Genomic DNA, 72,089 nt, shown 5'->3' on the forward strand with positions numbered 1-72,089 from the left:
GCATTGTTAGGATTAGAAGGATGCATTAATGTGGCTGATGATATCGTGATTGTGGGATGTGGTCAGTTCAAAGAAGAAGCAGAAAAAGATCACTCTGACAAACTGAAGAGATTAAGAGAGAAACACATTAAATCAAATGAAACGAAAACAGTATAGAAACAAGACCAGATAAGTTTCATGGGACACTGCATTAGTGCACAAGGCATAAAGCCTGACACAAAGAATATCAAAGCTATTCTGGAAATGAAGAAACCAGAAAATAGCCAGGAAGCAAGAAAATTATGTGGAATGGTGCAGTATTTGTCAAAATTTTTGAACAATCTAGCCGAAGTGTCTCAACCATTAAGAGAACTAACAAAGAAAGATTGCAATTTTAGATGGACTGAAAAATGTGAAGAGGCATTCAACAAGATAAAAACAATGATTACCAATACTCCAGTTTTTTATATTCTACAACCCTGACAAGAAACTGGAAATACAAGTGGACAGTAGTCAACATGGACTTGGAGCTGTACTAATGCAAGAAGGACAACCAATAGAATTTGCCTCTAGAGCATTGACACCAACGGAAAAACGGTGGGCTCATTGAAAAAGAACTACTTGCCGTGATTTTTGGGCTAGAAAGATTTAATCAATATACATTTGGAAGACATGTCATAATAATAAATGATCATAAGCCACTTGCAAACATCTTAAGGAAACCTCTAAACCAGGCTCCAAGAAGATTACAAAACTTGATGTTAAGGAGCAATCGTTATGATTTCTCATTTCAGTGCTGACACATTATCACGACTGGGCAATCAAGAAGAGAAGCAAGATGAAGTTTTTAACATATGCCAGACACAAGTTGTGGACATACCGGATCCATTATTAGAAAGAATAAAACAAGAAACAGACTTAGATGACACATTAAATAAATTATCAAAGCTAATTATGAATGGATGGCCTCAAAGAAAACAAGATTTAGACAACATGATAAGAACATATTTTGATTTTGCTGATACTTTGGGACTTAGTAATGGAGTAATTTTGAAAGGAGAAAGAATAGTCATACCTTTCAGTATTCGTCAAGAAATGAAGAAAAACCTGCACACAGAACACATTGCATATGATGGAATGATGAGGAGGGCCCGACAGACGATATTCTGGCCAGGCATGGCTGATGAAATAAAGCAGATGGCAGAGACATGCACTGCTTGTCAAGAAAGAAAACCTATGAACCAGAGAGAAACACTTATACAACATGATGAAGGAAATGTTCCATGGGAAAAAGTTGGAGCTGACCTGATGGAAGTGGATGGAAGACAGTATCTAATTACTGTTGATTATTACTCTAATTTTATTGAGTATGATTATCTTTCAACAACAACATCACAAGATGTGATTAGAAAATGAAGCTATATGAAGCTTTAACATATGAAGCTTTACTGGAACTCAGAAATACACCTCGGCAATGTACTGGATTTAGCCCAGCTGAAATGTGCCTCAAAAGAAGTCCTCGGACATTGATTCCCAGCACGTCAAAGTGTTTAAGTGAACATGTTGTAGCTGAGAAGAAAGAGAATTACAAACGACAAGTAAAAAGACAATATGATAAGCAAGCTCGGGATTTACCAAAACTCCATCTAGGGCAAACTATTTATTACCAAAACCCAGGTCAAACTGGATGGTATCCTGGAATGATCAGGGAACATCCATCTCCAAGATCTTATAAGATCAAGGGAGATAATGGAGGACTCTACATACGCAACAGATTTCATATTAGGCCAAGTAACACTATTTTGAAAGACACTGACACTGATGTCTATGATGGGAATGTCTTGGATGATGATGATAATGAAAGGCCAGATTTCTCTGATAACTGTTCTCAACATGCATCACAGTCTGAAGTAGTTTCTCATGTACCAGACAATAATTGTGATAGAAATATGCCAACAAGAACTAGCACTCGAGAAACAAATAGACCTGTGTGGCATAGGGATTATGACATGTACTAAGAATTTTTATGACAATATTAATATGCATGTTGAAATATTTATTCTATATGTGTCACACTCTCAATTGAAATTTATTTTTTTTAGTTGTTATAATATTTATAAAATATGATGAGTTATTAATGTTTGTTATTTTAATTGCAAATATTTCTAATATGTATTTTGTTAGCTATAGAAAGGGAAGGATGTTGATGTGTGTTTTATATAGGTTGCACCAATCGGTGTTTGGGAGTAACATCCCTTGTAACTGTTGTTGTCAACCAATATGGCGTTAGATTAAACAGCTGATTTCATGTCTTATAAGTTATATCCAGAGTCTTATTATTATTCGTTCATAATAATCAACAGTTACTAGATCCTATCACAAATGTTTACCTGGTAATTTGAGTACTCTTGGGAGTTCAGAGCAGACTGTCTGGCAGTTTCTGTCTTCTTCAAAACAAAAAAAAAATATTTGAACTGTCTTATCCTCACTAAATATTTGTTTATATATTGAAAAAAAAACAACAACAACCATTTTTAGCATACATTACATGATATAGTAGAGAAGAAAGGTTTGCTGATCAATTAACTTAGGAACTTAAAATATCAAGCTTAAACTTGGTTCTGACACATAATGATACCTAGACATAGACTCCCAAATAGCTAAGACAGAATGACCAAAAGTGTCTGGCACAGAGAAGCCATCACCATACAAACTTAACTAGAGGTCAGTCTAACTGTTTTCCTCTCAACAATTCTCTATGCTTTGAATCATGGACAGTGTATAGAAGGCATGCCATGAAGCTTAGCTCAAAATGATAGAGCATATGGACACCACACTATGAGAATAGGAGCACAAACTGCAAAGGATAAAAAAAAAAACAGCCTTGAAAGAAGAAAAATAGAAATCCACACAGCCTTACATTTACCCAGTATGCAGCCAAACATTCCAAGCTCATCAGAAAGGCACAAAAAAATGGAATGTGCCACCTAGAGGACAGATGTGTCCTATGAATTATAATGAACGAACTATACATTAAATATGATGTGAGCTTTTAATAGATGTTTTATTTTAGATGATTCAGACAAGAAAGATGATGCCTATTATAAGCTATCCTGACAAGATCAATGCCTAATCTTTTGACTCAGGACTGGACACAACAGAATGAGACAACATATGTACCAGAAACTCAAAATTGGAACCAGTGAAATCTGCCCATGTGGAGTGTCACCAGAGAATGTCCTTCAAAACTTTCTTTACCATGAGGCCTGTACAAGACACTGACCCCAAAACACCCCAAAAGAAAGAAAACTATATGGAGAGATCCCTGATTAAAACCACTGCTCAGTTGATATGAAAATATTGGTTAAGTCATCTGAATGCTCCAGCATAAAAATAAGAACGAGGAAGAAGAAGATGATTCAGATGATCCTTCAAAAAAGCCAAGGAAGGTTTTGAAAGATTTTTTAGCTTTTAAAAAAAAAAACTACTGATCAAATACTTTTACATTAAGGTAGTAAAGTAAAACAAAAAAGAAAAATGAGCCTTACCTGAGCTATGTAAAATGATGCCAAAAGATCAGAAAGTCTTACTGTGCTTATAAACTGAAAATCAAACAAATATTTTAAGATAATCTTAAATGTAGCAATTGACTTGATATAAGTATGGGTTGAAGTGACACTAGAGATGTGGGACAGGTTTCATTCAGTAGGCTAGGCTCTATCATTTTCAATTATTCTAAAAATATTTTTTTTTCCTTTTTCAAAACTCATCATGAATTGGACAGGTAAACATAATGGCTCTGTTGAAGCACATTATAAAAGAAACTTATCTGAAATAGGAAGGCTTTGTGCTTAGTTGAAATGCACCTGTACCAGAACAAATAATTTTTAAAACCAATTAAAACATAAATATTTTTTTTAGTACTTTCATAAATATAATCTTTTTTTAAATTTTTAAACATAGTTGGGTTCTTTGGGTAGATTAATTCAAATTGTGGGAGATGTACTATTACTTCAGTTTCTTCTTCTTCTTCTAGCCAGCTTTATTGCTGCTGAGCTGTGAGGTCTTTTGCAGACTGTGCCAAGGAAAAAAAGTGTGCTGTTTTCTTCAGTTGTTCAGCACTGCCATAGAGGGTGTTGGTTATGTTGGGCTGTAGTGGAAGTAGGGTCTGCCTAAGGTGGATTAGGGAGGGGCATTCAAAGAGAATATGGTTTACGGTTTCAAAGGGGTGGGCGCAGTGTCTGCAAAGGGGTAGTTGTGTGGAGTTTATTTTGTTCAGGTGGTAATTTAATAGTGGTGTGTGTCCTGTTCTTAGTTGGAAGATTGTAGATTGTTCTTTGCGGGGGAGGAAGTTAATACTGTCCAGTTTGTTAGGCTTAGTCATTTCTCTGTACATGGCTCTGTCTGTGTTTCCTGATGCCCATTGGTTGAGCCACTCCTCTTTGTGATTGTTGACTAACATTGACGTTAGGGTGAGGTAGTTAACAGGTCTATCTGGTTGTTCCATAGATGAACCTGCCTTTGATAGCTTATCTGCCTTTTCATTTCCCATGATGCCAATGTGTCCAGGGATCCACTGTAGTGTGATATTGATATTTAATTTTGATATCATCTGGTGGATTATCACAATGAGTGTTGTCAACTCTCTTGGGCTGTTTGAGGTGCTGCTGTTAAGTGCTTGCAGAGTAGATTGGGAGTCTGTAAAGACAACAATATCTGATGGTGGTTGCACTCCTTCATATAATTTGTTTTCCACTGTCTGAAGTGCTATGGTAATTGTCTCAATTTCGGCTTGGAAGTTTGAGCAGTAATCGCCACAGGGTGCGCTTATCTCAAAGTGTTTATTTTTAGGGAAGACCAGGAAGGCACCAAGACCAGCATTGATGGTAGCTTTGAAAGCCGATCCGCATGTATAAATATGGATAGCTGTTTTTTTATACCTTTCGATTGTTTCAAGCGTGCCTACTTTGAGCTCCAGTGGATTTGATTCTTTTGTTAAGGTGTTATTTAGTAAATGTGTTTTGATGGTTGGTTGTTTGTAGTTTAGTCCGGGTGTAATGTTTGAAAACCTGGTAATTTTTTCTCTGTTATTGGGTAGGTGGTGTTTTAGGGCTAGTTCGTCAGTAAGTTGGATCAGAGTCCTTTGCTTTTTTTGGTTGTTTTTCCTATTTCTCTGTGTTAGTAATTTATTTGGATGATCGTCCTCCAACCTTCTGTATCTCTCAATAGCTTCTAATGCTGCTCTGTTGCGCCTTAACTTAAGAGGTTCAATATTGGAGTCTATTTCACAGGCTGCTGTGGGAGTAGTTCTCATACCTCCACTAATTAGCCGCAAGGCTTGGTTTTGGATTGTATCTAATGATGATTGATAGGTTTTGTTGGCAGCTACTTGTATGGAGAGACAGTTATCCATTACAGATCTGACATATCCAGTGTATAATTGTCTTAAGGTTTTCTTTTCAGCTCCCCAGGATGTTCCTGCTAGGTGTTTTATTATGTTTAATCTTTGTGATGCCTTTTCTTTTAAATCTGCCATAAAGTGTTTTAGAGACAGTCTTTGGTCTAGTTTTACACCAAGATATGTTGGATTGTGATAGTAAGTGTATGTGTTTTGCGTGGCTGGTAGTGCAGTGTGTGTGCCTGTGTATGAAATGACCAGTGGACCTTGAGTGTACATGCTTGAGTGAACAGCAGTGTGTCAGGGACTGTGTGTAAAAGGAAGTCAGAGTATAGAGAACAAGTGGCTGGAGTAAAGAGCATAAATAAGGGCGAATAAAATCATTGTTTATTGAAGCTCGTGTTGTTTTAGTCTATTACATGGTGTCAGATGGACCGACTCCACCCGCCACAACGGCTGGAATTAAATGGCAACGTAGCAGAAAATTGGAAAAGGTTCAAACAATCCTTTCAGATATATTCGATAGCAAGTGGACTGGATACCAAAAGCAGAGAAGTACAGTCTATGACATTACTGCATGTGATCGGCCAAGAAGCAGTGCAAGTCTATAACACTTTCCAATGGACGGACAATGAATGTAATGAATGTGAGATTAGCAAGTCCTTCCATACACTTCACTGCATTCTTAATAAGTTTGAGAAGTACTGTCTACCAAGAAAAAATGTTACCATTGAAAGACATGTTTTTTTCCAGCGTTCTCAACATGAAAGAGAGTCATTTGACAACTTTGTCACTGACATCAAACTCAAGGCAAAGACATGTGAGTTTGATTTGCTTAAAGATTCCCTAATAAAAGATAGGATAGTTGGTGGCATAAGGAATGAGAACACCCGAGCAAGACTTTTGAGAGAACCAGATCTAGACCTTAACAAGGCAGAAAATATATGTCGGGCAGCTGAGGAAACTGAATGGCAGCTTAAGCTCATGAATGAAGAAAGTGGGGTACACGTTGTGAATTCAGCTACCAATAGCTTTAAAAGAACAAAAGGAAATGTGAGTTGTAGCTATTGTGGCAAGGAACACAGACCACGTCAGTGCCCAGCTTATGGGGAAGCATGTCACAAATGTCATAAAAAAGGTCATTTTTCGTCAGTGTGCAGATCAACGCCTGTAAGTATAGTGAAGTCAGAAGGTCGAGATGACTCCATTGAGGAAACATTTTTCATCGGCAATATTGGCTCCCATAGTCTAAGCAACGAATGGAACTCACTCATTACTGTTGAAAACAAACAAGTCACATTCACGTTGGATACTGGAGCACAAGTCAATATTCTCCCATACAGAATCTTCAAGCAATTAAAAAGAAAGAAACTTCTCGAAACAACATCCAAACTTACTACTTACAGTGGAGAAAGATTGAAGGTTGTTGGCAAAGCACACATTAAATGTACTGTTAAAAGTAAGACAGCCATAATAGAATTTCAAATTGTGGAGACATATTCAAAGCCAATTATGGGTCTACCAGGCTGCCAACAAATGAATTTAATCAGAAGAGTTGACTTTATAGAGGACGATACACTCTCAGGCTACGCAGATGTATTTACTGGCTTAGGCTGCATGGAAGAGGAATATAATATACTATAAAGGTCAATTCCAACATTAAACCTGTTGTACACGCAGCAAGGAAAGTCCCAGCAGCACTACGTGAGGAATTACAAAATGAATTGAGAAGAATGGAAGATGAGGGTGTCATTGAAAAAGTAGATCATCCCACTGCATGGGTCAACTCACTTGTTATTGTTGAAAAGAAAGGAGGCGGATTAAGGATATGTCTAGACCCTAGAGACCTCAACAAAGCCATTCAAAGAGAACACTATCAATTACCTACTATAGAAGAAATAGCTAGTCGACTAAGTGGCAGTCAAGTGTTCACGGTATTAGATGCCAACTCTGCCTTTTGGCAAATTAAATTAGACAAGAGCTGTACAGATCTAACAACTTTTAACACACCTTTTGGTCGCTACAAGTTCCTTCGTCTAACATTTGGGCTAAACTCTTCTGCAGAAGTATTTGCAAAACGTTTCCACCAAGCTTTCGACGTTATACAAGGGGTTGAGACATACATGGACGAAATACTGATAGCAGGTAGAACAATAGAAGAGCATGATGATAGACTTAGGCAAGTTCTTGACATAGCAAGAAGGAAAGGAATCAAACTGAAGCCATCTAAATGTAGCCTAAGAGTATGACAAGTCAAGTTTGTAGGACATATCATTACAGATAGTGGTATAAAGCCTGATGACTCAAAGATTGAAGCAATACAATCCATGCCATACCCTACAGATCGCAAGGAACTAGAAAGATTTTTGGGTATGATTAATTATCTTGGTAAATTCTTACAGAACTTGTCAGAAATAACTGCCCCATTAAGAGAGTTACTTAAACAAGACAACGAGTGGATATGGTTGGAACAACATCAGAAGGCTGTTGATTATTTAAAGAGTTTGATCACAACCGCCCCAGTTTTAGCCTTTTATGATGTTTCACAGCCAGTCAAGTTGTCTGTGGATGCTTCACAGGAGGGACTTGGAGCAGTATTAATGCAGAATGAAAGGCCAGTGGCTTACGCCTCAAGATCTCTTACAGACTGTGAAAAACGATATGCACAAATAGAAAAAGAAATGCTTGCCATTGTCTTCAGAGTTGAACATTTCCATTTCTATGTGTATGGACGTCCAATAAAGGTTGAAACAGATCACAAACCTTTGGAAGCGATTATCAAAAAGCCTTTGGCATCTACACCACCTAGGCTTCAGCGGATGCTTCTTCGACTAATGAAATACTGCTGGAATACAAGCCAGGCAAAGAAATGTCTATTCCAGACACACTGTCAAGAGCATCGCTACCAATCAAATATCCCTCAAGTGATGACTGGCAAGTTCATCTGATCGTCAATAGTTTACCCATGTCAGATGAATATATGAACATTTTTCAGCAGGCCACTGCAGATGATGCTGTTTTAAGGCTGTTAAAGAATAATATTATGATAGGCTGGCCAAACAAGAGAGCTGAAATTCCACAAGAAATTCGAGCATATTCAGGATTTAAAGAAGAACTTAGTGAAAGCAATGGTTTACTTTTTAAAGGAGAAAGATTAATAGTACCAAAAGTATTGCAAAAAGAAATGCTTCAAAGACTGCACCAAGGTCATCTTAGGCGAGATAGATGTCTTGTTACAGCTAAGGAGGTGTTCTTCTGGCCTGGAATGTCTAAGCAGATTATAGACATGGTATCAACATGTGCAGTGTGTAACGAACACCAGAAGTCCCAGCAAAAGGAGCCATTGTTACCACATGATACTCCTGTACTTCCTTGGGAAAAAATTGGAGCTGATAATTTTGAGTATCTCGGTAAAAACTATTTGCTACTTGTAGATTACTATAGTAATTTTTTTTAGATAAATCTTATCCCAACACTAAAGGCTTCAGATGTGATCATACATATGAAATCACAATTTGCTCGACATGGTATTCTAAGGGAAGTAATTAGTGACAATGGACCCTCATTGGCTTGTCAAGAATTTCTGAAATTTTCTAAAAGCTGGGGATTTAAGCACATTACGTCTAGCCCCAGATTTCCACAATCTAATGGTATGGCAGAACGGGCCATACAAACAGTGAAACAGCTTCTAAATAAAGCTAGAACGTCTGGTCAAGACCCATACATGGCCCTCTTGCAATTTCGAAATGCTCCATGCCCTGATGGACCTTCACCTGCACGGCTGCTCATGGGCCGCCGTCTGAGGACAAATCTTCCGACAACGGAGGCCTATCTCAGACCTCAAATCCCAGACAAAAAAGAAAATGCTTGGAAAACAAGAAAAAGTAATCAAGCAAAATATTACAACAAAACAGCGAGGCGCACCGAGCGACCACACATTCAGCCTGAGAGCAAAGTGTGGATGCAAAAGAAGCCTGGTGATTTATGGGAACCAGCAGTGGTCATCTCAGAAGCGGAGACCCCGAGATCATACTGGGTAAAAACACCGAATGGGATAACTTACAGAAGAAATAGAAGGATGTTAAGAGACACATGTACAAAATCAAGGGTCATGCCTGATATTTTTTAAATGGACACCCCAGAGACAGTCATTAATGGTCAAACCACACAGCCAGAGAACATGAGCGATACAAATGTGCAACAGGAACAGACTAACACTACCAATCCGCCGCCTGTAATAACTCGATATGGTAGGCAAGTTCGGCCACCAGTACGTTACCCTGACGCAGATAATTAGATACATGTATATCTTTTTATTATTATGCAATTTGTATATAATTAATGTCTATTTGTAAACCTAGACTGTTGTTGTTTTTTTTACTACACATTTTATAATTTATATTGTTACTATTGATAATATTAACAATTGAACATTCTGTTGTGTTAAACATGTATTCAGTTTACTCATTTGTTTATAGTGAAACAGAAATCATTTGTATAGTCAATTGATATCTCAAAGCTTTTAAGGAGGGAGATGTGATAGTAAGTGTATGTGTTTTGCGTGGCTGGTAGTGCAGTGTGTGTGCCTGTGTATGAAATGACCAGTGGACCTTGAGTGTACATGCTTGAGTGAACAGCAGTGTGTCAGGGACTGTGTGTAAAAGGAAGTCAGAGTATAGAGAACAAGTGGCTGGAGTAAAGAGCATAAATAAGGACGAATAAAATCATTGTGTTTATTGAAGCTCGTGTTGTTTTAGTCTATTACAGGATTTTCTTCTTTATTTATTGGCTAAGAGTCTATTTTAGGATGTAGTTTCTTTTTGCTGTTTTGTTGCTGTGACTAAAGATTTAATAAACTGACTTTTCTTTGTTTACTTCAGTTAAAAAAACAGTACTGAGAAACTTGAAACAAAAATGTACAAACTTAAAACAGTGTGTAAATGTAAAGTAAGAACTATTTTTTTAAACTCATACCTTTATTTCAGCAGGGCGGTAATACTTTCTATTTTTGTCCTCTATAGCTGTTTTGTACCTATCTCTAGGAAAATGTTTGATACCAAAGTTGCCTTTTAACTTGCGAAGGACCTTCTCAATTGTTTTCATTCTAACATCATCTTCATTTATGGCTAATGCAGGCCAACTTACACTCAATAGAAGAGAGGCATCAGTGTTCTGCGATACAAAAAAAAAAGTCATTTCGAAAAGTTCAAGGATACAAGAGTATGCAAATATCAAGATCCAGGATTCTAGTCCATTTAAAGTTCAGAAGATTAGGTTTTGAGGAATATACATGGCAGCAGAGTAGTCAAGTGCTTGGTTTCCTGATGAAACTGACTAGATCTCACATTATGCCATAAAAGTGCTTTATTTTCAACTAGTCCTGCTACATCTGTAGATTCATTTATTTGCAATGCATATGTACTGCATATTTCTTATTTTCAAAGCAAGTAACAATTTTTTTTATGGCTCATTAAATGATATGATTTAATAATTGGTATAAGTAATTACCCCCCCACCCCCAAATAAATGAAAACAACCTAACATAAACATAAAATTGAAATACATGATGCAAAATAGAGCCATGAGATTTATAACAAACAAATATTCACATTTGAGTAACACCATTGGTAAAGTCACTAAATTTAGAAATTTCTGAACTAAAGACTAAAAAGTACAGTAATAAAACATTAAACACTGAACAATAATTTGCAAATACAAAACACACCTAATAATATACTAAGAAAGACACAAAGATAAAAGCACATTTCTTTTTCCATATGCTACGACAAGTTTGTCCAAGTATTCCTTCCCCGGTGTCATTAGAGCATTGAACAGTTTGTCTGAATTAGCGAGGTTAATCATGCAAAATGAAAACCATGTAGTGGACTGTGCAGAAACCTAATAATGGGATATTCAAAATTAATCTCAGTTCCTATTACTCAAACATGAATACAAACTGAAAATAGAAAGAGTTGCTGTGGAGGAGATGTAAGACTAATAGCAGTTGTAGACTGAGTGATCTACAAAAATGAAGTTTCTCTGCTAGGCTGCCTAGTACCTAGTACATACATTCTTTTTTCTTTGGCCTCATATTACAATGGTAAAATGGTTATAAAGAGGTGAATAAAATATGGTTAAATATAGATAAGCTCTGAAGAGGATACAAACAGATCTCTGAACTGGCCACAGCACCAGAGCCCATGTACTATGCTAATATCTTCGACCATCAAGTCCCCAAAAAGAACCTTTCAAGTTAGTTAGGTTATTAGGACTCATTGTTTTGCACTTTGCCAAGAGTCTGCCCAAATACTTTTTTTTTTACTTTTGTTATCTTTCCATGGGCATTTTTTTTACAAAGAGGCTTTGTTCTTTGCTTACCTCAGAGTTTGATTCCCATGGTCAGTTTCAAATATTGTTCTGTTCCTGTGGTGGGCATCAATATTAACAAAAATCCCAGACCAGGTGGCTCCATGCTCACCAAATAAGTTACATTCATTGACTGCCTTAATGCTGCTCTAGCAATGCCAACTGAAATGATGACAAATACAATAATATATTTCTTAAAACATCTTGCATTTCTTGCTTATAAGATAAGATAAGATTATGTGTTCTATTTCATTAAATTAGATGTCAATGAATAAAAAATAGATATCCAGTATTATATTTATTTTTTGGGGGATATCTGTTTTACCATTGTTATATCTAGTAAGCATGCATCTCTATTCTTCCATTGTTTAAGTTACCAGCATGCATCTCCATTTGTTTAATTATCAGGTTCTCTGTCCCCATTATTATATTTACCTGGCATGAATCTCTGTGCTTTTATTGTTATATTTGCCTGGCATGAATCTCTATGCTTCCATTGTTATATTTACCTGGCATGAATCTCTATGCTTCCATTGTTATATTTACCTGGCATGAATCTCTATGCTTCTAGTGTTATATTTACCTGGCATGAATCTCTATGCTTCCATTGTTATATTTCCTCTTTCCCACATCCCAGAGTCAGGTGTTCTATAAGCTCATAGTCAGGTGTTCTATAAGCTCTCTCCACATAAAAAACTAGATTCTGTATGAAGTTGACTTCATCTGTTGAATGAATCCCCTGAAATAAAAGTAGAAAGAATTCATTCATGCTTTTAAGCATCATTTCTGCAATCATCAAATACAAATTCAACTTATAAATATGATAAGAGTGGCACAACACATCTTTTTTAAATCAATGTTGCCTTTCATGATACTGTACCATTGTTAATTGGGAGAACTAAAAAAAATCCTTTTCAATAAATACCAAGAATAACAATAAAAAGAAAGATTTTGTTATTGGTTATTTAAATAACAATATGAGTACAAGCAATAAGTACAGGTAATAATGAAAGTGCCATGATGTAGGAAATACTGTGTCTGGCAGAGAAGGGGCAAAGTTGAACAACTGGCAACTAAGCCAGGTAATCTTCAGGTAGGAAAGGCTCATTAGCCTTCGCTTGCCATTCATCTAGAAGGAAAAAACAGAATCCAAACTCTGCTGCCTTGCGGCTGTGCCCAACATGGGAATAGCTTTGGTAGTCAAACCTGAGTAAAAAATCAGGAACTTGTGACCTTTGGGCAGCTTGCAGCACAAATGCTACATCCTGGCAGAACCTGTGAAGTCATTAATACCAAGCAGTATCAGCATCTGTGTTCCCTAGGGAAAAAACAACTTTTTTTGGAGCAAGGGGAACTGTTATGTGGACAACATTGTTCTGACCATAGCTAATGTCCAGGCCATCCTCTAATTTCCATGAGATGATCCATAGTTGCAGGTGACTGATAAGGTCATTGTTATTGTGGGAGAAAAAAAAGGTTATAGTTATTTTTCCCTCATTCTTAGACATATTCATAATTGTATAATTAGAAATGGAGGTGCAATGGATGAGCAGTAAGCCCTTGGCTTCTGAGCTGGGTGTCCCAAGTTCGAATCCTGGTAAAGGCTGTAATTTTTAATTTCAGCCTTTGAGTCCATGCAGCTCTAATGGGTACGTGACATTAGTTGGGAAAAGTAAAGGCGGTTGGTCATTGTGCTGGCCTCATGACACCCTTGTTAACTGTGGGCCACAGAAAAAGATTACCTTTTCATCATCTGCCCTATAGACTGTAAGGTCTGAAAGGTGAACTTTACTTTTTTTTTTTACTATAATTAGAAATGAAAATATTACTTGCTGAAACAGTATTTCTATTTACTGGTAATCCTGGAGATATAGTGCAACTCTGTAATACAATATAAATATCATTTTTTTATTCTTGTAAGACACCCAAAGGTTCAGCAAGTTCAAGTTCCTATAAAATGTTGTATATCTTGAGCTATGCTAGGTAAGTAAATTTGTTACATCTAAAGTGTGCTAAATGAAATAACATCTAAAAATATTAAGAATATTAAGAAACAGTTTCAGGTGAAATAAAATTTTCAAGCGAAATCCTTTAAAACTTTTCCCCATGTCTCTCTATGCTTTAAATAACTAATAACTTTTTCACAACTTCAAGACATTTGATGATTTGTACTGGTGACTGATATTTCATCCCTGGTCACATCATCCCCAATCAATTCATCCTTGGTCACTTTGTCCCCATTTAAATATTTTTTTCTAGTTGTGTAACTGTGCTGTTAAGGCTTCGCCTTTAAGCCCTTGTTTATCTAATATATAAATATGTTTATTTAGAACACTTTTTGATATTTTGACAGTTATTTTAGTGTTTATATTGTTCCTTCCACTCTTCATAATTTTTGAGAAGTGAAATAATATATGTAAATAAGTAGATATATTGTAATGCAGGCTTTGTATTTAGTTCTATTGTTTCTGTTTGCTATAGGGATGCCAATATTATCCTGCACATTTTGTGTTAATGTAATGAACAAATGCCAAGGTGTGGTGGAAGTAGGGGAAATCTCTTGAGAGATACAAGTACAATTAGAATAATTATGACCTTGCCACTCTAGGCTTATTACTTATCAAAAAAGGTAAATGTGATGGATATCTTTTGAGAGATGAAAATGATTAAAATACTTATGATCAAGCTGCTGATAACTTTTCTCCTGACGGCCATCTTTTTTTATTTTATCTTTAATTGTCAATCATTCTTTCTTGAATATGAGCATGCAATTTCAAACCCAGATATAACATTTTATTTTTTCTAATTTCTAATAAATGCTGACAGCAAGAAATACGTAACACTGGCTAAGAAATTAAGAATGATGTACAGCAGGGGTGGGCAAATTACGGACGGCCCGCAGGAGTGTTGTATGCGGCCCGCCGACACTTACAGAAATCAGGTGTGCCCACAGTATATACAAATAAAAATGCAAATATATTAAAAATATATCTTTATAAATTATTGAAACTGTCTCATTATAAAAAGTTTCAAGTAAACGAAGATTACCCTTATTGGCTATATATCAATACACTCAATTCAAGACACTATCTCTGATCAGTATTTATTCAATGCTATAAAGAACTGTGTTGAGTGTTGGGTAGGCTTGGAACACGATGGCAAGTGCAACAACTGATGCAGCTTGATCTTTGACTGAGATCAACTCTAAACAGGAAAGTTTGCGCAAAGCTGCATAAAATTTCATTACACGGAAGGGGTTAAACTTTCAACAGCCCAATGAATTCGCTAGCTTAGCATGGACTTAGTTACCAATATTTCTAATGAAAAGTGGAAGACAGATTTGGTGATTTTGTTATAGGTGCTATTACAATTGGTTGTTTGCATATGAAATGTTAATGCATGTTAAATCTTTTCAAACAAAGCTTTCTCATTTCTACAAACAAGAAAAAGAAAACAGGTTTTGTCATTTTCCTTTGCTGAAAGGTGGAACTATTTATAGTGAAATGATGAAAAGTACAACACTTATTTAGATTCCTTAATTGTGCAATTTATAAAAGCAAATTTTGAATGTCAAAAACCATTTTGCAATACCATCAGCTCACTAGAAACTGATTCAGCTCCAGAGGACATAACTCCAAGCAAAGAGAAGTCCCAGTTAGTACTTCCACTGGAGTCTTATGGGTGCCTGAAGCTGTATTTCCACACGTAAAAAAAAACCTTGCTGCTGTTCACACTATTTGGGTACACACACATCTGTTCCTCTTCTTTGTCGTCCTCATTTTACATGTATATTTTGAGATGACATTTCTTCAAATAGACTCTGTTATATAGGACAGTTTTGGGGTCAGAGTCTTGTTCGGGTCACTTGATTTAGTATGCACCATTGAAGGACATGGTCAGCACTCTCAGGTGATGCTCCACAAGGGCAGGTATCCCTCGTCCTGACATTTAACTTCCAGAACATATATTGTCTCTTTTTTTTGTGTGTGTGGGAACTAAACAAGTATTATCACTGGTCGATGTTGACTGACTGTAATTTGACATCAGTCACAAGGGTAACAACTAGTAAGCTAGTTCCACAGTTCCGGAACATAATGTACGAGTGTAAAAAGTAAAATACTGCACATTAAGTACAACTGTATATTTGTGGGGATAATATAATATTAAAAGACAACAGCAATGTTTTTAAAAAATTGTAAAATTGGTTTTTAAAAGTTGCTAGCTGTTGTTGTAATTCCTCAACGTGGAGTGTGAAAAAAAAAATAACGTGAATAAAATACAGTGTAAATATGAGTTAAAAGACATTCTGCACAGTTAGCTAGCGTATCTTTTCTAAGTTGTATATATATATTCCCAATTTTTTTTTAATGCGGCCCTCGATACAAAAAGGTTTCCCACCCCTGATGTACAGCAATATGAATCAATGGATTGTCTTCTGTACCAACTATCAATAGCCTATCTTATCTTTCAATTAACATGCAAAAACAATTTAGCTCTATAAACGTTAGCTCTTTATCTATAAATGATTTCAATTAACATGCAAAATAATCTTTACATTAGCTCTATATCTATAAATGTTAAATTTTTATATTTTTAATGACATTATATTCTGTTCTTAGTTAATGTGTCACACTTTTTGTCTTGTAAATGAAATAAAATGAAATACTGTTAATTTCAAACTTTTTACAATTATTATTTGGTGGATAAGAGGATGAAATGACTAGCGGATGAAATAACCAGGGGATGAAATGAACAGGAGATGAAATGACCAGGGGATGAAGTGAACAAAGATGAATTGACTGTGATGAAGTGACTGTGAATGAAATGACCGGGAACCATTTGTATCAGTCTTCTGCTGTTCTTAATGATCTTTAGTTCCTAAAGCTAATTATATTTATTTTCTAAATCTGTGTCATGCAAAGTGTATGAAATATTTAGATATGTAAACAAAAAAATATTCTTGAGACTCACATCCATATTTGTTTATCAGCTTAAAGTGTCAAGGCTCTACATTCATAAAACAATGATTTTACTAATGACTGCATAAGTATAGAGCGGGGGTTAGCATGATATTGTTATTGTTCAACCATTCCAGTAGATTCCCACCCCTTTTCAACCTGAAATAACTATGAAAAGAAGGTTTTCCATCTGTCATGATCTTTCCCAGGTGAAAAGAAAGGTCATATTGTCTCACAACAGTTTTAATGTAGTCAACTAGACTCTCTGAAGTGTCTATCAGAGTTGCACTAATATTATAGAAGAGCAATGTTAATTTCATTTCACAGTTCTTTAGTATGGGACAATCTTTCACAAATTAATCACAAGCTAAAGATTTGTTTTGTATTATTCTTACACTGTAAAACACTAAACTTATTTTTTTTTTTTGTAGATTTAAGATTTTGGTTGATAATTTTAACATTTAAAAGCTTATTTTTTTTTTTTGTAGATTTAAGATTTTGGTTGATAATTTTAACATTTAAAGCTATAAGCTTTTCTTTTTTATATCTTATCTTCTTATCTTATACTATACAGACCTTACTTCAAAAATGTTATAAATAGAGATTGTTAGAGGGAAGCACTGATCATGTTGATGACACTTAAAGTATGTAAATAATGTTTGCATCAGTCAAACACCAGCAGACTTTTTAAAAATGATATTGAATAGCTCATGTTAATTAGTCACTTAATGACTTAAGAAAATTGAAGACTATTTCCTCCCATCCCAAACCTCATGGAGGATGGGAGAGGATTGTGGCAGATTTCAAACCCAGAGCCATCAGTCCAAAAGCAGGCATACAGTTAGCATAATTGTACTATGAAATTGGCTAACTTTGGCAGACTCATTCCGTGATTGAAAAAGATTAATTGATAATTTAAAGAACTAGAAATCATTTATTGTCATTGTCTCTCGGAGCATTCTATCAAGTTTTGTTTTTTAATTGTTAATCTACTGTTTATTTATGTACTTTTGTTGCAATGCTAAATGTCTTTTGATCCTGAAGTCTCTAAACCTAGTGTTTCACTGACCTAGTTGTTTGCCTCACTGCTGTTTTTTTTAAGACTGTTCTATTATTGGTATGTTTCCTTGAGTTGAGGAATCCAAATCAAAGGTGTTCATTTATTATCTGAAATAAACGTTAAATAGCATTTCTATTTTTGTCCTTATTAAATTGGAAAAACATTGTGGTGGTGTTTTTTTTAAACTCCTGACAAATGACATACAAAAAAAAAAAACCCATCCATTTTGATCAAATAGGTCTTATGTCTGCTTGGTGGCACATGATCTATTATCTACTCAGGGATGTAAGACATCCTCCATCAGGCATTTATGCATATCTGTATATTGCTGAATTGTTCACTTGTAAGGTAATTTGTTATGTGTGCAGCATAGTGTGAATGTGGAAAGGTGCAAATTTGTGTTGAAATAGGAAGAGAAGAAACCGAAAAATGGAGTGATTTAATTGACATATTATTGTTTGTTAATCAAGATTAAGAGTCTCATCTGCTCGTAACATAACTAATTTACTGACTCATTTTAGGATTATTCATTTTTAGATTAGAATCAATGTCCAAGCACTCATGCACTACCATATAACTTATGCTTTTTACATTAGGTTACTAATAGTTTTATCTTTCTACATGGCTGTTTCTTCGGCTACAGATTCCTGATGATCAAGAAACAACTTACTTGCAAATGTTCATATTCTTTGCCTCTGTATGCTGGGTAACCAGTGACAAGATCCAATGTAGAGTGCAGGGCATATGCTGGACTTAATTGGATTTGAACTTTTCTACCTTTGAAAAAGAAGAAACAATTGAACTCAAATCTAGTTTAAAATTGATATTTACTTAACACACTAATATATTCAGACAAAAATTATTCATTCAATTTATTATCTTCATTATTGTCAAAAAGTTAAGGTTATGTTTGTATGATTTTCTATTTCATGTCAACTGGAAACATTTTAAATTTGAAGTCTACTAGAAAACATTATATGCTTTTTGTTACCATGGAGAAACTTTTTACTTGACATTTAATTGAGAACAATGATGAATGTGCTTTTTATTTAAAGACACATAAGTTAATAATGCTATTTGATTGAGAAATATCTAATGAAAGATAACTTAATAATGCAGCCAACTATTTCTTCTTCTTCTTCATCGTTCTCATTGTTATGTTGGAGTGTTCATATGACTAGACCAATACATGAGATGAACTGCGCAGTGGTTCTCTCCATATAGTTTTCTTTCTATTGGGGTGATTTGGGGCCAATGTCTTATACGGGCCTCTTGGTAAAGAGAGCAGTTTTGGAGGACGTGGTCGGCATTCTCTGGTGATACTCCACATGGGCAGATTTCACTGGTTCCAATTTTGAGCTTCTGGTGCATGTGTTGTCGCATTCTGTTGTATCCGGTCCTGAGTCGAAAGATTAGACGCTGGTCTTGTCGGGATAGCTTATAGTAAGCATCATCTTTCTTGTGATTTGGATGAGAGCTCGTCCATTTCTCATTTATTTTGTTTACAATTAATTTCTTCATTTCTTCTGGATAGAGTGCAGAGTTTATTTGAGAGTTAGTTCTCCCTCTCTTGGCGAGTGTGTCAGCCTTCTCATTTCCTTCTAGTTGTATATGGGCTGGTATCCATTGAATAACAGTTTTTTTGCTGTTGTTGTTGAGCTTTGTAAGTGCTGTTCTGAGGTTTTTAATATAAGAGGAATAAGAGGAGTTTTGCAAGCTTTGGAGGGTTGTTTTTGCATCGGTTAGCAAGACAATATGACTGTGAGGGGAACTTGGATGATTTGCTAGCATGGTAGCAGCTAGTGCTAGTGCTTCCCTTTCTGCTCTGTGACTGTCAGAGAGCTCTCCAGTTGCAATGGATTTTTCTAGTTTTCCTCCATCTGGCCATTCGATAAGTATTCCAGCTCCTCCATTTGTGGTGGCTTTATGGGATGAGCCATCCGTGTAAACTCTGATCCACTGATTGCTAGGGTAATTGGTATGTAGAAAACAGTTCACTATTTCCTTGAGCTCTGTTGGTCTGTAATCAGATTTTCTTTTTATATTTTCAATATGGTCCCTTATAGTAGGAAGAGGGCTTTCGTCCCAGGGTGGAGATTCGTTATAGTGTATCGAGGATTCCAGAGTTATTTTTTCAAGTTGGTGTTTCTTTTTTAGGTTTAGAGATTCCTGTAAGAAATTGGTCCTTTTGAGACGGTTTTTTGTGCCAGTTTTGTGGATTTTTGTTCTGAGTGGGTGCCTTTCCAAGGTTTCCAATTTAGTGAATTGGGAAAGGATTTTTATCTCTTCTTTCATCCAGAGAGATCAGGGCAGCAGTTTCCTCCATAGCTCTTATGGGTGTTGTTTTGATTGCTCCTGTCATAATCCTTAAACCAATATTTTGAATCTTGTCTATTTTTCTTAGGTTGGTTTGGGCTGCTGAGCCCCATGCTGAGGCACCATATTCTAGTACAGGTCTTACATAACTGGTATAGGTCTTTTTCAGGATGTTGTGATTAGCTCCCCAATCTGTGCCAGCTAATTTTTTCAAGAGGGATAGTCTTTGGATGCCTTTACTCTGTGTTTTATCTATTAGGTTTTTCCAGGTTAGTCTCGGGTCATAGGTGACTCCAAGATATGTAGGGCTGTCATTTTTTTCTAAAGCTTCCTTATCTAATGTTAATATTATTGTTTGTTGTTTTGTTGACAGTGAGAATATGGTATATGTTGTCTTTTTTGTGTTAATGGACATGCCCCAGTCTTTGGACCAATTATTGAGTATATCGAGAGCATCCTGTAATCGAAATTTTGATGTTCCTACATATTCTTCTGTGCTAATTAAGGCAAGGTCATCTGCATACATGCTGCTTTTAACTTTTCTTGGTAGGTTTTGATTTAGATCGTTTATGAATATTAGGAACAGTGTTGGGGATAGGACTCCTCCTTGGGGGACGCCATTTTTTATACCGACTGTGTGGCTTCTTTGTCCTTGCATGCAAACTAAGGCTTTTCTATTATTTAGATATTCCTTTATCCAGTTGTACATTCTGTGGGATATGTGATGCTGGATTAGCTTGAGCAAGAGACCTTGTTCCCAGACTTTGTCAAATGCTTTTTCTAAGTCAACCCACACAATTGTTGTTGGTTTCTTTTCTTGAAAGCCGTCTTCTATTTCTTGTGTGATGAAGGCAATTTGATCTTCTGTTGATCTGCCTTTTCTAAAGCCAGCCTGGGCTTCAGTGAGTAGGTTATTTGACTCAAGGATCCATGTTAGCCTTCTATTTATCACTCTTTCCATCAGTTTGCAAGTACAGCTTGTGAGGCTGATGGGACGGTAGCTATCCAGTTTATTTCTTGGTTTGCCGTGCTTTAGTATAGGGATCATAATGGCTTTATTCCAGATGTTTGGAATTCTGCCAGATTTCCAGCTAGCATTGAATATTTGTAGCAGTTTTCTTTTGGCTTGAGGACCCAAGTGAAGAAGCATGTCATTAGATATTTTGTCTGGGCCCGACTCTTGTTTTGGTTTGAGGACTTTTAGGGATTCATCTAGTTCCTTCATTTTAAGATTAGTGGTCATTCCCAAGGAGTAAGCTGGATTGTTTTCTTTAATTTTATCTTGTATTTCTGAGTTTACATCTTTATTTCTACTTTCATTAATTTGTATTTGTCCTACGCTTTGGAAAAACTTAATGAATTCATTTGCTGCTTCTTGGCCTTTCAGGGGTTTGTTGTCCTTTTCTATTACTATAGGAGTTGTTCTGTTTTCTTCCTGGTTGAGACATTTGGCTATACGCCAGAGTTTGTGGCCGTCTCTATCTACGTTTAGTTGTTCTGTTTTTTCATGCCAACTTTTCCTCATGGCAGAAAGGTAATTTTTCCTGAAAACTGCGTTAGCTGCTTTTAGATTTATGTTATTTTCTATACAAGGGTTATTTTCTACTGTGTTTCTGGCTTCAATAGTGGCATTGTGGAGTTGTTGAAGGTGATCAGACCAGTTGGGGATATAATCTTTTCTTGCACCTCTGGGAATTGATTCCTTAGCTGCTAGGAGGATTGCTTTGGAGAAAGCTGAGAATGACTTATTAACCTGATTTGATTTGCAGTTTATTGAAGTTGTGTATAGGTCTGTGAGCTTTGAGAATAGGTGCCAGTTGGCTTTTTTGTAGTTCCATCTGGGGATGGTGGAGTTTTCTGAAATTTTGAAGGAGGTATCGATACTGATCAATATGGGTCTGTGGTCACTGGTGGCTAGCTGGTCTGCAACTTCTCTGGTGCACTTTTTGGATAAGTTGTCAGTTGCAAAGGCTAGATCTGGAGTGGTTGATGTTAGCCAGGCTCTTGAGAAAAAGGTTGATTTATCCTCAGGTTTATTAAGCAAGATAAGTCTGTTCTCTGCTTGCCATTCTTCAATTTCTTCTCCCCTGGCATTTAGGTCTGGGTATCCCCAGCTCTGAGAGTGACTATTCATATCTCCTAAGATTAGACAGTCTTCTTGGTCAGGTATTTTTATGTGGTCAATCTCTATTTCCTTGTCTGGTGGGAAGTAGCAGTTAAATAGATTAATATTTCCATCTGGGAGAATTAGCTTAGTTCCCATTATTTCTGATTCTGAGGAGTTGGGCATAGTTATGTCTGTGGTAGGGATGTCATTTTTAATGAGGGTTAGGATTGTCCTCCTTTGGGTCTGATTTCTCTATCTTGTCTGATGCAGGTGTAGCCTCTAATGGAGAAACGAAGATTACTGTTCAAATGAGTTTCTTGGATGCAAGCTACATCAATTTCTTTCTCATGCAGAAATATTTTTAGAGCTTCTTTTTTCTTTTGGATGCCCTCTGCGTTCCATTGTAAGATTTTTAGACTTTTGGTCTTGGAGTGTTGGCCAGTAGTTTTTACTTTCTTGTCCCTGCTCCTGGCTCCACAGGCAGAGACAGAAGAACCACCAGCTCGCTTGTGTGGGCTCCTTCGAGGCGGAGAGCCGGGCCCCCTACCTGCGCGGCGGGATTCCACGGGCAGGACACCACATCTATTAGAATGGTTACTGAACTCCAACATAGATGAAGTTAGTGTCAATGTGTTATGCGCCAGGAGGCCCATTGACTCCGACTTCAGCCTGCTTTTCTTTCTGGGTGTGCTCCCATAGCCTTTGATCATCCAAGATCATCTGCAAGGCAGCAGGTGTTTATTTTCGGAGTTTTCTCTCCTAGATGAACTGCTATCCCTAGCTAACAAGTTTCATCTACCCGGGTTTAGAGTTAGAGCACCCTATACTCGCTTTTTGCAATCATTTCCCTGGATTTCTGAGATGTTTTTAGTAAATATTCTAACCACTGGAATACTTCATCTCATCCTCCATGACTGCAAACCAGTTGGTCCATGGCTGTTTATTTGCTATTCACAGCTAACCCTTATATCTAAGGGTCTTTCCCCTATCCGCAACCTGGGGATGCGCTTGGTAGAAGGTGGTAACTCCCCCAAGAGCCAACTATTGATTTGTAGAGAAATTTTATACCACCAATAAATATTTTTTTAGAGCTGCACATGTCTTGGATTTCCAAACTAAGAAAGCATATTGTTAAGTAATTTACGTGCAGACCCTGGGACCCAGGAGTAATCCAAACCTAGTTATTTTATGCACTGACCAAAACAATATGATTTTAATATTGATATGCAATGATATTCTATGCTTGGTTGTAAACAAACTACTCACTTTATCTGCCTGTCATATCCAACATTGCACATGGAAAAGTGTTTGAGATGAACCATAGTCGCTCTAAGACTGAAGGAGGCCAACTTGAATATCCAACATTGCAACATACCTATCATCAGCTTGGCCCAACTAATGATACTGCCCTGGTCATCATCAATCTTTCTGGATAGAAATAATCAAGTAATTAATTATGTGCATACAAAGATACTAATTTTCAATTAGTCATCAAAACTGTACTAATTTTCAAGTCAACATGCACCAATTAAATATTAATTATGACCAAAAAATGGACCCTAACCTTTAAAATAAATCTTTGTAACACAATCTTAAGGTTTAATTTTTTCCAAGTTATTTTGTTAGCTAAAATATTTATTATCATAAACAACTAAACACTCCTGGCATCTGACTTACAGTGAGACATTGACTAACAAAGGATTGCTATCTATTCTGATGAAAATCTGACTGAAATGAAATTATGTTTCATAGTTTAATAAAGAAACTTATTTCTGGGTAGATTTTTGTTTGGTGTTTGAGAACCAATTTATTTGTAACCATTGCAGTATCTTTACTTGGAAGACACTTTGACCAAAAGTAGATACCAGAGGATAATAATTAACTAAAACCAGTTTAGAATTAGGAATTATACACACTTCAAGTCAAAATAGAAATATACAACCCTGATATTGAAAAAAAAAAGAAACATAATTATAAACTGTTTTAACCCTATACCACATGTATCCCAAATGCTTCAATACCTATTAATTTTTTTGACACATAAATCTTTCCTTATGAAACGCTAACAAATGGAGTTAATGCCACCTGAGGTTTTCAATTTAGAAATCTCTATCCCTACTAGTGCTAGGTGAGTTTTTATTAATATAAAAGTGGCAGACTTTGAAAAAAAAAAGGCATCAGCTAAAAATACCAAACATGAAATGATAAAGCTGAAATACTTATAAACTTGAGCCAGTGACCAAACAGCAACTGCACAATAAATAGAATCCTGAACATGAGCTATTCTATTTGTATTCTTGTCAGATCCAATAGAAGGAAAAAGACCATTGATAGGACTCTGGTTTCGCAAGATTTGATGTTTTGCTGGCGATACAATAAGATTCAAATTAGGAACATTTGTAATCAATACATACATTTTTGAGATAAAATATATTAAATCATCAAATACTGAATTACAAAATAAATTAACAAAAAGAGTTAAAAAATGATGGGTGAGCTGTTACCATGATTGTCCAGAGTTTCATACCCTGCCATCCTAAAGGAGATTTGGGGTAGGATGTAATAATAATGAAGGAATGCCCAAATGTTGTTTTTTTTTAATTGAAAATCATTTTTTATTCTGCTTGAACTATAATATATCATGGGCATTTTTTAATTGTCTTGAGCTTTGCTAATACCAGCAAGTGTTCATTTTGATTTCTTTATTATAGTAGCTTTCTTGTATACACAACTTTTGATGTTTTATTAGTTTTTCCTTTCCACTTTGATGTTTGTGCTCTGGACACTTGATCTGGTTGTTGACTGAATCAATTATGTCCCAATGTAGTCCAATTAACCTAAATTGACTGTACTAGTGATATTGATAACTACTAAATTTAATATTGTCTGTGGCATTTTACGTCTCGAGAGACGATCTTTTCCCTTTGCAACTTCTTGTGTGACTAAAGAGGCCAATCCTTGATACACAGCTGCGATCGCAGGTTGGACATATATAATCACCAGGCGCCATTGCATTTTCACCCTTCTTTCTGCTTCTGTTGTGTATGACATCTGCAATCTGTGACCCTTCCTTTATGCTCTCTCTCCATGTGGATCTGTCCAGTGCCACCTCTTCCCAGTTGCCAGTGTCGATTTTGAAGAGCTTCATGTCACGTTTGCATACATCCGTATAACGTAAAAGTGGGCGACCAGCGGCTCTCCTGCCTTCTATTAGATCGCCATACAGGATGTCCTGTGGAAGTCGACCTACTGGCATTCTACGAACGTGGCCAAGCCAGCCAAGGCGTCTGCTGCTGATAACAGAGCGGATGTCCTGGCATCCTTCTCTATGTAGCACTTCCTCATTGGTTATCTTATCTTGCCACCTTATTTTAAAGATCCGCCTTAGGCATCGGAGGTGGAAGACATTCAGCTTTTTTTCCTGCCATGAGTAGGTTGACCATGTTTCACTTCCGTACAGCAAGGTGCTCAACACACAGGTCCGGTAGATTAGGGCTTTAGTACTGCTAGTCAGCAATATGTTGTCCCAGACTCTTTTCTGCAACCGTGACATGGTGGCCATTGCCTTGGCTATCCTGTTGTTTATGTCTTTATCCAGTAGAGTGTTGTTGGATATGATGGAGCCAAGGTAACAAAAGTGATCAACAATTTCTAGTGGTTGGCCATTAATGCTTACTTGAGGTGCAGTGTTTGTGTTTTGGACAAGTATCTTAGTCTTACTTTGACTGATGTTTAAGCCGAACTTCTAGCAAGCAGCAGATAGTTTGTCAACCATGGACTGTAGCTGAATATCATAATCAGCCACAATAGCTGCATCATCCTGCATCAACAGGAGTTCCCTGACAAGTAGCTTCCTAACCTTGGTTTTTGCCCGCAGCCTTGATACATTAGTTTTCCAGAGGATCTTGTATGGAGAAACACACCTTCGTTTATGTCGCTGTACGCATAATGCAGTAGACAGGAGAAGAATATGCCAAACAGAGTAGGTGCGAGCACACATCCCTGCTTGACACCACTGCAAACCTCAAAAGGTGCTGATTGGGCTCCATTGAATTTGACAGTACATTTAGTTTCCTCGTGAAAACACTCAATTAACTTCAGTAGTTTGGGAGGGCAACCTATTTTCCTCAGGAGTTTGAAAAGGCCACTTCTGCTGACCATGTCAAAAGCTTTAGTCAAATCAACAAAAACAATGTAAAGGGGTCTGTATCTCTCTCTGAATTTCTCCTGCAGTAGTCGTAGAGAAGATATCATGTCTATAGTGGATCTACCGCTCCTGAATCCATACTGAGACTCTGGGTAGACTCTAGAAGCTATCACCTGCAGCCTGGATAGTGCCACTCTAGCAAAGATTTTGCCCACTATACTGAGGAGAAAAATACCCCTATAGTTGTTGCAGTCACTCCGATCCCCTTTGTTCTTGTATATTGTGACTATAGTTGCATCACGCATGTCCTGTGGGACATGACCTGTTTCCCAATAGCGGCAGATTTAATATTAGAGGAATAGAAAAGTACCAGACATAACGTATTGGCTATGGGTTAGTAGCACTTTTTCATAGCAAAATTTTAGGGGCACAGACAGAAAGACAAGTTAAAAAGTGATTTAGCTAAGAAAAAAAAGTCAAGTTTATAACATATGTATATTTAAAAAAATGCTATTTTCTCATTGGGCTAGAGCAAACTTTTATTACTAGATTACAGTGATGTTTTGTTAGTGAGTTATGGAGATGTTTTTTTTAATGATTAACGCAACGTTATTGTATGGAGGTTTTGTAAATAAAGAACTTACAGAGCATATAAAAACCATTAAGTTTTATGTTCAGCATATGAGGTTCTTTTTCTTTTGTTACTAAATCTCCACTTCATGCATCTGGACATTGTGTCTTCATTTTGTTCCTTTGTTTTCTATAAACAACTGTCAATGAATGACTGGTTCAACAATCTGTACAAAAGAATAAGTCTAATGAAAGGAAATGGCATTTCAATATTCAAGATCATGTCTTAAAACCCTGAAATGTGACTATTAGTTAAAGTAAATACAAATGATATCCATCTTATTCATGGTTGTGTAAACAATGAAATATTAGAATATTAGAAAAAAGAGCTGCATTGATCTTTTTCTCTATTTTTTTAATGAATTTTCTAAACACATGAATGTTGGTAAGGTTCACAGTTTAATCCCCTACAGTTAAAACAAGATAATTAATTCTAAAACTTATTAAAAAACATTTTATCAAAAACAAAATTTCTAAGGAAAAAAAAGTAAATGTTTCCAAATTAAATAATTGATATCTCCATCTCAGTGGTGCTTAAAGTCACAATGTCAAATTTTTTGATGGTATACAAACATAAGAATTCAAATATTTTTACAAACTTCACATGTTGCAACTTAAACATCCAGACAACAAAAGAAAATGAAATATATGATATACGCTATCAAGTGTAATAAAGTCCACTGTTCATCTTGACCGAGTTATTTAGTGTTTTTATATAAAAGCTGAACCCAGGGACAATTAAACTTGATGAGAAACCAATGTAGTTTCTAAAGAACTAGATTGAATAGAAAGCTGTAACATATATTTGTGAGCTCATTTTTCCTAAACTAAATGTTGTGCTCAGAGGACAAAGATTTTCATCTATTAATGATGTCATCATCATGTTTGTAAATAATATTTTTTTAAACAGAAAGATGATTAATTTTACACTATTAAGTTAACAGTATTCATAAAATTGAACACAAACAAAATAATTATTAATGAATGAAAGTATTTGTTTAAATCATGTATGCTTTAACACGATTGGGACTCAATGTTGTTAATACTTGTTATATTTGAGTTACATTCCTTTGTAATTGTTAGTTATGTGTCCTTTGTTGCGAACAAGCAGTATGATGTATGAATTAAATGTCTATGTCCCCACCCTTTGTGACAACTGTCAGAACATTTAATCCAATAAGAGAACTATTTATTGAGTTGAACTATGAGAAAATGAGAATTTCAAAGTGTAAGTAATGCATAGTAAAGAGAAAGTAAAGTTCCTCTTTCAGACCATACAGTCTATAGGCATAGGGCAGATGATGTTAAGATCATCTGTTTCTTTGGCCAATGGTTAACAAGCAGGGTGTCATGTGGCCAGCACAACAACAAACCGCCTTTACTTTCCCCAACTAAAGTCAGATGCCCATTAGAGTAGGGGCACCCTAAAAATCATGAAGTTCAAAATCCCAGTTTTCACAGAGATTCAAACCCAGGACCTCAGGTTTGGAAGCCATGCGCTTAACCACTCAGCCACCCCCCCCCCCTAAGTAATGCATATTGACATGAAATAATTTAAAGTTGAACAATTATCTCAAGTGTTTGATTACAAAATTAGACAAAAATTAAAGTCTGCTTTTCAAACTAGTCAAAACAAATGCAGTCTGGTAGGTGGGGAACAGAAAGTGGTACTGGTAGCAACTTCATTTTACCACTATGACTGACTATGACTATATGTAGATCAACACACTATTTTTATAATCTATGTATCTTATCTTTTGGTAAGAATCTCAACTGCATTTTTAATTGCACATCAAAATTAATCAAATTATGTCTGTAGACATCTAGAGCATTTTTCACCACCTACCACGGTAATTTATTAGCCCCATCGCGGACCATGCAAGGGTAAATATCTACAATAAAATGTCTACATCATCATCATGGCAGCATGTGTCATGAGTCATGATGATAGATTTATGATTGTAGGTCTACTATTGTAGTACTATCAACAACATGATCTGCTATGGCTATGGGTCTAGATGATTAGATCTAGATCTATATTTAGGCTGTATTTTAGATATAGATGTATCTAGATTCTAGACATCAAGCGAGAGTTGAGATGCCAAAACATGGTAATGACCTGGTTTATTATTGATTATTGTTAATGTGTTATCTCGAACTTCGCCGTGTGCAAAAGAAACGAAGCTGCATCAGTCGAGAGAAAGAAGAAGAAAGCTACCCTAGGACAGATGTATAGATCTATACATGCACGAACTGTGTCAAACTCTGCCACTCCAGAATATAAGGCTTGATCAGTCACACCAAATTCTGCCCCATCTCAAAACGAAATCAAAGCCAGTGACTCACCTGTCTTCCCGACTCATCCATTGTCTTCCGACACATGAGGGGCCATATCTAGATCTAGAATCTAATTATAACTTAAAATGCACGTGATTTGTTGGAGACACGAGAAAAAAAGTTTGACCTAGATCTACATCTACATCTAGATCTACATCTAGATCTATGTCTAGTCTAGATCTACTTTTAGTGAAAGCAAACGTGTACCTACACTAGATCTAAATCTAGATACTTCTAGATACTTAATACAAAGCATCTCATTTTGGTGTTTCAATCAATTACTTTTGTGTGTGTAGGCCTATAAATTAGCGTGCTTCGTATTTTGGATACTTCAAAAATATTGGATTGGATTTAACACGGATTATTGGAACAGTTTGGATTATTTAATACGCAAAGGTAAGGCACTTTTTTTTAAAGAAGAAAATAGATTACCCGACAATATGATACATGATAATCTGATGATGATATGATAGTACTTTAATTTAGTAACATAATAAATGATAGATGAATAGATCTAAGAGATGTACTATTAGTATTACTAGTTATTACTAGTATTAGTTACTATTAGTAATATGAGTATGGCAGTGAATGTCAGTGTACACTGACTACGTTGATTTGTCCCCAGGCTTTATATTGTCTTATTGTTTATCATGATCAGAACACCCCTTCTTTTCTTTGTTTTTTTTTAAATTATAATAAACGTCATTTTAACGAACAATCTAACTTTTTTTTAAAGCCCGTCAGCCTCTCTTAGATTGAAAGTTCATGCCCCTCCCCCCCCCCCTCTCTCTCTCTGTTTTGCTCAATGGAACAATTTTTTTTTTACCTGCGCATTGTAATTTCTCCCACACATTAAACTTTTGACTTGATTTGGAAAGATCAGCTTCATATATAATGCGCCACCGACACAAATTCATACACGCTCTCATATTTTGGGCTCGTTAATTTTATTAGCACTTATTTAGGCCTACTTATCTGCTGCTCACCCCCACCACCAACAAAATGTTGGTCCTTCGTACACATTCCCTTTACCATTTCTTTATTTCACTTGATATTTTGTTTTGTAAATAAAAAGCAATATCAATTCGGTTTTATTCATTGTAATCGTTTATTTGACCCCATTTGAATGTAGCGAAATGACAATAGATCTAGATTATTACTCAGCACTGGCTGCCTAAACATCGTTTCCATCCTAACGCAGGATGGCTGGGAATGGAGACAGGCGGGACTTGAACCGTGACCTCCGTGCCGCTTGAACCCGGAACCAATGAAATAAAAAAAATCTATTCTTTATCCGATAACGTTTATTACTCCCAGAGTCGCCTCTTCTGTCTAAGACTCAAAGTCTGGACTAGGGTCTAGATGATCTAGTCTATTCAAGTGCTATTTGAGATGTTAACTTTAGTTAGAGTATTCGGTTAAATGTGTACATAAAAGAGCCGGGGTAGATATATAGCCCAATAGAGGAAGATCACAAAGAGGTTTAGTAGCGTAGCAGAGTAGCCTACGAGTGGGCCCAGGTATAAGAATATCTTGGTTGTCACCGCCTCCCCCAATAAGACGAATGTAGTGTGTGACAAAAAAAAAATGAATGTATTGGTGCATTTACCAAAAGACATTTTAATGCAGTAGCAGTGTAGCCCCCTTTTATAAAGATAAGATAAGATAATTTTATTGATCCAATCAAATGGAAATGTAAATGGAAATTCAGTTTGACTACAATTGACAACCTCAGCGTAACTAATTAACAAAAACAAAATGGATGAAAAATTCGAACAACATTCACACACGAAAATACATACACATTCACAACCAGCGCTTTATGAGTTTGACTTCTATGTACTTTAAAAAAAGTAGGGCTAATTATATCAATTACGTTTGTTTCAATTAGGAGTCCAGCAAGTAATAGTGTCTTTAAAGTCATGTTTGTACAATTTCTTAACAGAATTAAACGACTTAAAAATGTTTCAAATTAATAAAGAAATTTTTATGAGTTCTATTTCCCATTATAGACATTTACATTCCTAAAACACTTCTAGGTGTAAAACTATTAAACATTGCTACAAACTAGTATCTGATTCGACGTTCATTATTTTAACAGTAATTAAATCTAACATTAATCTAATAACATTTATCTGGCCTTCTTAGAAGAAATGTCAGTAACTAGTGCTTTTGTCTGTTTCTCATCAAGTGAAGCCAAACTGCTCTTTATCATAAAAATTTGTAAATAACTTTTGTTCAATCGAAATTTCAGAAATTTCAATCGAATAATCGAAAAAAGTGAGACAAAGTGAGAGATCATATGCATTCTGTAAAAATGTTTCGAAAACTAGATGGTATAATGTAGCTATCATAAAAAAAAATGAACAACCTGATCACTTATTGAACACAAAACTTGATATGTCTTTATGAAAGGCTTCTTAAATGAATTTGCATCTCTGGCAATATCATCTGGATGAGACTAGAAGCATGTTGACATCATTCAATTCTTTGCGTTTGCTATTGAAACAATGACATCAATAGTTCGTTTGGATACGTTGATGTTGAGATTCTTCTCTCGAATCTTGAATTTTTTCTTCTTGTAATTAGTGGTAGGCTCATCAAATTGTCTTTTAACCTTCTGCAATTGTGTAGAGCAAAAAAAAAAATTATTAACAGACCAGCTACTTCAGCAGCCCGTTGTTTTTTTTTTACACTCTGAAAGTCATTTTTTAATAATTTACTCCAGTCAAGAGCCTCTTGAGTTGACTATCTGATGTATGTATTTCTCGCTGCTCGCTATCCAACATTTTTGACACAACATTGATTGCTTTTACAATATTGTACTAGACAATAGGTAGAACAATATTATAGAATGTTTCTTGTTGTCCTCAAAGTGCTGCAGCTCGTTAAGTACAGTTCTTTATTTATCAAACAAAGCTGAAAGTCAGTTAAGATCTTTCAACTATTTGATGTATACGTGCTTTTTTTAAATTTTATTTTAAATACAGGAAAAAAAATTGAGCTTAAAGAAAATTGAATAATAAGCTAAGAGGGGGCGCGGTGGCTGAGTGGTTAAGCGCTTCGCTTTCTGGGGTCCTAGGTGTCACGTCACGTGTGTCCATTAACGCACGACGTGTCCAAATAATGCCAACATTGGCAAGAGTGCAATGGGTCAGAAATAAGGGGAAGTAATTATAAAGAAATTTCTTAAGGCGCCACGACAAAAGGGGTGCAGACAACTGGTTCGATGACATCGAGGTAACTCCAGCTTCCCATGGTCTCAATGTTGCATGCCGGTGAAAATGTCTGTTTTGGTAGCATTTATGCGGACAACGGGTAGTGAACATCGCCTCTCTATTGTAATAGGCCTACTTATCCATATGTGCCCCTTCTCTTCATTTGTGTGTGGGGGGGGAGGAGGAGGAGGAAGCGGGACAACAATCCAAGGTTTCTGTGATCTCCGGTGTGTATCTGAAATCTGAATCTCATGGAGCTCACGGTTAGCTAAACTTTTATTTAAAATAAACTTGGTTGGGAAGACTGCCCATTCTTTTTAAGTAAATTACCATACAAAGAGAAACTTAAGGCCTTTATTTGTTACAGTGATTGATATTAATGTATGTATAGTGAATATATTCGGATGAATTAATTAAGAGACCAACAACAGCGTTCTAAGACCAGTAGATGACATGTCTAATCACATACGAATTAACATTGGTTTGGTGGAGGTGTCGCATGATCTCGAGTTGGCCCCGCTACGAAGTCCTTCATAAATCACAGACTTTATTATCTTGAACAGTGTAGCGATGCGTTGATTGGAATCAAAATGAAAAAAGTAGCAGAAAATAAGTAAGATAAATAGCAACCATTGCTGGAGATGTGCGCAAAAAATGTAGTAAAATTATATTTTGAAATATTGCCAATAAGAATAATCTTCGTTTAATTTGAACTTTCTAGAATGACATGTAGAGACAATGTTTCATTAGCCTCTTCCTCATAATTTATAAGAATCAGAACTTTCTAAAATGCATATAGATATTTTATTTTTAAATATATTTACATTTATAGGTGGCCCACCTGATTTCTTTAGGTGTCCGCGGGCCGCTTAAAAGACTCCTCGGGCCGCTTGTGGCCCGCGGATTGTAATTTGCCCACCCCTGAGCTAGTTTAATCCGACCAGATATTTTGAATAATAATCAACTGGTCCCTCGCTACTGTTTAATATGTCTATTACGAATTATTCTATGACAATTGTTGACGCAGCGTGGCAAAACAATAATGATTAATAACAGTCCTGTGGTAGAATTATATTTTGCGCATGAGTATTAGATTATTTTACAAACGAATCAATCGTTCTATCAGCATCTCTGCTTTACATCGCCATTCAGAGAAGTAGACTCCACAACACACAGATATCAGCCTTGTTATTAATCGCTCACATTTTATGATTAATTATTACGTTTAACATTGACAGTAGTATTTCGTGTTTGTTACATTGTTTTTCGCACGCCCATCTAACCGTTAGATTATGGATACATATTTGAAGCGTAAGCTGACATTTGAAGAAGAGCAAGAGTGTAATGGAAATAGTGACAGTGAGCTGAGACACGATGACGTAAGAGAGGCCATACAGCCTAGGGCAAAATGACGTAAATATGCATCTGAATATTGGATTTCTACCGTACAAAGGCAACAGCCGCAATGTGTCATGTGTCTCGGTGCGTTATCGTACGAAAGTTTGATATATCAGCAGCTTTAGAAATATACTGTTTGGCCATTCTAAGACTAAGACTAGTATAATTAGGTTGCCTGCTGTGCAGCGCCCCGGAAGTGGTCGGGGTCTTCTAACACCGTAAGGCTTGTAAGAGTTGCAGAACTGACAAGACCACTGGCTTAGCGTGTTCAATCCATGACCTCCGTGTCGAAGGAGCCGTTCAATCCGGCTTAACCTAGATCAGTGGTTCCCAAACTTTTTTTGTCTCGTAGACCCCTTGCCATGTTTTCTGGTTTTCGGTAGACCCCCTGCTTAACTTATACTGCAATTTTGCAATTCACCAACAACATTTTTTATAAGTAATTTCTAACAGTTGTAAGTCGAAGGGTAAATACGTAATTTAACGCTAGTTAGTATATCTTTTATATTGATAAAATTCAAATTAAAATAAACCAAAATAACAATTGATATGTATTACTGGAACCACCAAGCATGTTGGAAACGTGTGTTGTTTGTCGCAGGTTCATCATCCGTTGCTACGGATATTATGTTTCATAAAGGAATTTGTTGTACTATAAAGTAGTCATTCAAACATTAAATATTAATTAATTGATTAATTAATTGGTCTTAAAGTGTCACAGTAAAAGTTTTCGTAAGAAGCAGTTTCTCGTGTATTTCATATTTCAAGCCTGGCTCAAATATTGGGTTCGCGGAACTATTTTCACAATCTGGAGTAGGGGCGAAGGTGAGAAACTGTCGTCTAAATCAGTAAGCGTTGGGCGGGAGGGTCTCATTAGTCTGGGCTTGCAACCCACCTAGCAGAAGGAAAACTGAATTCAAACTTGCCTTGCAGATATAGGCCTACCCAAACATGGGAAATGTTTCGTCAAGCCGGTGACCTTTTGGCAGTTAGCTGCACACAGCGCTACATCCTGCCAGAGCCTGCGAGGCCGCTAATCCCAAACTGTTTATCTCGTTTGCAAAGAATTACATTATAGGCTTTTAATGTTATAACTCACACCACTAATGTGCCCTTAAACTGTATTGTTGCTTAAATAAATTCATTTAATACTATCAAATTTAGGTTTGTGTTAAAACAAGTTTTTAAAACTACTTTAACAGTAGGTAAAATCAGTGTTTTATCTTTAATGTTTTCGCTATTAGGCTATAAGTAAACAAATCGTGTAAGACGCTCACAAACCATCATCTTCTCTCTCAGTCTCATGATGAAGAGAGATGTTGTGAGTCTATTTTGAACTTTTTCTTTGAGAACCTTTTTTTTTTCAAACCTTTATCTTTTTATCAGGGTGACATCATCTCAAATGATCCTCCAACGTAATTGGTTTCATATCGTCATAAGAAGCCACTTAGGCAACCTCTTGTTTGATAAAGAAGGAATGAATCCTAGTTTAAAATAGTCAACGCTGTACAATCTACATTTCTTTTTGAACATTCGGGCGTGTCAATCTTCGTGGTTTTGATTCCGTAGACTGTGGTAATTACGTTTCCAATAAGTTAAACAATCAGTTGTCAACTATTTTAAGTTTCGGAAATTTTCGCTCCAGCCTTGTGTCCTTGACATCAAATGTGACAGTTAACTTTCATCGCCTTTGTGGGCAGTCTTCTTAGCCACTCAAGTGGAACCCTGCTCTTAGCATGTGTGTGTTGACCCGACGTTTTAGATTTGCAAAGAAAGTGTGTCTCTAAGGTGCAAAACATTTAACGACAATATGAAACAAAACTTAAAAAAAAAAAGACAGGTGTCTAGGTTTTTCTTGGTTCAGGCCGCAAGGAAAAGATTTCTAGGTTCATAAATGGGAGATTTGGGGAATTTTTATAGCAACAAGAAAATACGAGCGGCGATATTATGTGCTACCGAGCAATTCACGATAAGAGCCATTTTCCGGCGAATGGGTTAAAGTGTTTGCTGGCAGTTGTGGGGAAAATGTGGCTTGAAGTAAGAATGCAGTTAAAACAATGACAAGGCGAGTTTGAAAAAAAAAAAAGGGGGGGGGGTATCGCTTTAAAATTTACGAATATAGCATAGCAACTCCGCTCTTGGTATTTGTTCGCGGTATATGTCAGGATTCCGTGTAAATATTTTGACTCACAATGACCCCCCGACCAAACTGCTTTGCTGCTAACAGCTAAACAAGAGACCTTGGAGAGGGCGTAATTTTACTGAGGCCATATGTTCCATGAGGAAGACAAAAGGATAATGTTGAATTAGTTATGAATGAATGAGGGGGCAGAAAGATTCCACTGAACATTTAATACGATGACTGTTCAAAGTGAAGAATGATCTGTAAATAATGTGACAAGAGATTGCAACACACATTCATATCATTTATAGTACAAGTGCGAGTCGTGCGTATCTCAGTAATACTATCACTTAATTAACATGGACCCGTATTACGTCGCCTGTTGGTCAAGCCTCAACATTGCTAGCTGAGCGATATTTCCACTCTGGCTCTCTGAACCAGCACCTAGCAGTTCTTGCAAACGGAATGAATTATTTACACAGCGACGAGCCGAGGCGAGCAGTTAAACAACGAAGTTCAACACCAAGCCCCAAAGACAGGAAAAAGAAGGACGTCATCAAACACACAGCAACCAAGAGGGGTCACCAAATTGCGTGCACACACACACATACACAAAATTCGTTCTCACAGAATACAGCCTATGCATCAGCGACAAAATGTAGAACTTAGCCGACATGAGGAGCCATCACTGGCGAGGACCTGCTCCAGTAAGTTCAGTCATCATAAAGATGTATATGGCTCCTAAGCTGAAAAAAGAAGATTGGCCATCAGAAATAGACCTTTTTATCTCTTGCACTTGAAATGAGATTGTAACATTTTAACTTTGAGTGTGTCCATGAAATCTGTCATTAATTAATAATTTACATGCATTTATCACATCAAATCATCATTAGATTTAATTCCATTTTAATTCTGTGTGGCTCTTACTTTAACAAGCTATGCACAAGTTATGTCGTCGTGTTGAAATTGTGTAACTGAAGGTCACTATGATCCCGCGGTGGTATGTGTTGTTCACATCTGACAAAGAGAATTGCCTACTCGATATCGGACTTTTTGTTTTCACTTGCAATAACGTTTTGGTCTTAGCTTAGGTTACTACAATCGAGTTGTTCCATTGCAAGTCAAGTCTAGGTCAGTGATCAATGCTGGGGGTGAAAATAAAAGTGGGTTCCAGAGAGAGAGAGAAGAAAGGAAAGAGAATGATAGCGATCCGTTCCGGTTCAGTGTAACACAGTGATGCCCAAAATACGGCCCGCGGGCCAGATTCGGCCCGCGACCTGGTTCCATCCGGCCCGCCGAAAAGTCGACATAAAGTGCAGAAATGTATCTTGACCTCCACTATGGCCCTCACTTTTGATCTGATTGGTTGCTATCATGTCAATTGTTCTTTTATGAAATGGGACTCTGTATGTAAAATCTACCAGAAAAGGTGAACTTCCCTTTTTTTTTTTTTTTTTCGGAACATGATAATACGCTTACATATTTGTTTTATACAAAAAGTTTAGCTATTTAAACTAACACCATAAAGTCGGCATTATGAAACAAATATTCCGGCATTCTTGTTAAAAAAAAAAGGGATAAACTTCAAATGTGCTATAGATGAATGTAAGTACTAGATACACTGGTTTCTAATCAAATAGTTTCAGGTCAATTTCATTTCTTTTTTTACTTTTTTTTTGTGGCCCGCGACGCGAGTGTCGGAAATAAAATGGCCCGCAGGTCGAATTAGGTTGGGCATCACTGGTGTAACAGATACTGGTATTGATTGCCAAAAATAGGTGGATGGTTGAAATGCGTCCAGTTTATTAGAAGTTTAAAAGGAGAGAATGTTCCGGAATAACTAGACAGTCACAGGTCGGTGTGTAATACTAGTTAAAAGATATTTACACTAATTAATTATTGCATAGGCTAACCAACTATAAGCCTGTAGAATGAACGTTTTCAATGATATGTTTTTGGAAAGTAATATTGTCTCCTAAATTACGTGGCATTGTTGTGTCCTAGTTGAGTTAGAGAGTATGTTAGCTTTGGTAGATTATATTGTGTATTGTTTTTAGCGACGGTTAAAGGAGTGACAGTGACGTAGTCAGACAGACGAATAACGCAGGAGAATAGGCGAACAAGGAAGAACGATGTGGCGATAGCTTAGAACATGGTTGATTAGAATTAGAGATATTTAAATAACGACGGATAAGTAGACAAGACAGGCATCCCAAGTGTTAATGAATGCATCATTTATAGTAGTAGAAAGTCTTGAGTACGTTCATCTTATTAATTGTAATGTTCTTTGGCTAATGTACAATAGTTGATGAAATAGTAGTGGATTTGCATAACACCCAAGATACTAGCCAGAACAGCATGTGTGGATTCGGAGGAGTCTCTATCTAAGGGGAGGAGGACCACCACTAGGGAGCAAAATATCGATATTTAAAATTAAAAAATCGAACTTTTTTTTATTTCATTATTTGAAAGTTTATCCATTTATCTACAAGTTTTGAACATTGAAATATGTAATTTTTAACTTTAAATATTGTTTTTAGTCATTTTTCTAGGGCATGTATAATGTTTATTTCATCTAATTCCGAATCTACATGTAAATAATACCCTTGGTAACGCATCGAATACTTTTGAGTAGTCATATTCGACCTAGGCATATTTGGCAATCAATGAAACCGTCGTTTCCTACACTTTCCTAAAATAACCGTATCTCCGAAATAATATAAATAGCGTTTCGGCTTTGAACGGAAACCCGTGGTCACCGAGAGTGTAAAATATATTTATTTATAGATCTTATTATTTCCGACAAAATGATTGGTCGGCATTGGGCTTCCGCCCCTATCGACATTAGTTTGAACATAAACAAAACATGGTTGTTTACGTTTCATTGATGATATAGTTTTAGATGCTCTACCTGTCGACTTATTATTCAACTTCTAAATCTAGATCTAGCATGAAAACTAAAAAGAATAGACCTTAGTCTAGATTCCTCATTCTAGATCTAGACATTATAAGACTATTAGCCGGCAGGCTAGGCTGAGATGAGGCCCTATCGAGTATCGACATCGCTATGCTATTAGTATTATTGATAATTTGATTATTCATTCATATTCCCATCAACTAGATCTAGGTCTAGATCTAAACAAAAACATCCTTACCACAAGATAACTGGTGCCTCTCAATCAAGTAGGCCTAAAGCCTATCAAAGCTTGCAATTATATAAGATAAGGACAAATACACATGTGATCTAGATCTAGCTGGATTATCAACAGTTTCACTACTACAAGATCTGATCTAGACTTAGACCTAGACTAGATAATAACTAATACTAATTTTCTTCTCTACAAGTTCTAGTCTAGTTACCACTTTGACATTCACTTTGGAAACAAGACTCAACTACCCAGGTAAAATAATTTTTATTATTGAAATAGATCTAGATCTAACTATTCTAACTTTCGATATAAATGTTATCACTATTGTAGAAAAAACAAACATCAACAATGGATCTATTTTTTTTTTACTGTACATAGGGCTGGGCTAATTCTAGACTATATTATACAATACACTACTTAAATTTCTGGATATAGATAAATAAAAAAAGAAATCACATTGTATTTCTTTGATATTATTAAAACTAACTTATATATTTTTATTTAGAAAAACTATTTAAAAAAAATAATTCAGCTGACTTTACAATCTTTTTTTTTATTTTTATTTTAAAGGTTCTTCGGCATTGATGCAATCAACTGAAATTTTATGGAAAAGATCAGGGCAGAAGTTTACACAGAGATAAACAACCTTGTCTGATGGAAACACCAGGTTGTTTTTGAGAGTTTTATTAACAGATCTGAGCCCAGGTATTGTCGTAAAACAGAACAATTCGTCGGCCTTACAGGTTTCGAACTACTTGGTTCTCTCCGCAGCCATGTTTTATTCTGAAGTAAGGATAGTTAGAATTGATTTACCTTGCGTTTAATGTTTTCAAACCCAATTCAATACTTAAATGATCCAGCGATAAACACAAAAATAAATGACTTGTTCGAATAGAATAGCGACTTACATTTAAGTATTATCCTTGAATAAATAAAACACAATGATGATAATAATCCACCATAGCTGGGCCTGTCTTAGATAAGTAGAGTCCCTAGGCGATGTGATTTGGTGGCCCCAAATAAAATAGAGGCTAGTCTCAAACTAAACTTTCCAAAGACAGAGAGATATTACTTTCTTTAGTCTAGTCTTGTAATCGTTTTCATCTCTTAAATGATTTCCACTACCGGTAGCCTACTTCCACCACACCTTGGCCTTTGATGATAAGTTATCAGCGGCATGGTCATAATTATTCTAATCGTTCTCCTCTCTCAAAAGATTTCCACTACTTCCACCACACTTTTGCCTTTGATCATTACGTCATGTATATCCCTTACAACCACAAGAAGCCCTGTAGCTAAGTACACTCCCAGCTGTACAACTCATCAAGAATGTGAAGTGGAAGAGGAAACACTATAAACACATTTATAACATGTCAAAAAAATATTTAAAAGCATTTAAAATAATCATATTTATATATTAGATGAAATGAGGGCTTAAAGCCAAAGCCTTAACTGCACAATTAAACAATGAATAACAAAAAAATATTTAATTAGGGATGAAATTATCGGTCACCATTTTTTGTACCGGTATGTTATTCATTATTTATTATTTCTTTATGTTGCAGATTCCTTAAATAAGCCAACATGTGAGATAAATGTTTGAAGCAATGAAAAGAGGGAAAGGATGGACCCCTGATGGGTATGACTTTGTGGACAGCACACATTTTATTGATGCAAACTTTGATGATATAATGAAAAATCTGAAACCCTCAGCTATTCCTACAATATTTCAGGTGATACTTAATGTAGAAAATGTTAATTTTAGACTTCTATGTGAGTTTGAATTGGTTTTACATTTAACTATTTTAAAAAAATGACTGCTCATGTATCCCAGTATAGTATTTGAAGCAAAGTAGAAATAACAGCAAGTATTTTCAGTATTGTCTAAGTAAATGTTTGACTAGTATAATGAAATAACAACTGACATGAACTGATCTAGACTGACTTTAACTTACAACTGAGTTACTTTTACCTATCCCTTAGTTTGTAAGACCGATGGGGCACCATGCAAGATTTGTCAATCATCTTTCTCCATTCCTCTCTGTCTTTTGCCTTAGTTAGAGCCTCTTTCAATGGAAGTACCGTCCATTCTTTTATGTTGTCCTCCCATCGCTTTCTCTGTCTGCCTCTTCTTCTTTTTCCTGGTACTGTTCTCTGGTCTTTGCAAACCCCTAAGAGGCATTCAATATGGTAAATCAAAATGCACTGTTAGATTTAATATATTATTGTACTTATGTATATTTTATACATTTAGTGATATTGATATTCATATCTTGGACTTTAACTAAACAACAAAATGAATTCCAATTGTATATGTGATATTTTATTTTTTGTCATATTTTCATTATTAATTAAATCACTATCTGTATTTTTTCTGTCAATGCTATAGAATTAGAGATATACTTATGGTATCTGAATGAAAGCTTGCTTATCTAATTTTAATATATACTCCAGAATTTACTGTTATGCCTGAAAGGATTTTGTATTGCTAACAATTATTATTTTTCAGTGTCATAATGATGCAGCTTCCTGGCCAGTTAAAAAGAAGGAAAAATAAAGTCTTAAGGTGAAAGAAGAAATTGTACAATTCAAAGAGACTTCTGATATATTATAAAAAGAAAGTTCAATGTTTATGAGAGGAGTTATAGAAAAGCCAACCTCACCTAAAACAGTTATGATGGTAAATGTAAAATTTACTCGATAGTTTAGTGATAAGAATATATAATAATTAGCATAACAATCATTGATAAATTATTCATGTCCATGTGGCACTCTTTTTATTTGTTTGGCAATAGTTATAGATAACATTAGATCAACTGGTCTAAGATGGATTCCAATTTAACATTTAATATATGATTTTTAAAAATATATTTATGCTTTTCAGATTTATCTTTACATCTGTTTGAGGAGCCTACAGGAAATGCAAATTATACAGATGAAAAAATATCCTTCACAATAACATTGCACTTTTACTGTCCTAATGTGTATGAGTTCCTTTCTACCACGTTTAACTTGCCTTCAACCAGAAAAGTAAGAAGATGTATGTGTTGCTCATTAGTATTTGTCTTTTATAATTCTATGATATAATTGGATGATCACCAGGGATGAACAAATGCATGTTGTGATGGATCACCTGGGATGAACAAATGCATGCTGTAATGAATCACCAGGGATGAACAAATGTATGCTGTGATGAATCACCAGGGATGAACATATACTTGTCTAGAATCTCTTGAAACTTGAGGCTCTAGGAAATTATAATAATTATAAGAAGAATTACAATATTAGAGCAAAGGTTTATTTTAGCTCATATTATTAAAAAAGTAAGTTCCCCTTTCAGACCATGATGTCTATAGTGCAAAAGATGTAAAGGTCATCTGTTTCTGTGGCCTATGGTTAGCTAAAGTCATGTGACCAGCACAATAACCGTCATTACTTTTCCCCAACTAATGTCAGGTACCCATTAGATCTGGGTTGACTAAGAGGGGCCTTAAAGATCCTGAAAGTAAAAATTTCAGTCTTCTAGGATTTGAACCTGGGACCTGTGTTCATAAGCCAAGTGCTTTACCACTCCCCACTGTGCCTCTCATATTATTAGTTAGGCTTTAAAAATTTCTTCATTGGAACTGAAAACTTGGTGATTCAAAGATATAACTTTACTTGTTTAATTAGTTAATTAAAGTGTTTCAATTTCACTTTGTTTATTATCTTCTGTAGATTATTCATTATTGAGTAGGTCTATTTAGGAAAAAAATCCACTAGATTCAACCAATTCAGTGAAGCATTTCATGACACTTTTAGCTATTAAACAAATCCACTTACTTGCACCTGGTTAGAAACAGAAGTAGGCCACCAATTTCCTTCCTATTGCATGAAGGGCTAAGGATTCTTGGCCAAGGCGTAATATTTTAATCATGATGATATGAAGGATTTGAACACAGGTTATTATAATAACAACATTAATGTAAGTCAAGTTTACTTTAGCCAACTTAATGAAATTATGCGAAAAGTATCTTAATCTAGTTATTATTCCATAGGATGTTGGCAAGTTTACCTTCATCTATTTCAGTCATGAGTGCCTTTATATGTGGACAAATAAGCCTATACAGTATTTCCAAGAATGAGAACTTTGCAGGGTAGAGTCATTTGACTTACAAGGTGAAGGTTTTTTATATTTAATTTATGGATGTTTTTTTTTTGCAAAGCAAAATAACTTCAGGTTGTATAGACATACTCAAAAGAAATAATTTTTTTTGCAAGTTACCTTAAAACTTAAAATAAATAAATTATTGCTTTTATTGGTAGTGTTTAAAGTTAAATACTTTGAAAGCTGATCACTAGTTAAGATGTTTAAGTTTGCAAGATGATAGATATATTAAATTAGCTAGATGATATTAAATTTACTAGATTTTACAGGAATTAATTTATTCCCAAATGTACTTAAAAATATTTTATTTGCTGACCAAAGACTTTTTTTTCAGCCTCTTAGAGACCACTGGGACATTGTTCTGGGCTGCCTTTGGTATGGGGAACTCTCAGGCACCAGCTATTAAAGAAGAAACAAATAGCAGTCAGGTTAATGGTGACTCAGAGATAAAAGACAGTGTGCTGCTGAAAGTCATTGAGGTGATTGGCTACGTTTTGTATGGAGTTTACATTCTTGATGCTGTCGTGGTCCTGATCAACTTGTTCATTGCTATGATGAATTTGAAGACATTTAGGTTTGTTTCATGTTATGTTAATCATTAAGTTAAAACTATTTATATATCCCATTTCATTCAAATACTCTTTACCTATCAATTTATCGGAGAGGACCCTTTTGTAGTTTGTTTTACATGTTAATTCAGGTTTGATGATTATTACTGAACATATCAGTAGGACAGTATAGAGTGTATGCTTCATTAATAGAAAAACATCCAAAGTTGTGGGGTGAAAGTCTCTGATGATTAAATATAACATCATCTATCTATTTCCTTTAGAAGTGTTCAGTGCATTTATGAAAAAAAAAAAAGATTCCTCTGAACCTTTGCACTGTTATCAGCAGTAGAAATCTTAGCTAGCTTGGACATGTTCATGGAATGCCACAAGGTTGACTTCCTCAAGACATTTTGTATGGTGATCTATTAGAAGCCAGGAGAGCCTTGGGTCACCCACTACTTCTAACTATCTCAACATTTCAGCACTACTTCTAACTATCTCAACATCTCAGCACTATTTCTAACTATCTCAACATGCCAACTTTGGATGAGGAATGATTCCTTGCCAAGGCTGATTTGTTACAAAGCAATATATAAAAATCCAAACCTATCAAAGTGGTAATCAAAACTATGGCTTATGAAGCAAATAATAATAATGGCAATGTCATTGCCATATCAGCATAGAAATTCAACACAGGCAAAACAAAGAATGTGATTCCAGAATTGATATGTCGTTCTTAGCTTTGTTCTAAGGCTGTTAGCCACTTGATAAACAAAAATAATATTGTATACATGGACAGATTTTATAACAGTCCCACTGTTTGACACTTTAGCCAATGATTATGGATTTTTGCTGATGGAACTGCAATGGCTTTAAAAAACTGACAAAGTTGAAGAAAAAGCAGAGAAGTCAATCTGAATTGATCTATCATGGCAATAGAGTAAGTCTTATTCTGGATGGAGAAATGACCCATTCATCTGTTCACACCACAATCCAGGCAATATTCTTATTCCATATGCTAGGCCAAATTCCTACAAGTGCTCTTTCTTCCCTAGTTTGAATATAGAATGGGCTGCCTGAATCAGCCAGGAAAACCAGTGACTTAGCAGAGTTTAATTCACTAATTAACATGCATGACTAGATTGACACATGAAATGCATAGAACATAATTATATTCTTTTTTGAAGCAACATCAGTAATCTATAAGGATGGACCAAGGAGCCATTCATTTTAGTTTTTCATCCAACACAAATGGGGACCCTAAAAAAGAAGAACTAAAGATGGAATATCTGTGGATGTGCTAAAACCATTGCTCTTTATTGACTTCACCAAATACATGGTTTTGATGTCAACAACCAGGTTTGCAAAAATGGCTCTTTCATCCTTTTCAAAAGAAAAGATAAACTGGGTACTTTATATTTATAAACAACTCTTGACAAAAAATTGAAACATATTTGGAAAATTGGTAGGCCAATGATTCCACTTTCACATGGATAAGCAATTGTGGAAAAATGATTTTCTATTAAGAACTAGAGAATTGCAACTTGGCAGAGAAAACACTGGACTCGGAGAATCGTCATAGACAGCTTTTGAGGATTCTCAAAACTTAGTGACTTTGTTATTAGACCAAAAAGTTTTATCATGCTGGAAATGTTCATGGAAGATGTACTCTGTATTTGATGAGCCGAGAAAGAAATGTGAACAAGACCAAAGGGGAGTAAAGAGAACCAACAGTAGAGATGATGCAGTGATGCAACTGAACAATAGATAATGAGTCTTCTATTTGGGAACCCTCAACTCAAAAAAACATTAAGAAACTAGAATACAAAGATAGAGCAGTGAGATTCCGAACTAACAAATATTCACATTTGATTACAGTTAGACCTCTAGTAAAATTATTAAATTTAGAGATCCTCCAGGACAGAAGACTTCATAAGTAAAGTAGCAATTATACAAAAAACATTAAACTATAAACTTCAAATACAAAAACAAAACTTAAAAAAATACTAGACACAAAGATAAAGGAACATTCCTCATCCCATATGCTAGAAGAAATTTATACTCCTTCTTCCCTAGTGCTATTAGAGCATGGAATGGGTTGCCTGAGTCAGCTAGAAAAAACATGTGAATTGGCAGAGTTTAAGTCATTGATTAACTTGCATGACTAGATTGACCCTTGAGACACCCGTAGGATGTAATAATCTTGGATAAGAAGATGAGATACTGCAAAAAGATGGCAATAGACTGGGGGCTGTGAAAGCTCTTAGTTTATTTCATTTGCCAAAGAACAGTCTAAGAAAGAGTGAAGGAAGGAGAGTCCAAATCAGTGGAAAGACAGTCTGAATTAAAAAACATGGGTTTAATTGTTTAGATTGGTTTATATTTGTATCAAACTGGTTGTTATTATTTTGATTTTGTTGAATTTTCTGTTTTAACTTGATGATTTCTCACTTTGATATTGTCTGTAATATTCTTCACCTATCTCTTAGTATGTTGGGGCATCTTACAAGATTTGTAGATCTTCTTTTGGGGTGTTATTCAGGAAGTCTAACTTGCATCTGGTAACAGCTAGGTCCAAGGTTTGAGTCCTCCTTAAGACTTATCTATGTATTACTATGTATAACTACTTTTTCTTCACCTTCTTCTCCCTGGGTGCTGCTATTATGTTTGATGTCATGTTTATTTCATCAATAGTCAAAGTAAGAAGTATTTGGGCCTGATATTGATTAGTTCTATACCTACTATTACTTAGTCATAGTAAAAGTATTTGGACTTAATAGTGTTTAGTTTTGTTTCACTTTCAAATAGAATAGTTACTTATTCAAATTCATTTGTTAAGGTATGAAAGAGTTGAAAAAAACATGTAAATCTTTTTTTTAATGCTTTTGATATAGTGCATAGTTCATGCTTAGAGCATACTTATTTTGCTATGGCCCAATCTCCTTTTGTTGACTATTGGGGGAAGAGAACACATGGGAGGTTTACATGCTGTCTTTGGGCTTTCAGAAAACAACTCTGCTCGAGTCAGGATTCAAAATCGAGCCCCCATGGTAAGTGGCTAAGCTGTAGCCAAGCAGTGTAGGCCCACCTCTCAGCCACACATGCCACAAATTTTGTGAATGAAAATGGGAAAATGGAACCTGCATCTAACAATGTTATTATAGAAACTCTTTTAGAAAATACTTTTTACTATGACTATGGGTGGCTTCCTGGATGTGCAGAATGCATGCTGGACTGTTGTTTGGACTTGTTGATGGTCCTGGATTCATACCTTGCCCTTCCCTATCGTCCTCTGAGATGTTTGGATGAGGAAATAAATTATCTTCAACTTTGAAGGAACATTTGAAACATGTAAAACATTTTACAAACTATCATCTCTATTTTAAAAATGGCCTCGTTCTTAAATAGGGCACTTGCTAACATTGGATACTGAAGAAGTTACAGTGCTACTACTGCAGCCTTGAGTTCAAATCACAGTATAGAATGCAATTTTTATTTAGGGCTTCAGGATGTTTCCAACCATGAGTTATGGATACATGGATGGCTGCTTGGTTGTGCGGTTTGCGCGCTGAACTGTCGTTCAGATTTGTCGAGGGTTCAAACCCTGCCCAATCCCATCCCCCGTCGTCCTGCGGGAGGTTTGGACTAGGAAGTAAACTATCTTCAACTCTGAAGGAACATCTGAAACAATGTAAAACATTTTACAAAAACATTAACATCATTTTGGGATATTATCTTTCCTGAACAAAAAGTCCTTATTCTATTAATGTTTTACTGTTTGGCTTAAAAGTTTTTAGGATAAGAAGAGCTGAGTCTGAATCTGGGACTATCAAGTTGACCACCATTTCTGAAAGTTAATTTAATTTTTTATTTAACTTACATTGTGATACCATGCAGTGTTAACTTGATGTGAATAGAACTGATGTGGGTCAGTGAGTTCAGCAATACAAACTTAACCAGCAGAAATAACTGGAATATAATGGCAAAGTTCCCCTTTCAGACCTTGCGATCTACAGTGTCAAGGCTCTTTTTCTTCTCTAATATATGTATGTGTACTTCAATGCTGATTACTAAATGTACCCAATTCCTGGTAATACCTTAACGACACATATAATGACAGAATAAAGTGTTGAGGAGATGGAGCGTTGAGGAGATGGAGCATTGAGGAGATGGAGCATTGAGGAGATGGAGCATTGAGGAGATGGAGTATTGAGATGGAGTGTTGAGGAGATGGAGTATTGAGATGGAGTATTGAGATGGAGTATTGAGATGGAGTGTTGAGGAGATGGAGTATTGAGATGGAGTGTTGAGGAGATGGAGTATTGAGATGAAGTGTTGAGGAGATGGAGTGTTGAGGAGATAGAGTGTGGAGATGGAGTATTGAGATGGAGTGTTGAGGAGATGAAGTTTGAGATGAAGTGTTAAGATGGAGTGTTAAGACAGGGTGTGGAGTGTTGAGGAGATGGAGTATTGAGATGGAGTGTTGAGGAGATGAAGTGTTAAGATGGAGTGTTAAGATGGAGTGTTAAGACAGGGTGTGGAGTGTTGAGGAGATGGAGTGTTGTGGAGATGGAGGAGTATTGAGATGGAGTGTTGTGGAGATGGAGTGTTGAGGAGATGAAGTGTTAAGATGGAGTGTTAAGACAGGGTGTGGAGTGTTGAGGAGATGGAGTATTGAGATGGAGTGTTGAGGAGATGAAGTGTTAAGATGGAGTGTTAAGACAGGGTGTGGAGTGTTGAGGAGATGGAGTGTTGTGGAGATGGAGGAGTATTGAGATGGAGTGTTGTGGAGATGGAGTGTTGAGGAGATGAAGTGTTAAGATGGAGTGTTAAGACAGGGTGTGGAGTGTTGAGGAGATGGAGTATTGAGATGGAGTGTTGAGGAGATGGAGTATTGAGATGGAGTGTTGTGGAGATGGAGGAGTATTGAGATGGAGTGTTGTGGAGATGGAGTGTTGAGGAGATGAAGTGTTAAGATGGAGTGTTAAGACAGGGTGTGGAGTGTTGAGGAGATGGAGTATTGAGATGGAGTGTTGAGGAGATGGAGTATTGAGATGGAGTGTTGAGGAGATGGAGTGTTGAGATGGAGTATTGAGATGGAGTATTGAGATGGAGTGTTGAGATGGAGTGTTGAGGAGATGGAGTATTTAAGGAAACAGGAAACTTGTTCTATTCTAAAGTCACTAAAAGAAAGCCTTTACATTTATTTTGTTTAGTTTTGTAATTATTTTTTCTCTTTTGTTAAAAAAATTTGAACAGAATTTTTTAAATACTCATTTGGGAATCAACTGTGAAATTTATTAACCGGCATATAGGCTAATTGATTCATACTATTTGATATCTATCTTGTAATTTTGCATTCCTCTGCTATGCTGTTTTTTTTATTTACACATTTTATCTTATATTGTTTGAGATCTATCTGTGATCTATATTATCTTGTTTAAGATCTATCTGATCTAATTTGTGATCTATCTTGTTTGAGGTCTAAATGATCTAATTTGTGATCTATATTATCTTTTTATGAGATCATTATTTTCATATTTGAGATCTCTCTTAGCTTTTGCAAATAGAATTTCAAGAGGTGATGATATTTATATTAATCCCTTCTTGCATTTATTTCTTCCAGAATGTCCAAAAGATTAGTCAGCTAAGGACCCTAAAATGTTGGCCTGTTTACAAATATGAGATCTTCCTTGACTACACAAGTACCTTACAAAAGAAGGCTACTCACTTGTTTTTGGATGTCAGCTGTTTTGGTAATAAATCAAGTGTTGTTTTTTCTACTATCTCTAATGTTTGTAGGTTCTAAAGCTAGAAAGTGTTGTTGCTTTTTATTGCCACATCGCCTGTCAATTCTGTTTAGTTTTTATTTATTCTTTTTTTTATACAGTCCCTGTGGCCCTTTTCAAGCATGACAGATACTATTCTAAGCAGCTTTTTTCTATGGAAATTATTCAACCACAGAAGCTGTGAGGGATATCTGAAATCCATTGCTTACTTGTCTAGAAAGACTTCCATCGATTGAGTGATAAAAGATTAAGTGTACACAACTTTTAGTAGTCACCACATAACACTTAACATTTTGATGCTCAAGACAATACTGTTCAGGAATGGTTTATTTTTCTTTATGCTGAGAGTGTCCAAGAAAGATAAGGTCAAAGGTTAATTGGACAAACAATAAACTTTGTCTTTGAATCTGAAATTGTAGAGAAAAAAAAACAACTTAGTGTTGTTGTTTTTTAATGTACCAGGTACCTACTATTCATTTACTTTGACTGTTGACTTTAAGTTAGAAATTAAGGAAAGATTTCTTTGAGCTATATTTGTCAATGACCATAGGCATTAAGAGAGTTGACACCTCATTTTACTTTTCAACAAGATGATGTCTTAAAAAAATTAAGAGCTTTTGATGGAATTCTGTGGTTGAATAACAAGTAAAGTTAATCACAGGATTCCATCAAAATCATTGCAATTTGAACATTGTTGGTAGTGTCAATGTTATTAAGTTTTTTAGTTCTTGGTGTTACTACATTATTCATTTTCTAGTGACCAGGCAGTGTTTTATACCATGAATGAATATCTGTTGTAAGAAGTTTAAGTTATACAGCTCAATCAATAATATCTTTGACAATAAAATATTTTGATAAAGTTTATATTTTTGGAACAGAATATGCTAATGTGTTAAATGTACATTTTTCTTTTTTTTTTGGAATAACAACTGATATTTAGTTTTATCCCTTTGTGTCTTTCTACAGTAGATGCACTGTCATACTAAAAAGAAATTTTAAAAAATTATAATAACTTCTAATCAAATTGTCTCCCTTTTAAAATCAAATATCTAAATGAATCATGCTACTTTGATTCTACACAATCTACAGGACTACCAATGTACATTAGTTTTGAACAAAAAGTTGCTAACTTTAAATAATTGATTAACTCATTTTGATATTTATGTATACCTTGTAATAAAAGTGGCATTCATTTTACAATCTCATTTTTTTTTATTGTAACTGGTCTGTGTTAATTTCTTTTTTTTTTTTCAAATTACTTTGTATTGCCTATATGGGGAAATGGTATTTCTGGTGTTTCTTTGCTCAGCAAAAACAAATCAGGATTTGAACTCAAGCCCCCTTGACAGTGGTTTATGCCAGATATCCAGCATTTCATGCAGTTTGTAGGCCAAATTTAATACTCACAGTGCCCCAGTGCAGGTAGAAAGAGGAAACCTTGCCTCATTAATGTTTGCTGCTCCAGGCTTGCTGCTCTCTATCTCAACTGATCTAGGAAGCACTACAGCTGGGTTTCAGTCCACTGCATTGGCTAGAGAGGATTTCAGTCTCTCAGGCTGCAACTTAAATGAAGTCTGATGTGATTTTATTTATAAAAAGTTGTATGGATGTCTTTAAGCTACATAACTTATCCTAGTCCAATGTGTTGATTGACATAGTTACCAGGTACTGGTACTAAAAAATTGCCGCTTTTATCCTCCCCTTCCAGCAACCCTTAGATCTAGTTTTTCTACATTTCTAGTTGTTTGATAGTGCTTTTCCATATGTCATTAAAAAGTTATGTTAAAAGTTAACAGGTTTCTTTAGCTAATTGCTTTGTAACAATATTTGTTTTTGAGCAAATTTTTAGCAAATCTCAAACTTTGATCTGATTCTATGGCCTCCTTCAGTCACTAAGCTGCTATGGATCATCTCATTTTCCAAACATTAGCTATGAATCATTTTCCTGACATTAGTTGTGGTTGCAATGATGTCACCCACACAGCTATATATTTGAAGGAATGGAATATGCCAATACAGTTTGGGATCAATGGCATCGTAAGCTCTGCCTGGGAGTAGCACTGTATGCTGCTAACTGAATGGTTGACTCCTGATTTTTCCTCAAAGGCTTTCCCATGTTGGTTTTAGCTGCAGACTTTGCAATCTGTAGGGCAGATGATATAAAGGTCATCTGTTTTTGCGTCCCATGGTTGGCACTATGACCAACTGTCTTTACCTTTTCCCTAACAAATGCCAGGAACCCATTAGAACCAGGTGTACTCAAAGGTGCCTAATAGTCCTAAAATTAAAAATCCCAGTCTTCAAACCCTGGACACATGTTTGGAAGCCAAGTATTTCACCGCTCAGTCACCTCACCTCCAAGTGAATTATATAGAAGCTTTTCACTGTTTGCTCAACTTTCGTTCTACAACTAAAGCAAGGTAATTATGTATTGTTAGGGACAGGGGTGGTCTCAATGCTGTCTGGAATGATTCAAGAGAATATTAGTATTATGTTAGCATGGCAGGGCCCAAGGTCATGTTTAGCCTGCACTAACAAGAAGTTACAGTTGCCAGAAGGTCTACTGGGTGGGTTGTATCTGTGCACCTCAGTCTGTGACCAAAGAAATCAAGAAAGAGAAGAAATAACAAAATGATACTTTAATTCAAATGAGCAAAGCAGCAGTTACAAAACACTGCAGATAAAAAAACAAAAAAATTTGGAAAAGATCTAGTACATAAACATTAGAAGTGGCCATCATTTTAAAACAAACTTTAAAACAAAAAACCGCCAATTATTTTGACAGTTGTTTCAATTAGAAAAATAATGTACCATAATATATAACTATATATATAAAGTAGCTTTACATATAGAAAAAAAAAACAAATTCTGAAACTTAAAGGCAGTTCAAAGTACAGAATAATTAAAACTGACACACTGTGGTCAACAGTACAGGAAACAGCATCGCCCTAACCCATATAATAATAGGCGGAAATAGAAGCATACAGCTTAGCACTAGTCTACAAAAGAAGCAAAAATAAAAATACATAAAAATAGCTCTAGAGCGTCAGTTCACAATTATAAAAAAATGCTTGCATGACCTGTTAATAAAGTCTAGGTCTACTGTTTGTTTTCTTGGTTTTACATGTGTTCCATCAGAAATAGAGATTACATCCTAGCCCTAACCAGGACTGAGTGTTCATACCAGAGACTATGGATAGTGGATACCCCCATGATCAACATTAGATAAGACAAAGTGAATTAGTATTTGAAAGTTTTAAATAGACTATGGGGATGAACTCAATGCTATAGTGAAGTCTGACAATATTAAATATTAATATAATCTTTGTTTATGAAACAATTTCTTATTTATGATTTCAGACTAAAACTTAAAATGCATTCATAGCAACACACAAACACATTCATATTAATAATAGTATAGAAAATGTTAACAGTTTTATGTTAAATATAATATAACATATTATAATTGATCTAAATAATGTCAAGTCACTATTTACACTATAAAAAGCATAGAACAAATTGTGCATGGATGTGACACTAATGAACATTAATATGATAGCACACAAAAGCAGGGGAGATAATAAATTGAATTAAAAGCATAATGTAGCAAGGCTTTGGTGTTGTGACTCCAATAATAATAATGATAATATACCACAGCCACTCCCTCCTCCAAAACAAAAAAGATAAAAACATTTCACTGAAACAACAAGAAGATTGAGGGGAAAAAAAGGAATATGAAAAAGAACAATGACTGGACTGAATGACAAGATTTACCTAAATATAGAACAAGATACAAGTCAATTATAGTGATTGCACCCAAATAGTTATTACAAAGTACATCACTTGTACCTATATTAGAAATGATTGTTCTATTCATTGTCATCTGTTAGGTTTTCTGACTTTGCGACCACTTCTTGTAATGTAACCTCTTTTTCTTCTTCTTCTTCTAGCCAGCTTTATTGCTGCTGAGCTGTGAGCTCTTTTGCAGACTGTGCCAAGGAAAAAAGTGTGCTGTTTTCTTCAGTTGTTCAGCACTGCCGTGCACGGTGTTGGTTATGTTGGGCTGTAGTGGAAGTAGGGTCTGCCTAAGGTGGATTAGGGAGGGGCATTCAAAGAGGATATGGTTTACGGTTTCAAAGGGGTGGGCGCAATGTCTGCAAAGGGGTAGTTGTGTGGAGTTTATTTTGTTCAGGTGGTAATTTAATAGTGGAGTGTGTCCTGTTCTTAGTTGGAACGTTGTAGATTGTTCTTTGCAGGGGAGGAAGTTAATACTGTCCAGTTTGTTAGGCGTAGTCATTTCTTTGTACATGGCTCTGCCTGTGTTTCCTGATGCCCATTGGTTGAGCCTCTCCTCTTTGTGATTGTTGACTAACATTGACCTTAGGGTGAGGTAGTTAACAGGTCTATCTGGTTGTTCCATAGATGAACCTGCCTTTGATAGCTTATCTGCCTTTTCATTTCCCATGATGACAATGTGTCCAGGGATCCACTGTAGTGTGATATTGATATTTAATTTTGATATCATCTGATGGATTATCACAATGAGTGTTGTCAACTCTCTTGGGCTGTTTGAGGTGCTGCTGTTAAGTTCTTGCAGAGTAGATTGGGAGTCTGTAAAGACAACAATATCTGATGGTGGTTACATTCCTTCATATAATTTGTTTTCCACTGTCTGTAGTGCTATGTTAATGTAACATAAAGTAGGTGACCATGGGTACTCAGCCTGAGGTTGGGAGGAGATCTGAATTTGAAGTAGCATTAGGGAAATGTTCATTTCTTTAAAGACGCAGGTTCCCTCACAAAAAAGGCTCTAAATGATGGTAGAAAAGGAAACAATCTCTAATGTATCTAATGTGTCTGTGTCTTTGCCTCTAGGAATTGTTTTCCCTCTCAAGATGTTCACTGTAAAGAGAACAAAAATCAATCAAAACATTTTCATAGTCAGTGAAACACAAAACTTGTCAAAGCTTTACTTAGAGGTTTAGTATAAAAAAAATATTAATTGATATAAATAGCTTTGCTTACCTTTTTATTCCATACATCTCTTGATAAATATTTTGGTTTACATTTCATCTTGGTCTACATCTTCATCATGCTGGTCTACATCTTCATGTTGGTCTACATCTTCATGTTGGTCTACATCTTCATGTTGTCATGTTGGTCTACATCTTCATGTTGGTCTACATCTTCATGTTGGTCTACATGTACATGTCTACCTTTTCATCATGTTGGTCTACATCTTCATCATGCTGGTCTACATCTTCATCATGCTAGTCTACATCTTCATCATGCTGGTCTTCATCTTCATGATCTGAAAATGTTCCAAAATTTAATTATGATAATGAATATATAAAACATTGGACTATGAAATCAGAGCTGTTAAGTTTTTTTGAAGATAAAATTTCAACTTGACTATTAAAACTAGATCTATAAAAACTATATGAAGCTAAATGAGTTATTAATTAACATAATTATTCTTTAAATAATTTCAATTAAAAACATGCTCGATTTGCATGCAATAACACAAAAGATAAAGCATCACAAAAAAAAGAATGAAACTTACAGATATTTGCTTTGCTAAATCAGTAGTTTAATAGCTTGCCCTTGGTTATTAGGAAAATTTTATGACAATGACATTAAATTCAAAATTGTTAAATTCTACCTTTGTCAATGACTACTTGCCTTAAAGAATTATTGATACACCAATTTTTTTAGCGTTTTTATTTACTGTCTGCTTCTCAGAGGTAATAATTTCTAGCAATTTGTATGATGTTCCCTTTTTATATTACAAAGAAGAGATCTGTGTTTTGATTTGAAAAAAAAAAGTTAAATACTATTTATTACAACACTCCTGTTTAAAATATAATTGGTTGCTAAATTTTTTATATAGCGCTACTTTCATGCCTATAGCATGCTCAGAGCCCGAGTCGGGTGTCGAACCTCGAGCCCCCTTCTAGGTAGTCAAGACAAGCCAAGTTCAAGCGCACTTAGCCTCTCGACCACGCTTCCCACTAGATCTAAGCTACATTTCTAGCATAATAAGGCACCATCTTTAATACAAAGGACTGTGATGGTTATGGATAAGCAGACAGTCTTTAATACAAAGATTATGGGTGAGTGACACCATCTTTAATACAAAGATTATGGATGAGTGACACCATCTTTAATACAAAGATTATGGATGAGTAGGCCTGCAGTATTTCACATGGCTATGCAGACCAAGTAGTCAATGCATATTTCAACACAAATGAACAACTTAAGACCTAAAATCTAAACTATAACTAGTTATGTTATTAAGGCAGCATTTTCTTTTCACAAATATGATAAGTACAAAGTAAGACTAGGCCTAGGATACACTTGATACAGGTAACAATAACACAACAATAGTTAGATGTTTACTAGATCTAGAATTCTCTCTCTATATATATATAATATATATATTATATATATATTAAATATATATAAAAAGTAAAGTTCCCCTTTCAGATCATTCTGTGGGTGTCATGCGGCCAGCACAACGACCAACCGCCTTTACTTTTCCCCAACTAATGTCAGGTTAGAGATGGGTGGATTCAGAGGCGCCCAAGGATCACGATATAAAAATCCCAGCCTTCACAGGGATTCGAACCCGGGACCCCAGGTGCAGAAGCCAAGCGCTTTACCGCTCAGCCACCGCGCCTCCACATATAATATATATATATATATAATATACTATATATATAGATCTTTAGCTAGAAATATATAGTAATAAATATGTAGATCTAGGCTTATAGACAACTAGAATCTCAATCTAGATTAGATCTAGATCTATCTAGACTTCTAGATTCTAAGAGTCTCTAGATCTAGATGAGCCGGTTATCGTGACGTAAGCAAATTTACTTTATCTTAAAGGCCTATATTCCCTATAAGAGTGAATAGTCTAGATCTATATCTATAATCTATATTATAGTCTATAGTTATAGCCTATACATCTCTAGAATCTAGACATTAATTAAATTTATTAATCATGTTATAAAAGTTATTTAATCTTTGACAGAATTACCATAAAGTTGATATAAATCTAGTTGCCAAAGCAAGTAAATATTGACTAGATAATAAGATGGCATTACTAAATTTAAATTAGATCTAGAAGACACTGCAAACATACCTGGAACCGAAGATTAGACACAAGGGACATAGATCTATACACATACACACAATATACTAACCAGTGGTCGGCAAACTCGTCATCCAAAAGAGAGAAATATAAACAATACAAAATTGAAGTTTGAGTTAGTAGCCCTGGAGACACTTTTATTTGAAATAATTAGGATTTAAAGTACAATCTCGCGACTACCGTTACCTTTATCTTAGGTTGGGGGGCCTACATCAAATTAAACTTAGTATTATACCAGGGCCGGATTTACCTATAGGCAACACATGTTAGAACTATAACTTCCTCACAAGCTACGGTCTGCGGGCAATTTCTGTGCACGGATCAAAGGTTTGGAACTCACTCCCCATTGATCTCAGACAGACATGCTACACTAAATTCAAGAAGAACATTAATAAGACATATCTGTTTAAAACTTTTTATTTAGATTAGTTTGTGTCATTTTAGCTCTCCTGTTTATGTTTGTAATGTTATCACAGCGCCTTGAGCCTACATTTTTGTTTGTTAACTGCTCGAGTCGGGTGTCGAACCTCGAGCCCCTTTTATAGGTAGCCAAGCAAAGTTAAGTTCAAGCGTTCTTAGTCTCTCGACCACGCTTCCCAGATGTGCCGACAAAGGATCACTAAATTATTATGTTTGTTTTACATGTTTCGGATGTTCATTCAGAGTTGAAGATAATTTACTTCCTAGTCCAAACCATCCTCAGGGCGACGGGAGAGGGGAGCGGGCTGGGTTTGAACCCGGGACCATCGCGAACGACAGTCCAGCGCGCATACCGCACGACCATCCTCGTAAATAATCCCCCATCGTAAATAATTAATAACCATTTCATCAAATATTGACTATGTTTATGACATTGTTGAGCTTTTTTAAATTAGCATTACATGTTCGTAATAAAAATAAAAGAGCTGTCATCTACAGATCGTTCGTTATCTCTGCACAGTGAATAGTGAATAATAAGATGACTTTTTTTAATCGGTAAAAATTGAAGCTTAAAATGTTTCTCTCTATAACCAACGAACTTTGTCATAGGGCAGAATATCTGCATCATAGATACAAGCACACTCTCTCTCGCTCTACTTCAATTAAAAATTCTTAAAATGTGCGAAGATAAAGATCACTAGATAAAATTCAAGTAAGCCTACTTTGCGAATTTCGGCAATTGTTTGCGCCCTTAGTGATTCCTAATAAAAAATCTCGTGATATATTTTTTTCTTTCAAAATTGAGATAAATCACAGACCTATAGGCCTTTATATTAACACCAATTTCTTCCACCTTTCTACTGTTGAAATGTAAACTCTTATTTTCCTAATGGAATTAATTTTTTTAAGCACTTAGTTATAAAATTTGCTAAATCTACCTCACGTATTTGTCATTCAATTGGAAATTAATCCCATAATTATTCTATTATATATGAGTATTGTGTATTGGAATGATTGCATGCCAAATGCGATCTTTAAATTAAGCGTAATGAAGGATGGCGTAACAGAGACCCCCCCCCTCCCCCATGCGCTATAAAGATCAAATGAGGCGCCATTTTGATCGAGGTGACAGAGAAAAACAACTGCCAGAAAAGAATACATTTGATTAGAGTAGCACAAAGATCAAAATCACTCAGAAGGTTAAAAAGTAAAGTAGCAATACTACATAACACTAGCTGTACCATAATTTACAAACACGAAAGGTCATCTGTCTTCATCGAGAAGTCCATACAAGTCTTAACTTTTAAAACGCTGGTTGTGAAGTCTTTAGAAGTCTAACTTTTAAAGCGCTGGTTGTTAGGGTGTATTTGTTCCGTGTGTGAATGGTGTTCGTATTTGCATCTATATTGTTATTGTTACAGTAGTTACTTGAGGTGGTCAAAGACAAAGACAGTTCTAGACAAACAATTTCCATTTGATTGGATCAATAAAAATTATCTGAAAGTTTTCTGAAAACAAAATAAAATACTCAGAAAGACAGCAGGGTAAAGCACATTACTTGTTCCACGTGCTAGGACAAATGTGTACAAGTGCTCCTTCTTCAATGGTGCTATTAGAGCATGGAATGGGTTGTCTGAATCAGCCAGGAAAAGCAATGACTTGGAAAATACTAAATCACTAATTAACTAGATAACTGGATTCTCACAGGCCGTAATTTTCCTTTGAAGTAACGTCTGTAATTCATCAGATAAGACAGGCGCAGTCGACGAAAAAAAAAAAGAACGTAGGCCTCAGAGAACCTGCTTTTTATGCATAAGTTGTGGCAAAATATGCAGGTCGCAACTGGGTCTGCTTTGCCACGTTAAATGGGGCATTCATCTTTAGTCACACAATCTTCGGAATCAAAGGCAAAGAGATGAGTATGTATAAAGTTACTATGAAGCAAGCAGCTGGTGATCTCGTATGATGTAACCTTTTCTCACTGCTCGCTGCCACAACCGTGACCTCCGTGACCCCACAACACACCTGACCAGAGATTGGTGTGCTGTTAATGAACAGATGCCCACTGTTGCAATAGGCCTACTTATCCATTCTCGCCCCATCTCTTCATTTGTGTGTGTTGGAAAAAAAGAGGGTGCGAGTCAACACCTACGAAATAGAGACGGAGGTCGGTCTGCACGACTGGTTTAAAGTCCCCGAGATTGTGAGCGCCTAGCTGGATCTCAGAATTCAGGGTCAGGTCTAAACTTGTATCAACTACATGTTATAATAATGGGGAAATGAACAAAAGTAAAACATGTAGAAAATCGTTAGGAAGCATAATTAGACTTTTTTTTTAAAACTGAATTTGTGGAACTACTCAATGAAAGCAAACATGCTTTCTCTCCCTTGTTTTTAGTACCGGTATTATAAAAAGTATCCTTTCAGACCTCACCATTTGTAGGTCAGATGATGTAAAGGCCATTGTTTTCAGGGCCGGATTTAAGTGAGATCATGCCGGGCTACAGCCTCTATAAAAAAAAAAAAGAAAAATATTACCGAATTATGACGGGTCTGAACTTTTCTTTTTGGTCAAACATTCTATTTGTATTTTTGCCACCACAATCTTACGTCGGTTGGCAACATTGTCGTGATTAACAAGTGCCCGCTTGTTGCATGCTCATGAGTCATTAATAATAATAATAATATGTAAATGTAGCTCCGGATTTACGGCAGTGAGACTACCAAAAACCTTACCATCCACAAAATCAAGACTGTAGGCCAACACTCTTTAAAACTAAAATATGCATTTTAAATATTGTTTTTAAAATGAGATTAAATTAATTTCTTCTAAAATATGGCATCCTTTTGGATATAATTTAAGTACCGGTATTGTTATTCATAATAATCATATAAGTCTTTTTAAAGTTTGTAGAAAAAGTGTATGGGGCTTAACAAAATCCTGCCCCGGGGCCTGCACGCAATTTAATCCGGCCCTGTCTGTTTAAAAAGCCAACGCTTAACGATACTGTCATGTGGCCAGCACAACGACCAACCTCCTTTACCCGCCCCTTTTATGCCAGGTACCCATTAAAGTTGTGTAGACACAGGCGTCATAATTATCACGAAATTAAAAATACCAGTCTTCAGAAATTCTTGCTGAGAACCCTAGGAAGCCAAGTGCTTCACCACACAGGTACTTATCCCCCCCTTGGAGTTTTTAGAGCGGATAAAACAAAATGGAGCTGGGGTTGTAGCTCATAGTGCACCCACCCACGTTCACCTGTGTCGACCAAGTGACATTTATACTGTTACGAAGTGTCCAGTACGGTTGACCCATCGAACAGTTCCGTCTTAGTCTTACAGGTCTTCCCGCGCCACAGACGTCTGCCAGTCTACCATCACAACCGTCTATGAAGTAATCTTCTATGCTTGAGATTTTTTTTCTGGTTGCGCTACATCAGGTGTTCTCAACCTGTGGGTCGCGACTCCCTTGAGAGTCGATTGACGATTTGCCAGGGGTAGCCAAAGACCATTGAAAAAAATGATTGTTATTGTCTATTCTTCTATTGCTGTGTGTGTGCGGGGGGGGGGGTCGCGGCTAAGTGGGGGATTGTAAAAAGGGGTCGCTGAGCATAAAAGGTTGAGAACCGCTGCGCTACATCGAAGAAGGCGTAAGTCACGGAGAGTTCATAAGGCTGTCTTTCCCGAGCGAGTCCTTCGCGATCAGTGCAGAAGTCGGCTCAGTGCAAAACATCATGATTTAATATAGACCACGGCGACTCGTGCCAATAAGTTAATGGTCTTACCCAGTGCTTTTTATTTTTGTAAAAAGAAAATAGATGCCGGCACTCAGTGATGGATTGCCTTACTTTTAACTATTTATATAAATTAATAATAAACGTTAAAATACAAGAAAAGCAATTTTTTGCTCACATTGAAAAAGGTGCCGGTACGCCGTAGCAGTGAATACCGTCAAAAAAAAGTAATGGTCATACCGTATCGCCCCCTTTTCCAAAATAAACTATTCCAAATCAAATCAAAATAAACTATTCCAAATCAAATAATCTTTTACCTACAATCACTGACTGGTATATTGTTAATTACCAACACTGATTCATTGCTACACTACTGATTACCTACAATTGTGTAATCATCCTCTTTTTTGAAGCAACGACTGTATTAGATAAGATAAGAAAGATACGAATTATTGATTGGTACATTACCTAGTAGGCTATTTACAATCATTGATTGGTACACAGCCATAAATTATAAGCCGATTTTTTTTTATCTATGTTTTTAAAGACATTTATTATAAACTTGTTATCTTGTCTCTGATTGGATATTCTAACTCCCCCACCCCTTGCGACGACACTAAAACTTGACACTCAGACATGACAGGTAGAAAGAGTTGTCTGCGTGGATGTGCAGACGTCTGGTGGCCTAATTCTTTTCCCTACGTGTACTAGCACAAGGTCAATGTTATTAATGGTTGGAGATGTCGTTGCATACTTGGTGTTGCTTTGCAAGAGACATGGAATCTTTCCAACCCAATAATATTACGATACCGCTACTACAATAAATTGTAAAAATTTCATTTTAAATAGATCTGTATTTCCCGGTGTTGAGAAAACGAAAACTAAATTTCTAATATGTAGCTTATTGTTATAACAATTAGATCTATAATATCCCCACACCTTTTTCAAGTCTAGATTCTAGACTAAATCTAGGTCCATAATTTCCCGGGTACGCTGTTCTGCCTCATCGTGGAACCTGGGTGGAAACGGCTACTTGAGGGGGTAGCTAGGCTAAATGAATGGCGAAACATAACTCCCGTTGGGATGTGCACGGGAAGACGAGAGTCCACCTCTTGCACGGGCGGGGTTGTAAAAAAGTCCCCACAAACCTGTCAAACGCTGTTCCTCAAAGGGACCGTTACATAAATGGCGAGTCCCCCACGGTTAGCTTGGTATAACGAAGGAAAATGGCGGAGGCTCCGGGTGTCATCGGCCTTCGGCCATGTGCAGCCAAGCATGCGTCGGGGGCCAAAGGCATTGGAAAAAGCAATGCTTTACAAAGGCATTGACTCGGGTCTCTCTCAAACAGAACTGTGTTCTCACAGGTGTTTTTTTTTTTACTGTTTGGCGTCCAAACAGTTTTTTTTTTCAAACTTAGAGCTCGAAGAGCCTTCGGCTCAGCCCTTGGACATCAACAAGGTCCATAACTTAACACATAAATCAATCTTCCTAGCTTGCCATTATAAGATTCTAAATAAAGTGGATCTTGTTGCGCACGCAACCTTATATTATCTTATATCTCAATATCTCAATCAAAACTAAAGTGTGCACGACCGATATTGAACTACTATGTAACACTCTCAGGCTATACTACCTGCCGAGAGAGTTTACACAATTTTACGTCATACTTGAGTATATAAAACCCACAGCCAACACAGAGAAAGCAGCAAAACATATACCCGGTACTAAACATTGTACATATAATTGGGACAAAAAGTTCTGATGCTGTCCGACTAGTTATGGGAGATTTCAATCATCTTTCGTTAGCTCAACACTTGCCAACACATAGTCAATATGTTAATTGTCCCACAAGGCACGATAAAACCTTGGACATGTGTTATAGCAACATAGAAGTGGCCTACACATCTCGATCGTTATTTCCCCTCGGAAAGTCGGACCACACTTACACCCGTGTACAAATCGGTTTTAAAAACAACAAAACTCGAAGTACAGTCCATTCAGTCATGGTCAGACGACGCTGTTTTACAGCCACAAAGTTGTCTGGAGCAAACAGATTGGGATATGTTTGTAAACAACTGCCCAGACAGATGAACTTACCACAACTGTTAATTCGTACATCCTGTTCTATGGAAACTATAATTATATCAAAGAAAATTAAAACATTCAGTAATAATAGACCCTGGATGACTAACATAAAAAAAAAACATTTTGTCATCGAGAATTCATAGAAGTCTATTTATAAAGCGCTGGTTATGAGTGTGTATGTGTTTTTCGTGTGTGAATGTTGTTCGTATGTGCATCTATATCGTGCATCTATATTGTTATTGTACAGTAGTTACGCTGAGGGTGTCAATTGTAGTCAAACTGAATTTCCATTTGATTGGATCAATAAAGTTATCTTACATATTACAAACGTTACTTCAAAAAGGAAAATAATTACGTCATATCACGTGTCAATCTAGTACCAAGTGTCTGCAGTCAACACCGCAACGTGTCATACAGCCCAAAAGTATCTCCGTGCTTCAACACAGCCATCGCGTGTGTCCATTAGCGCACGAGTTTCTCGTCAAAATAATGCCAACATTGGCAAGACTGCACTGGGTCGGAAATAAGGGAAGTAATTCAAGACATTATAATAGGTTAATGAAGGCCTGCTACCACTGTAAAAAACAAAATATGGCAGACAGAGAAAGCGATTAGAAAACAACAAAAAGAATGGACGTGCCAGTCTGTGGAAGAGATTTTATACAAAGCAAAGGACAGAGAGGGAAGGAGGAAGACGGTTGACCGATCATGAGTGGTGCCCCAACGGGCTAACAAACCAAGGGATAGGTTGAGGTCAATAAAGGCGCCACGACAAATGGTGCAGAGACAGCTGGTTCAATGACACCGAGTTAATTCCAGATCCCCCTGACCTTAAGGTGGCGCCTCGGTAGAAATGTTAGTGGAAGCAGATAGGCGAACATCGGGTAGTGAGCCTCGCTTCTGTCCGTTTTTTGTTTTGTTTTTGTTATGTGTTTTTTTTTACTCTCCATGTTGAGAATGAAAGGTACACCTGACACACACACACATATCCCAGTTCCAGTCCCAAAAGTCCGACATGCCGTTCCACAAATGGGGCCGTCATCAGAGACCCGTGGCTGGAGTGGCGGTCCCCGTGGTCTGTGAACGTGTGCAACTGGAGCTCCCACGCCTGTCCGTCAAATATAAAACGTATGTTAACTCTGAAGAAGATTCAATGACAATTCTTTGAAAACAATAATTAGTTCACTGGACAAAGAGTTTATCGACAAATGGCTCACGTGACAAATGGCGCGAAAAGCATACCAGGTCAAGACTACAACGAGAGAGAGAAAGAGGGAGAGAGTTGGTCAAAGAGAGGAAAAAGGAGAGAAATAGAGAGAGAGAGAAAAGAGATAGAGCGAAGGAATGAGATAGAAAGGGGGGAAGAGATAGAGAATAAGAGAGAGATTAAGGCTGAGGGAAAAAGAAAGAGAGATGGAGCCCCACCACAAAAAGAATCTTTCGACACCTTTAGGCCATCGTACAAATATTCGTGTCCCATGCGTGCAATGCTGAGACGCCATTGATTAATTGCTCTTGTAGTACCATTAATTAATTGCTCTTGGTTTTTTTTCTTAAATAAAGTTTTGTAGAAACAAAGGGAGGATAGTAGAATCAAAGCATACCGAACGACGAGAGAGAGAGAGAGAAACACACAAAGAGAGAATAAGAGAAAGAAAAATATAGAGATGTTGACATTGTGTTTATGTGTTTGTATATAGAGCTATTTCCCTCGGTAAAGCAAGCTCCTATTGTGTGTTATGTGTTATTAAAGAGTTTGATGTACCCAGCATCGAGTGTTAGCGTCGCATATAGAAAATCTAATCGACCACCGGCGAACAATTGTTATGCAAAATATGTAGGTCACAGCTGGGACTGTGTATCCACGAGAAATGTTGCATTCCTCGTTAATATTCGGACTCGAAGACAAGCCTTATTATTTTTATTATTATTTAAGCTAACATGGATGTCTGGAAATTTAGGCACCGGATAATTAGGCACCCGATAATTAGACACTTTTTGACAAGGCGGAAAATTAGGCACTCTTTATTTAGCGACCTTAATTTTGAACATAATTAAACAATTTTAACGGATATTTTATCATTAGGCTATGGGCTATCGTTGACCTAAAAATAAATATAACGATTCTTACTACTTTTCATGATACAAAAGAAAAGCTGAAACAAGACGGGGAAAAAAATATAATCATGAGTATGTGTGGCAAAAAAAAAGACTCCGGATTAAGAGTCATTATATAATATAGACATCACATGATTCATATCATTGCTTCACCTCCATCACCAACCCCTATGGTTGTCGGATGAGTTTTTGAAATTGATAATTACGCGATTTGTGTACATGTTTAGTTACCAATGTAAATACGTTAGATTAAATAATAATATAAAATATATATTATATATTATGTCGGAGAGTGTTGGTGATAAATATAATCGCCCTCTCCTCATCTACTTTAACCCTTAAGAAGTGCTCCTGAAAAGGGAAGGTGGGGGGATCGTACTTTTGAAACGGGGAGGGGGTGGTAAAAATGTTGATGTTGATGATCGGCACATAAACCTTTATTTCTTGTGAGATAGTCGCCTGTGTAAGGGAGCCTGACTCATTTTGTTTATTTTTTTTAAGAACTCAAGGTAATACTCATAGTAAGAGCTCTACCGCTGAATAAGCGCTGAATAAGTATTCACAAGAGACCAATTTTCTCAAAACATTGATAAAGAAATTTTTAACACACTTATACTCACAAAATTAGATCTTCCAAGTAGAATTGTTCATTTTTAATTAATATAAAAAGAGAGAACTATAGATATTTGGATTACTATTGTATTGATTATAAACTAAATACTTGTATTAGTTTATTAACATAAAAACCGAGACACATTGCCTATCAGGGTTCATAGCCAATGAGGTAGTTCCGAATTCCCCCCAAGTCACGTGGTTGTGTGTATACAACGCGCACCGTGCTTAGTTTTAGTTAGTTTGTAGTGGGAATCTGAAGCGTTTCAAGTCAATATTTAGTGGTTTCAATTTACTCATTAGCGCTAAACTATAATTTGTTAATAACAGGATAATCTAGAGATACATTTTTAAAATATTTTCAACTAAAACAAATAGTTACGTTGGCCTATAATCTACCATACTGAGATCAAGATTTCTTGATCTACAATGAATGACTACACTTACAGTTCTTAGCATTCGGGTAACCAGTCCTAGAAAAAAAAAAAGTAACACTTTCATCCCCCCCCCCCCCCTTCCTCTCTGCCCAAAAGTAAACAAGCTTGAACATGAGTAGAACACTAAAAGTTGGACAGCAGACCAGTGTGTATTGGTCAGATAGCTCTAGGGCAAGTCTAGTGTGTAGTCGATATGTCGACTAGTTGTTATAAAAGATAAAAAGACTGCCATGAGTTTTCCTTGTGCGTAATAGGCTTGAGTTGTTTAGCGAACAAATAACACATCTGATAGTCAAGGATAAATCTAGATCTACTATTCTACTCTTACAGTTACACAGGCCAAATGTGTCTTACCCCGCCCTTTCATTGTTCAATTTGGTTTCTAAGCAATAAAATGGATCTAGATCTGTTTCGTCAACGCATTTTTGAAACTTTAATGTAACATTTTTGGGAATTTCTTAAAAATGATAGAACTTTTAATAACATAATAATGCATCATGTATCCAACACAAAAAATAATTCTTAATGAACTTAATGTTATCGATGTGCATAATGTATTAACGATTAGCGGAATATGAAATACATATAACGTTAAAAAATAGCTGAAGTTTATGAAAATAATAATGTTTCAACTAATATGCATATTATCCCATATATAGGCCTATAAATATAAACAAATAAATAAAAATATATATATATAGGCCTATGTATGTATGTATGTAATTTACTTAAAACTGAGGGAAAGCAAGTCAACTGCTATAGTAAGAATGAAATATTTTTTTTTTACAAATCTATGTCAATTTAAGAAAATTTCCAACTTCAGATTGCGACAGTTTTAGCTGTATTACATCTCGTACTTAAAAAAAAGCTATAAGATGATATACGGACTTTCCACGCGAAGTCACTCTTACTGTTACAAGAAGAAGATTTTCGGCGAGGGAGGGCCCGGAGGGGTGTAGCCTTCACATTAGACTGCTAATAGCTAATAATAACAACGATTGGTCTTGTTTAAACCTCGAAGTAACGCGCGTAATGTCCTTTAGCCCCCCCCCCCTTCCTTACCACGCACTCCCACTAAAAGGAGAGGATTAGTCGTGGCTAGATGTTGAACATAGCCGTGAAAATTACGTAATGAGTCTCAAGGCTACATACTGGCGGTGTAAGGAAAGTAGATCAGCATATAGTACAAATGGACGTTTGGGAATTTCAATTTTATAGGCTTTGCAGAGCTTTCAAAAACTTTGGTAGACACATTTCAGTTTTAACCATCATAGTGTTAATAACAGTAATACAAATAATAATATAAAGGAAATGCAGATAGTTACATTTCATTGGGCAGTGTTGAAAGGGAAACGAATGTTGTTGTTGTTTTAATCATATATATGTATGTGTGTGTAAGTGTTTGTTTAATAATGTGTGTATGAAACCTTGTTTGACTTTTTTATTTTTCATTCCAAAGAGCAAAAAAAATGTATGTGGTACTGAACATAAAAGGAATGGGGGAATATCATACCTTCTCGAAAATTGTAGTAAATAGGCCATATATTAAATTCGGTTTATGATAGAGAAGGCGGGGTTAAATTGGAACATCAACGATCTGCTATAAGCAGACTAAGTATCTACAAGAGACCAATATTCCATTAAAAAAACATGAAATAGAAATGTTCAACTCATCTGTCTTTTCAAAACATATTTGATCGTGATTTCTAGCCGTTTTGCAATTTCCAACCATATACATTTTATATAAATATTATATTACATAAATTTACATATATATTCAATAAAAATTAATTACCACAAATACTATTTGAAGGAGGTAACACACCTACACACTCACACAATAGATCTTCACAAAGGGCCTCCCCATTAAAAATAGAAAGAAGGAGTGTTGATAATAGAGATTAAGACTGTTTATAAAATATGAATACTATGTAAGTTGATCAGTATATTTTAATTCCTATTAGTAACGCGCATAAAACCTTCCTCCCCATTCCCACTCTAATTTTAACACCTTCAACCTTGGTATACAATGCTGTTCCCTGCCCTGCACTCCAGTGTGTAGCCTTGAGACTCATTGCGTCATTTTCACGACCTAGCTCAACATCTACCCGCGACTAATCCTCTCCTTTTAGTGGGAGTGCGTGGAGGGGGGAGGGCTAAGGAGGTGAAGAAATGAGAGGAGAATCATCATTTTATAATGGCTCTTCATCCGGAGTCATTATTTCCACACATTCTCGTGATTGTCATTTTCCCCCGTTTTGTCAGCTTTTCTTTTATATCAAGAAAATTCAGTAAGAATCGTCATAGATGCTATTTTTTTTTATAACGTCACCGATAGCCCATGGTCTAAGGATGAAATATACGTTAAAATTTTAAAATTATTTTCAAAATTAAGGTCGCTAATTAAAGAGTGCCTATTTTCCAGTGCCTAATTTTCCGTATTGTCAAAAAAGTGCCTAATTATCCGGGTGCCTAAATTTCCTAAATTCGCTAAACCGAGAGGGAAATAGAAAACCAGAAAGAAAAAAAAGAGAAAGAGAAAGATTGAAGCCCCGCCTCAAAGAGAATCTTTTGTCACCTTCAGCCCATCGTACAAATATTCGTGTCCCTAATGACACTCGCCCAGGGCCAGGTACAGTGATGAGACAGTCTCTGATTATTTGTTATTGTAGTGATGCTATTTTAATTTTTTTTAAACAAATTTTTGTAGGAACCAAAGGAGGATACAAGAATAATTGCATACTAAACGACGAGAGAGAGACAGAGAGAAAGAAACACAAAGAGAGAATAAGAGAAAGAAAAATATAGAGATGTTGACATTGTGCTTATGTGAATGTGTTTGTATATTCCCCTTGGTAAGAAAGCTCCTATTGTGTGTTGTGTGTTAAAGAGTTTGATGTACCCAGCGTCGCATACTGAAAATCTAATATCGACTACCGGCGGACAATGGTTATACTTGCCCTAGAAGTGGTAAAATATGTAGGTCACAGATGGGATTGCGTATCCACGAGAAGTATTGCATTCCTCTTGGGACTCGAAGACAAGCCTTATTATTATTATTTAAGCTAACATAAGAGGGAAAGAGAAAAGGAGAGAGATTGGAGCCCCGATGATACTCGCCCAGCGCCTCGTCCAATGTGTTATTGTAGTAATGCTGTCCTCATTTTTTTTAAATAAATTTTATTAGAAACCTAATGAGAATACTAGACTCAAAGCATACGAGAGAGGCATAGAGAACGAGAGACAGAGAGAAAGAAAGAGAGAGAAAAAATAGACATGTTGACATTTTATTTATGTGTATGTGTTTGTATGTAGTTGTTCCCCTTGGTGAGAAAGTTCATACTGTGTATACATATATTAAACATAAATGAATAACAGCACCAGGGACCAAGTTTTTAAGAGAGAAAGTAGTGAACTAAAATGCTACGAAAATAAGGGCATGCGCCGACCGAGGCTCGAACCTGTGACACTGGATTCGACACCACCGCCTAGCGATAACGCACCAAGCGAAACTAGCCTCTAGACCATCGGAATGTCCATAAAAACATTCTTCTGATCCAGAGTCATTTCGCCCGTATACAAATTACCACCCCAGTGGTCAAAGGTCACAAGCCCAGCTATCCTCTGCCCCACCCTCGCAGCATCCGTTCACTAACAACTTCGATAGAGCCGACACAGACAGCCGTTAGGCATGTATTAGACATCTAATATCTAATTGTTTATCTCTCACAAAGACAAGTGGACAACATAAACACATTACATATAGAAGCTTCAGTGGGTACGAGCAATAATGCTGTAAACGTAAATGTAAGAGAGTGTGTTATGAAAGAGTCTCGTGTATCTAGCGTGCTGTGTTCTTTAGTGTTATATTAGGTTAATGAGTGTATCATTATTTTAAGCTAACAAGAGAGGGAAAGAAAAAATAGACATAGAAAGAGAAAGATAGAGAGGGAAAGAGATAAATATATATATATAGAGAGAGAGAGATCGGAGCCCCGCCACAAAGAGAATCTTTCGTCATCTTCAGCTCATCAAACAAATATTCGTGCCCCTAAAGACACCCGATCAGGGCATCATCCAATGCTAAAGTCGTCTCTGAAGACTGGCCACCCTTGAGAAATAAAATACCATTTAAAGATGCTTTACTCATTTTAAGGATTAGAAGTAGAAATACCATCTCCCAATAGAACTAGGCCGTCGCAATAGGACGAATTATAAAGACTCAAGAGATGCCTACATGCCAAAATGGAAATGTGTATTCCCAGACCTGGAAATGTGTCTTTTGAGGGGCAATTGTGTATTTTTCTAAATATAAAGAAATATACTCAGGAAAGACTAAAATCATTCAATCTCGTAAGATACACTAATACAGGCGTGCAGCAATCCAAAAAATAAAAATAAAAATAACACAGTATAAGAGTTATATAAGACATGCTGTAAAGTTTTCAAAATATTAACACTTTTACTCTTTGTCGTAGTTCATAGACTTTTCTAGAATATGAATAAGTTCTTTACATTTGGCAATGATGTTATGATCATGGTGCTTCTAGTGTTTTATTCCTGATTCCGTAATGGCACCAACAGAAAATTCATTTAAAAGAATATGACTTTATGCTAGAAGTGAATTTAGACTTAAACCAGATGCAATGGTTTGTTTGTCTGGATCTAGTGACATCTAGTTTTGTTTATGAGCGATTTCTTTGCAAGCTATAGAGTATGCAGACACTGGACATTTTTTTCACATTTTTAAAGTATTCAAATTTTCATTTTGAAACCATTATTTGCAGACTCAACAATGAAAGCTTTGGCATGCTTTACTATCACCAATAAAAATAAAGATTTGTTTTAAAAGACATACAATCCTAACTAGTCATTGAACTTGTTTCTAATATAGAGTCTGCTGAATTATATAAGCTCCCTAGCTGTTGTAAGATAAGGCTATTTATTCTAGGTTCTTATGCTTGAAAAAAAACAGATGTGTTGAAGAACAGCACATGGGATAAAAAAGTTAATGCTTTTTTCTGCATAAGCAAAGGCTTTTCTTTTGTAATCAAAGTAAGCCTTGAATATTCCTGATGTTATTTTTTGAATTCAGGCTTTCATAAGTAATAGAACATAGTTAAGATACTAGTGACTATAACTGTAGCTTTAGATCTTCCTACTTTCTGTAATTTTTTAATCAGGGCACATCAGTTTGATTCCCTTTGTCATGCTAAGGGAGAGAGAGATTAACCACCATTTTGTCCATTTAAACCTCTGCCCTACTCACTTTCATCTGCTGTATTATAATAGCTTACAAAAATCATATCTAAATCTAGAGCAGTGGTCTTCAACCTTTCTTGGCCTACCTCCCCCCTTTTTTTTTCTTTCAAAAAAAATCTGCCAGCGCCCACTCTCAAAGAAAAACACTTATAAAAAAGGTTAAGAAGGCAAATTTGAACAAAATGTCATTTTTAAATTAATTTTTATGCTGATGAGAGATGACTGCATGCCAAAGGTGATCTTCTTTGTTGCCCTCACTGGCATAGAGGAAAAATACCTGGTAGCAGATGTCCCCTGAAAGAGACAGTTGAAGAGCTATCACACTAAAGCTGCAGAACTAACAATTGAGGCTCAAAGAAAAGCCATTATTGAAGACAGGTGCAAAAGAAGGAAAGAAAACTAGAATAGACCGCCAGCAGACAATGGCTTTGTCTGCACAAAATTCTGGAAAATATGCAGGTCTCAACTGGGTCTGCGTAATTATGTGAAACACTGCTCTCACCCGTAATCTTCGGAATTGAAGGCGAAAACAGCCATTATTATTATTATACAAAAATGACACACAAAAGTTAATCTCACTGTCTTTCTTT

General features: G+C 36.0%; 2 protein-coding genes and 2 long non-coding RNA genes across 7 annotated transcripts; 1 reads left to right on the forward strand and 3 right to left on the reverse strand.

Moving 5' to 3' along the window:
* Positions 1-1,186: 1,186 nt before the first annotated feature.
* On the reverse strand, positions 1,187-13,554 carry LOC129924133 (uncharacterized). 4 transcript variants are annotated; one of them, XM_056017962.1, is made up of 6 exons: positions 12,327-13,554; positions 11,756-11,905; positions 10,352-10,549; positions 3,528-3,581; positions 2,370-2,426; positions 1,187-1,548 (listed from the first exon to the last, which is right to left on the reverse strand). In XM_056017962.1, the coding sequence occupies exons 3-6, from the start codon at positions 10,478-10,480 to the stop codon at positions 1,486-1,488; spliced, it is 303 nt and encodes a 100-aa protein (XP_055873937.1). In that variant the 5' UTR covers positions 10,481-10,549; positions 11,756-11,905; positions 12,327-13,554; the 3' UTR covers positions 1,187-1,485. The 4 variants fall into 4 exon arrangements, with proteins under 4 accessions (XP_055873937.1, XP_055873939.1, XP_055873938.1 ...); XM_056017964.1 differs by lacking the exon at positions 12,327-13,554 and adding an exon at positions 12,253-12,277; XM_056017963.1 differs by lacking the exon at positions 12,327-13,554 and adding an exon at positions 12,179-12,228.
* Positions 13,555-23,446: 9,892 nt separating this feature from the next.
* LOC129924132 (probable phosphorylase b kinase regulatory subunit beta) lies at positions 23,447-29,282 on the reverse strand. Its single transcript, XM_056017961.1, has 5 exons — positions 29,081-29,282; positions 26,976-27,128; positions 24,404-24,548; positions 23,862-23,912; positions 23,447-23,612 (listed from the first exon to the last, which is right to left on the reverse strand). Exons 2-5 carry the CDS (start codon positions 27,010-27,012, stop codon positions 23,447-23,449), a joined length of 399 nt encoding a protein of 132 aa, XP_055873936.1. The 5' UTR covers positions 27,013-27,128; positions 29,081-29,282.
* Positions 29,283-38,830: 9,548 nt separating this feature from the next.
* Positions 38,831-50,872, forward strand: LOC129924138 (uncharacterized). Its single transcript, XR_008776098.1, has 9 exons — positions 38,831-39,437; positions 39,756-39,973; positions 40,751-40,918; positions 41,695-41,865; positions 42,070-42,215; positions 43,255-43,343; positions 43,667-43,906; positions 49,510-49,639; positions 49,774-50,872. It is a non-coding gene; the product is annotated as an uncharacterized LOC129924138 (long non-coding RNA).
* Positions 50,873-52,296: 1,424 nt separating this feature from the next.
* On the reverse strand, positions 52,297-54,983 carry LOC129924140 (uncharacterized). The gene is made up of 2 exons (XR_008776100.1): positions 54,698-54,983; positions 52,297-54,574 (listed from the first exon to the last, which is right to left on the reverse strand). It is a non-coding gene; the product is annotated as an uncharacterized LOC129924140 (long non-coding RNA).
* Between the last annotated feature and the right edge of the window lie 17,106 nt (positions 54,984-72,089).

This window comes from Biomphalaria glabrata, unplaced genomic scaffold (genome assembly GCF_947242115.1).
Source record: "Biomphalaria glabrata unplaced genomic scaffold, xgBioGlab47.1 scaffold_20, whole genome shotgun sequence".
Taxonomy (NCBI): domain Eukaryota; kingdom Metazoa; phylum Mollusca; class Gastropoda; family Planorbidae; genus Biomphalaria; species Biomphalaria glabrata.

Coding starts and splice junctions, on each gene's coding strand:
- LOC129924132 (XM_056017961.1), bottom strand. CDS start 27,012: ATGCTGAACATAAAACTTAATGGTTTTTATATGCTCT. Junction 23,913..24,403: donor TCACTGGCTCAAGTTTATAA/GTATTTCAGCTT, acceptor ATTTCATTTCAG/TCAGATTTTCATCAGAATAG. Junction 23,613..23,861: donor TTGTTAGTCAATGTCTCACT/GTAAGTCAGATG, acceptor ATTTCTATCCAG/AAAGATTGATGATGACCAGG.
- LOC129924133 (XM_056017962.1), bottom strand. CDS start 10,480: ATGAAAACAATTGAGAAGGTCCTTCGCAAGTTAAAAGGCAACTTTGGT. Junction 3,582..10,351: donor ACCGCCCTGCTGAAATAAAG/GTATGAGTTTAA, acceptor TTTGATTTTCAG/TTTATAAGCACAGTAAGACT. Junction 1,549..2,369: donor AAGAGTACTCAAATTACCAG/GTAAACATTTGT, acceptor CTTTCTTCTCAG/CTACAACATGTTCACTTAAA.